This window comes from Oenanthe melanoleuca, unplaced genomic scaffold (assembly GCF_029582105.1).
Source record: "Oenanthe melanoleuca isolate GR-GAL-2019-014 unplaced genomic scaffold, OMel1.0 S082, whole genome shotgun sequence".
NCBI classification, from domain to species: domain Eukaryota; kingdom Metazoa; phylum Chordata; class Aves; order Passeriformes; family Muscicapidae; genus Oenanthe; species Oenanthe melanoleuca.
In genome coordinates, this window is record NW_026612731.1 from 1 (window position 1) to 59,433 (window position 59,433).

The following is a 59,433-nucleotide window of genomic DNA, read 5'->3' on the forward strand; positions in this document are numbered from 1 at the left end:
GTTATCAAAGGGCAGCCATTTTGACTTTATTAGATGAAGTTGTGAAGATGAGTCAGTATTAGCAAAATGCTCTGAAGATGAGCAGTCCTGATTACATAAGGGCTAATTAGAAGCTGTTGATTTCTCCTTCTGGAGAGGCTCAGTAGTGCTAATTGGCAGGGTAAGCCCAGCAAGCCTGGGCACATCACCAACACCTGCACCGTGCTTGCACAGCACCTGGGACATCTGCACCTCATCCAGATACAACAGCACAGCTACTGCAGCCACACAGGGACAATGAAAACCCTTCTCCAGCTTTTTCCTTCTCAAGCATGGACTCACCAACCTGTAAGGCCCCACAGCCTCAGAGACGACTCCTCAAACTCCCTGTTACAGAGTTAAACAGGCACGGACAAACTTTGTTATGCATGGAAACAACAGGGAAAAAAGGCTCATGTATCCATTTAGCACCTGCAGTCCATCCTCCCCTGCTGAGCTCACCTGTCCCACTGCCTTACTCATCCTCAGGCTGAGAGCTGGGCAGCTCCAGCCCTGGGGACTCAGGATTATTCACACAGCAAAGTGAGGAGCTGGACAGGGCACAAGCAAGGCAGGAGTCACTTCCAAACCAGGGCATTGTAAATCCACACAAGTCAATGAGAACTTAACGTGACTTAAGAGTGGGTAATCTTCACATAACCACAGAATGGCTGGGGTCAGCAGGGACCCCTGGAGGACACCTGGCCCAACCCCTGTTCAAGCAGGGTCACCCAGAGCTTAGGACCATGTTCAAGTGGCTTTTGAGTATGTCCAAGGTGGGAAACTGGTGGACTGTGCGCAACCTCAGTGAAAAAATTTTGCTCATTTCCTCAACAGGAAAAGGCTCTTTGCACTTTCACCTTTGCAAATGATCATCCCTTAAGAATAAGGTTATTAAGTCTACGTAATTCTTTTCCTATCAGAGAACCCATACAAGGCTGTATAAATTCATTAACTCCAGGAAAGCAGCGGTTTGCTACAAAGCAGTATTTTGTTTCTGTACATAACGAGACTTCCACAATTGCCCCGCCCCTCCCTTCAGGGCTCTCAGGGGGAAGCGTGTGCCAGCTCAGTACAAGGAAGTACAAGGCTGCCCCAGCCTCTGTTAGACTCCAGCTGCTGAAGGTACCATCCTGAGAAGCCAGATGAAATCTCTGCACAGCCAAGGATGAGGAGGAATTCACTGTCCACACTTGACTACACTTTTCAGGAGAACTGCAAGACTATTGCACATGGCTGCTCTTTACATCTTATTAGCAGAGAAAGGCTTGGACAAGTGGAATAATTTCCATTTTTTACTGGATGAAGCAGAAAGAGGAAGAAGGGAATAACATATATAGAAGAACTCAATTCTTCAGCTATTATGGAAAATGCAAGAGCAGTACACATCTCTCAGTGCTTGGAATTGTTTGGGCTGGAAGGGACCCAAAAGCCCGTCCAGTTCCAACCCCCCTGCCACAGGCAGGTTCACCTTCTGCTAGACCAGGTTGCTCAGAGCCCCATCCAACCTGGCTCTGTGGAGCACCCATAAACTCTGGGCAGCCTGCTCAGTGTATCACTGCCCTTAAAATTTTCTTGCTATTAATTATTCTGAATCTACTCTCTTGCATTTTGAAGCCATTGCCCCTTGTCCTATCAATACATGGCCTTGTGAAATCTCCCTTTCTAGTATCAGAAACTCCCACCACAAATCATCCAGAGAATCTGCACTTGCCTTTAAGCCCTTCTGGAAAGCCTCAGCACTGGAAGGCAGGACCTGTTATCCCAGACTGTTAAACTGCACAGGTCCTCATGCATCTCCTTTAAAACTCCTAGCAGCTGGCACACCTCAGGAAGCAATGCAGCAGCTGTTATGGGGGTTAGACTGATGCCAGTACACCTGCAGCCAGTTTGAAAAAAAAAAAAGGGGCAGATGTGACACTGAGGTTTGTGTTGCTCCAGAATTTCCACCCTGTGACGCAGAACATGACGTGTCTGTGATGCAGTGCCACAGCCTTGGGTCATGCAACAGCTCATCAGCCCCAGGAATGGGGCACTGAAGGATCACCCTGAACTGACACACCCTGTGCTGTGCTGCTCAGGGCATGCTCTGCATCCTCAGCCATTCCACTGCCAGCCAAGTGACCCTTGCTCCAGTGCTGCAGATTCTCAGGCAGAAACAGCCCCAGCTCAGTCTGGTTCCAAAATCAAAGCATGGACTAGTTTCCCTGAACGAGCTCTCTGCTGCACTCCAGCAATCCATCATGCATAACAACCACCCTACAACCGGTGCTTGGCACAAGGTGTGGGAATTAATGGAAAACGGGTTTTCAGAAACATTAGGAAATATTGTAAGTGGAGAAAAAAGGCAATTATTTTTTTCTTTACCAGTTACTGTCATGAAAATACCAATTTTTCCTGTGTACACTGTTGAGAGGTTTATTTTGTGTATGATATGAGGCAACAACTGCACAAAGAAAACAATGGAACAAAATTCTTCATTTGTATCTTTTAGCACAGATTGGAAGGTCAAAGCTAATTCTGGTTGCAAAAACACTCCAACTTTCCCTTCCTCTGTACCATTGTAAGAGATTAAGTTTTCAAATTAATACAAAAATGCAGGCAAAACACTTCATTTAATTAGCTTTTCCCCAAGTCAGCCTTGTTTGTTTTTACTGTTTTGGGTTTTGTTCTGCTTTTCAGTACAAAGTAGGTCAACTGCAAATTTTTAAAATATATAGTTGTAAGTAGTTTGTTTCCAGACTTGAGAGGTTATGACTGGCTAAGCCTCCAGTCCAAAAGCCAAGGAAAAGCTTGGAGTTGGTAAGGGAAAGCTGTGCAGGCACCCTGAAGCGTGCATGGCCAGGCAGCAGGAGGCCACTCACCTCCAGCAGCGCTACCCAGGAGCACAGGAATTCAACAACAAACAGCCCACACCGATTTGTTCAGGACGTGCAATTTATTTTAAATGACATTTTTGTTCTCTTAACAAGTCTATGCTTGTGACCTGGATAAATCCACTCCATCCTGACAGCACTCCCAGTCACAAGTCCGCGTGAACAGTCCGTAGCGCAGGAACTCGGGGCGGCTCCGCGCGCCCTTTACTCAACGGTTACAGAGGAAAAACACAGAGCAGGTTCTGACTGGAACCCAGGACTTCCCTTCCAAATAAAGCTGGCACTTGTCTCTCCTTCCCATAACTGGGCACAAAGCAAAGCAGAGCTGCTTGGGCAGTCTGGAGTTCCAGTAGCAAAAACGTTTGGGATCACTCGCAAACAACTTCCCGAGCAATAGTCAAACAATCCATTGGCTCCAAGGATCTCACGCCTCCTCTTAAGGTCAGCAGGTGAACATTTTTCACAAAAAAAAAGAAAAAAAGTTGATATGGAGTAATCAACGAAAAATTATAAACAGAACATTTAAGGTTTGCAGCTATTTTATTTACAAGTATACATTTAACACAAAGAAACACTGATATCCAAGCCTAGTTAATAGTAGTGTAACAATATGCATCATTTTGATGATTATTCTAACCAACAAACTACACTGAAAAATTAATGCCAGTAAAATTCTTGGTCATAATATTAAGAAATACAATATATAAATTGAAAATATGATTGCTTAAAATTTGAAAATGGAAGTGAAGCCATTTGCACAGGAGTCAGAGTTTAACATAATCTGAAGGGAAAGGCTCCAAACCAACTGTTTATCTTTCAGGTTAACAGAAGAAAAAAAAATTGAAAAAAAGGAAAAAAAAAAAAAAAAGGGAAAAAAAAAAAAAAAAAAAAAAAAGAAGCATAGTTTATCCTTAAAGATAATGGGCAGTTTTGCTTCTTCAGGTAGAATGTATTCCCAGTGTTTTCAGGTTCTGCAGTGGAATTACATTACTGAGCATGAAGACTTCCCTTGTGAAGCTGCCCCATCGATTTTTTCTGCCTCCAAAATTATCCTCTTAAAAACATCAACGGCAGTCTGCAAAGAGAGAGCACACCATTAGGAGGGAAGCCAGGACTGCCCACTTACTGAAAGAATAACTAAAAAAACGTTAGCAGTTTTACCAACTACATCAGCAGATAAACACACATCCAGTGCTTATTCTGAAATTGAGGAGGGCAAACACAGTAATTTTAGTTTCAAAGGGAAATGCAAACCCCTATCAACAGCAATCCTCAGCAGGGAATGCAGGCACAAACTGAGCCAGATTCACAACAGAGCTAATAACTGTGATCACCTTACTTTGCATGGTGAGTCTGCCCTGGGTGACTAACTGAAGGTTTGGATGCTGTGCTGCTCTGGAGAATAAACCAATCTGTTTGCTCTCAGTAATCTTTAAGAAAATGAAGAATTACAGAAGACAGCATATTTTTCAGCCCTCAACACTGACTTTGCATTGCTCAGTATGAGGGCTGACTTTATTACTCTTGATTTCCTCATTGTCCCTATCAGTAAGATGACATGGTGCAAGGACACAAGGGGAAAGCACAAGCTGACCAGTCACTAGTATTAAGGAATATCCTTCAATAAAGGCTTCCTGAGAAAAAAGGGGTTACATTTTAAATAGCCTGAACTGCATGACTAGAGCTTCAGTGTGTGAATCTTCAGCTTGGAAATGGTCTCTCAACCATCTCAGACTGCCATTTGAACCAACCTCTGGCCATCCACTTCAAGAATTACAAGCACAGGAAAGTATATTTATCATATAAAAGCAGCCATGTTAGAAAAAGGATAAAAAGGGGGTTTTGTTGGTTTTAATCAGCAGGCTGAAGAGCACCTTGTGATTTATGGCTACATATTCTGATTTAACAGATGTTTTTCCACCTCCACAAGATGTAATTCTTAACTGGATCACTTCCAAATTAATCTCATTGACTGAAGCCCCACAGCAATCTCAACAAGATTAGACTTAATGTTAAAAGTTTCCCACATTTATACTGTTTGTGCACAGTATGATCTCTGGAACTATTTAAAGTATTTCACCAGCTGGAAAACAGGGTATTCCTCCACATAATGGAGTTTCCTGCAATCCCAGCAGAACCTGACAGAAATGGCTCATTAGTTCAGTAATGATACAACACATTTCCTGGGCAAATTAAGACTTTAGGAGAATCATGGCCAGGACTGCAGTTGCTATCAAACTGCTTCCAATAATGAAGAGTTTCCCTTAATCAAAACCTGGTGATGCACTGATTTACAAATATACTGCACCACCGTTTCCTTAGAGTCAAAATTTTCAATGGTTTCATTTTAATACACAAGCTCTTTTTGCCCACGTTTCACAGCACCCATTAAAAAACCTCCACAACTTACTTTGTCAACCAAAAAGCTGCACATTCCTTGTCAAAGACATGCTATTTGAAGCACTAAGATGTAGGAGTTCACAGAGTTTGTTAATTCATTTCACAGAAAATACGCATTCACTGGGAAGGTTTAATTACTGTCCTACAGTGAATGCCTTAGAATCTGTAATTCAGCTCAAACATGCTGAGGAGTTTTAGACTGAGCCTTTAAACAACACAGGAAGGTGTTTTGTGACAAGGAATAAAGGATGCAGCCAGACTTTATATGCATCTGCCTCCATATGGTCCAACTATGGAATGTGGGTCACACCTAGCCCACAGGAAGCCATCTGGCTTTTCCCTCTACCTTTTCTCCCTGAGCAGACAAAAGAGATGGCAGCCTGGGCAACACCTGCTGCCCAGAGCCCAGCAGTGAGCAGGGGACCCCAGAGGCTCAGCTGCTGCTGCTGCAGATGTGTGAGCAGGACAGGCAGCTCGGGAGGCAGATTCCCTGCATGGGCAGGGAGTTGGGAATGTGCTGCCAGGAGGCAGCAGGAAGGTGCAACCAACCAAATCCAGCCCAGTGCCAGAGTCACCCTTTGGCAATTGTTTTATTATTTCAAAGAGGAAACTCTCAGCTGCTCACACTACTGGTTTATCCTAGCACAGAACTGGGCACAGGAATTTGAACAATAGCCAGGTAAAAGAGGGTTTCTTTTCCCCCCATCCTCTGCCAGTCCAAACATGTCAGATTCCTGGATTCCAAACTACTCTGAAGCATTTACTAAGCAGTGCATCTTCTGAGCTCCAAGATGAAGCTGCCCTTGAAAAAAGAAGCACAAGCAAGCACTTGCTTTTTAAGAGAGCTCCATTTTGGTAAGAAGCAACTTACTTTGCTACTTCCTTGCTCCTTTTGCAATTTATCTAGTGCATTTTGCATAACTGGATGAACACAATTTAGTTGCTTGTTACTTCCTAAATTCTTCCAGTAGAAGCTGGTTTCCAGCTTCACCTGTGTTTAAGACCATTTTGGATTCTGGCTGTATTTCCAAGAGTGACTTTATTGCATTGGGATTAAGATGAACCACTCTATTACTGCCTAGGTGACACTGCGTAGGGAATTCCACAAGAAAGGACTTGAAGTTCCTGAAGGTAGCCAAAGCAGTTCAACATGTCTGGTAATAATTAAGCAGCTTGAGAAGACATGACAGTAGCAGCCCAGCAGTCATCTCAGAGAGGTCTGTTCCATTAAGTGTCAGGATTGCCTTCCCAAAGCCCAGGGATTTCCCTTGATGACTGATGTGCTGGTGATATGCAGGCTCCTCCCAAAGTCCTACCAGGTCACCCATGTCTGGAGGAGCTGGCACACACTCAAGTCTATCTGACCTTGAGAACTCCTGCCAGCCACTCTCATTTATCACCACCACAGCTTTAATCTTTGCCTCTCTCACTTTCCATCTACTCCTAGTCATGTTATCTTTTGATAGCTCTTGGCAGAATAGGCATAGTTTGTTTAAGTTAATCCATAGAACATATTTTATTGCCCAGTATAACTGGGTTATGCTCCTTGGACTCTCACAGTTGCTCAAAGAAGAATTTTTTGGGGTGTGGTGGTGAAGCAAGGAGGTAGAAAAGGGGGGAAAAGAGCCTTTGCTATCAGGGACACCCTCTCTCCTCACCACTGTGAAGAACATCACGTACATAATCTAAGACCAGCACTCCAGAAATTGCCACAATTCTGCTCCGAATCCTCCAAATACAGATGGGCTTAGTTTCAGAGAGAATTAACAGGTATACCCTCAGTCAAGAAGCTTTGAACTCTCTGCTCAGGTTCCAAATCCCTCATCCAGTTTAGCTCATGCCTTAAGAACTATTTTTCTGTTAAGCAAACAGCTGAAGCACTTTTGGAAGGAGTTTGAAATTAATCTCGATAGTCAAGTTACATTTGCAGTACCAAGCCAGTACAGGTGATTATTTGGATGAACTTCAATGCAAAAGTGCCAACAGACTTCTTTTCCCAATAATGTTGGCTTACATAAGGTGGACACTCAGTATCAGGAAAATGACAACACAGCTTATTTCAAAGTTCAAAACAAACCCTTTTTGCACCGCCCCCAGACCAGACACAGTTTCAGAATAAGAGAAGATGCCCTGTCCTGACAGAAGTCTATGTATCAGCTCTTTTGATCCTGTCAGATTAGGATTTGGAGGAGAAAACCCAAATGAGCTCAGAAGTGCTCCTGGTCCAATTCCCAGAGTGGGATGTTACATTGCCTGGTGTCTCCTCTTCCCAAAGCATCCCACAGCTCCAGACTCCACACTTGGCTCTTATTTCTAAATCTTCCACCTCTTCAGAGCTGGAGATGTGTGAGAAGACTGAGGCAGCTGTGCCAGTGCTGGGCTCCTTCACACTTTGTTCCACACATCCCAAGCCTCCTAAGGAAACAAGCCAGAGCCCCTGAAGGATGGTCACATGCTGCAGGCACCCATCTCAGAAGTGACATCTGATCTGCCAGACTTCTGAAATGGACAAATTTACCAAGTGTCTTATACAGCAGGCTGTATAATTGTGTCCCTCTGCATTTAGCAGCAGGAATTGTGTTCAGGCACCTGCCTCTAACAACCTGCTGCTAAAGCCAGAGGGACAGAATTTACAGTGACCTGTGATACTGTTCTGAAGGATCTTGCAGAAAGGAAGACCTTAGACAGCCAGGATGCACAGGACTTCTAAATTTCTTTGGGATTTGTACAGGACTATCCAGGATTTTGAATATCTGACATACAACTGCCATTTTGATTTCCCTGGAGGGTACCACGTTTGACATATAAACTCCAGATGGCAGCTTAACTTAATACAGGAGCACAAATACATGGCAGTATAGGGGACTTTGTCAGTGCAGCAAGTTAACACACAGGAATCCTACACCAAGAATCCTACAAAGCTTGTAGCTTTTTTACATAAATAAACATGACTTTTTTCTTCTTGGTTCAAAAACTCCAGAAAAGTTATCAGTAATATATTCTTCTGCTGGATACGAATTGCTGTGGTGTTTCACATTGTGAACATATGCCAAATAAAAAAGAGCACAGGCAACAGCTTTGCCTAATCCAGACATATTAGGTTATTTAAAATAAAGGGGTGGGAAAAAAGATCAGACATTTTTAACAGGTTTACTCTTTACACTGTCAATTTAATTTCCTTTGGTATGCATTTGAAGCTCTCCAGCATACAGAGAAGATATTGAGAAATTTCATGCTTCCATCATGCCCAGTTTTGACAAGGTTAATGCAAGTCTTAGCCAGAAACAGAAATACTGATAAACTAACTCCAAGTATATGGTGGCAAAAAATAATCCAAGTTTTTCTTTCAGGGAAAAAATCCAACTTGACTCAAGTAACTTGTAGAATTGTTGACCATAAACATCAGACAAAATTATTATTCCCCCATGAGAGAGACTGAGCCTGCCCAGAACCTTAGAACACAAGGTTCACCCTCTTACACCAACTCACTGCTCTGCCAGCAGTGACTCCTGTTTAAGGTAACAGACTCTGCTTCACTCACTCTGTGGATGTGAGTTTTAATTCGTCACTAAGTGTTCTGGTATGTTCAGTGAAGCTGAACTTTCAGTTCTTCACTTCCTCCTCCCACTGACAGTTGCAGAGAAAAACTTGTGTACATAAACCTGAATGCAGACAGCTGTTCTGCTTCCATCTACACATAATATCTGTACAGTGCATGCAAATATTACAGCTTCCTTGATTTAGTGAATCTCTGAGTCATCCATTACACTATTATTTGAATAAAGTGACTTTTAAATCCATTACCTGATTTTCTTTAGCAGAAGATTCCAAGAAAGCTGCATTCCAGGATTCTGCTAAAGCTTTCCCTTCTTCATAGCTGATCACCCTGATCAGAGAAAGAAAAATATGTTTCTTATAACTTGCAGAAGAATTGGAATCTGATATGTCAAGAAATACCTCAGAGTACCGAAGCACTTAAGTGCATTGTAATAGGAATGTCCTGTGAAGTCTGATCCAAAGCATTTGCTTTTGGCTGCTGTCAAATACTCTTCTGGGCCAGGTAAAACTGCTCTGTGACCCAGAAGAGCAGTTGTCCGAAGTATTGCTTTGTTTTCATAATCTGTAATATCATCTGGTATAGCTGCTGTGACAAATACACTTCTGTTACTTACTTTGAAAAAAACCCAGAGTGTTAAATGACTGTCCCTGGAACTTCACAGCAAAAATCAACATTACAACAGAAGTTCATGGTTCGTAGTTCACATTCTGGACACAACTCCTTTGCCAGTAACTCACTTTAACCTACAATTTGATTTTAGCCAAGAACAAACCAAGTGTGTTGCAGCCACAGGAATGTGAGCTGCTGCCTTGCATTTCCCACATTCTGGAGTTCACATACCGTTCCATATGCAGGTCTTTTTTATTTCCAACCAGCATAATGGGTATTCTGTGAAAGAAAGTTCAGAACTTCAGAACAGTTACAGTATACTGAACAAAGCACTAGCAACATGCCTGCAATGAAATGAGATGAAAGTGTCACTACTTACTGGACTTTTCCCACCATATCCAATAACTTGCCATGGATAACTTTTATCACTTCAAAACTGCAAAATAAAGGGATGAAGTCACACATGCACTCTGATGTTTATCCTCAATACCCAATACACAAGCCATTAAATGCATATGTAGGTTGTGTTTAAAACTTACTCTATGTATGCACAACTACACAGATGCTGGAAGCCTTACCCATTTGTGTAACAACAGCAAACTGGTCCCAGCAGCAGCAGAGACCAGCCTGAGCTACCCTCACAGCCTCCCCAGTTATGATATTTGCAGAAATAAATAGCATTACCCAGGACTGATGCGTCTAACACAGAATCACCCCAAGTCCCTCCCACCTCTCATCTGGTTTGTATCTGCAGTGAAAAATTTAAGTGCTGCAGTCCAACAAATCTGGATGAGTATGTCAAATTAAAGCAAATTGGAAGAAAAAGTAATTAGTTAGGCAAGCTCCATCTTAAAAGAACACACTGTTTTTAACAAACATTTAATTCATATATAACTATTAAGTTTCATTTACGTAAAAAGCCAAAAGGAGGAGAAATTCTAACTTTCTATAGAAAACTGATCTGCAAAATGGCACTGAAACAGTGATTATTCCAATACTCTTTGTCTGTCCCCCTACCACGCAGGTGAAGTTTGGATGACAGGAGGTAAGAAGCAGTACTGTAGAATACCAAGTCAAAACCCTTACTAACAAAATCCACTGCATTTGACATTCAGTACTTCTGAGAGCAAGCTATAAAGGGGGTTGAAGAGCAGATGTTGCACTCCTCTGGTTACACTATGGAAAAAATGCTGGTACATGAAGTGCACAACTTGGATTTAAGAGAGGCATAGGCTCAGAGATGAGACATGCAACTAGACAACAGAAAAGGCACCAAAACTTTTCCTGTTTCCAAGGTTGTTAGCTACAGGCAGTGTCATGACTTGCACTGCATTTCAATTAGAACTGAAACTCTTAAAAATAGCACAGCACTCAAACACACTTCCAGTTCAGAGCAATCAAAGACCTGGTGCCTAAAAACACCATTCAAAGCAGTAAAACCTCTCATTTCTAGAACAATAAACTCCACCACATTTAAGACGGATTTTCTGTCAAGTAGGTCAATTTGTCTGACTCCAGCAGTAATATTTGAGACTGTGTGGGACACAATGCTTCTCCATGCTCAGCTAATAGTTTCAGTGTATCCTATCAAGAAAATGAGTTTTTTGTAAACAAAAACGTGACTTAGTCTGGCACAAATTGCTACTGGTAACTCAAGTAGGATACTACAGATTACACTGTGGAAAATGTGGAATCAATGAAAAATGTGGAATCAGAAAAGATTTTAGGGACACAAGGAGCTTATGCTGAAAGAGTATTAGTGAAATTCTAGTTTTGAGAACTTGTCTTGGATGATCATAATCATTAACAAGAGTTGAATGGAGCTTGGCTGTGACAGTCAGAGGCATCGTTACGCAGAGAACTACGTGACCCTGCAAACTGAAAGAATAAAAATGCTACCAACAAAACCCATCTGCTACAGACACAAAACTGTTTATCAGTCTGAAGCAAGGGGAAAGATCTTAGCACCCTATCCACAAGCTAACTGAATCCCTAGGACAGTACAAGCACTGTTTCCTTTCCCCTATTAGGTGTGCTGCTTCCAGCTGAGCCAGAAAAACACAGCACAGCAGGCACAGCACCCTGGCACGTCCTTGCCTGAGGCTCAGTGCTGCCAGGGCCTCTTGAACCTGGGCTCTCCATTGCCCCACTCAGGGTACCTATCTGCTTGTCTAAGATTGTTCACAAGCTTCCTTTCTTAGTGAAAATACTACAAATAAAATGCTGATCCTTGTTAACACACCAAGGTGGAAACTACAGGAGAAGTGCTATTTAAACTCCAACACAATTCTGACACAGAAATAAGTTCCTAAGAACTGCCAGGAATGAAACTGGCTTGACTAATTAATGTTCTAGAAAGCTCTCCAAATTAATAATATTGAAAGGAGCAAGGACAAAAAGAAGCAAGGACTGACCAATCCAAAAATAGTACCATCACATCAAGCTGTGAAACTGTGAGATTTGGAGACTGAAAGAGGTCCCTTCTAGTTCTGCCAAGCAAATGGGTTGCAGCAATCAGCTCAATGTGTGAAACACAAAAAAAACCCATTACTAGCTCTCAGATAAATGTGCTACACAAAATCATGGAACCTAGCAAGATACAAAATTGGAATTTAATTAAGATGAACTAGAGCAAAAACCTTCCAGTAACCTTGCTGCTGAGTGCCTGGGAATATGAAAAACATGGGGCATTAACTTTCATTCAAGTCCTCTTTAAACTTCCCACTGGAGGTCAGCAGGGAAACTGTTAACTTTGAAAAGAGCATTGCTATTAAGTCTGCTGTCAAAGCTCTTGCCCAGCTGGATCAATACCTGAATCAATATACACACTATGACTGACAGAAGTCAGGATGGATGATAACTGTGATCTCATTGTCTGGGCTACCAGAGTACTGTGAAGATCTTTCCTATCACCCAAACACTGTCTTGATACAGAACATAAGGAATTGAAGAAGACAGGATCATGGATACTTTGACATTTTAAGGAACAAACAACAACAACAATAAAAACTTGGAGTAAATTGATCAAGATTAAATAGTGATGAGAAGACTTTTGATCTACAGCCTTAACCTAGTCTGTCCTGCTTGTATTTTTATCATAACTTGGTTTAACTTCTTGAATGCTACAAACAGGAAACATGTTCATTTCTTCAGGTTGCAGAATCTTCTGAGTGATGTACACTGGTTTCAGTCAAAGGCACCTCTGTCCTCACAGCACCCATTAATCACTGAACTTTTTTTTTATTTGCTTTAGGAGAGGAGCATTGTCTACTTAAGGCAGAGAATACTGACTCCTATTTCATTCAAGTTACCCAGGACAAACACTGAACCTCTCACTAAAAAAACCCAGACCCACAGAGTTTGGTAGTTTAGTATCTCTAGACACACATAAAAGCCTAACACATGCTTGCCCTTCTCTACTTCAGAACTGAAGATGAAAGCCAAGAATGAAGAGCTGTGATATCTGTTCAACATTAAAGACCTTGCAAGTAGCAGAAGTTTATAATGAGACTGTATCGTCCCTTTGAGAAGGAAAAAGAGCCGACAGGAAAATTGATTTACCTGTATTTTATGCTAGTCTATCAAAGAGCTTGAAATGACCAGTTTTATTTGATTCAGAGGAAAACATATGAAACATTTCAGCACTTGTAAAAAGCCTATCAGCTGTTTTGAAAGTAGAAGGGAAGTATCAACTTCTCTTGTACTTGATGAGACTGAAAGCTCAAAAGTCTTAACCACTTTCTTCAAACATAAACTTCAGAAAACATTCAGCTGACCTAATAAAGATGTTGTACAATATTAAAAAATCAACACCTGTTCAAGGATAAGCAGAATTTAAACAAAGCAAGATGACCAGAGGAAGGGAGGAAATAACAGATGACAAAGCCACACAAAGGCTGATGCATTTTGCATGACTCCAGGTACGATGGACTCTGCACAGGAACAGCAAGGACAGGAGGTATACTCTGGGACAACCTTCAGGGAGGATTATTTGCAGCAGCATGCTAAGAGAGGGTCTACAGTCCAAAGGTCATCTATTGCTGTTTATATTTCTATGGTTAACCAGGACAATTCAATATGAGAAGTCAAAGGAATGTCAGTACTGTAATAAGGCTGAAGGAATGATCTAACTACTACTTGGGTACTTCAGCTTCATATTTATGTCTGCCTTTGTATCTGATGCAAGAGCAATGAACTTAATTATTTCTGAAATTATCCTTTGTACTTTTTCTTACACATCAAAACAATGCAGTTCAACACTGTCTCACTTCTTACACGGTACCTTGCACATTAGTCTGCAAAAGTGTCTGTGACATTTGGGCTTGAGGGGACATTTCTGAAAAAAACATGAACATTCACTCCTACTATACTTCTAAGGGAGAGAGATTAACTGAAATAATCACACATAAAATATAGCAGAGGCAGGAGCTAAACCCAGAAAATATTTAAAGAGAAGAACACAAATGGCTTTTATTACCTTTTTATTGACGTGACTGAATAAACAAGAATGTAGCCATTGATGTCTATGGAGTACGTCTGAGGAAATATGGAGTATTCATCCTGTGGAAGGAATATTGTATTTAAAATTAAGGGTGCCACAGTTCAGACCTTGATGCCACCAGATCACCATCAGATAAGTTGGTCCCATCTCTAAAGACATTTTGTATAGGTAGTACTTTCAGAATTTTTTATCACAATGTCACATGCAGCATCTTTACCAAACCAAGAGAAAGCTAGAAGTCCATCTGTATACTCTACAATTTAATCTACAGCTTTTATGGTACATTCCCTCTAAGATCGCAGATGAGCTGAAGCTCTTCCCAATCCTTTTATCCTGCTTAATTATCTGTTTGTATTAGTATAAAACATCCACTCTGTCCCACCACTAATTAGCAATTATGCCTCTTATCTTGCTGGTGATACATTTCAAAATCTTGATTTCAACAGCTGATGATAGGATCTAGCAGTTTGTAATTTCAAGTGACACTGATCACTTCTAAATTACCTAAGGAATCTGGTAGGAAGTGAATAATTGTGGCTTACTAACTAATGCTTATCAAATGCAAAAAATACAGTTATTAGTTTCTTTATGACAATTATAAGTTTACATTATAGGACAAGTGTTTACATAAATAAAAAACCAGACAAAACCACTATAAACATACTCAGTGAATTTATTACCCCTCTAGAAAAGGCAGTGACCAAATAGCCAAACAAAACACACTGACATATTGCAGGTAATGCAACACAAATACCATGAGCCCAACACTAAAAACCTGTTCCAACACATATTCCCAGGAAATGCTTCCATTTTGACAAGAGCCATACTTCCTAATGTATGAGTTCTCAAATTGTTAAACCTATGCTTTTGAAGATGTTAATTTTAGCTGAAGATCAAATAACCTCACTCTTATTGTCAGGGCTGAACAGATGGAGCAGTGCAATCATACAGCTTAAATCTAGACACCCAAAAGGAATCAAACTTCCCTCACTGGCAGAAGAGGAAAAACTCTTTATAAATCAACTTCACAGATCTGGCCAAAAAAAGTTTGAAAGAATAACAATTGGCAAAAGCTGCCCTCATCTGCCTTTATTGCTACACACTGAGGGCAGCCTTCCCCCATCTTCTCTGAAATGCCAAAGTGCCACTCCAGTTGGATGTAAAATTCCAAAGTCAATACAGAAGGGATCTGAGCTAAGTCTGTGTAAAAAAGGTGAAAGTGCAACTCTGTAGTGGCTTGACTTTACCCAGAATTTCCCTGGCCTGCTCCAGCTGGAATTTGGTGTTAGGTAAGATTTCCTTTTACCCCCCTCTCTGTGACCCTGTATCAAGACCCCTTCTGAACTGAACTGCACAAAGCTCAGTAAATAACTAGGAAAGTAAAGATGCATAGGACAGAGGAGGAATACCAAGAAAAATAAATGCCATAATTCAACTGTTCCTAATTCACTACTTTATTTTTAGCTTGTTAAGAGATGGGAGGAAAGCTGCTATGCTCACTGCAACTTATGGGTCAAATAAAGAAATCTGTCAAGTGATAAAACAATGTTGCTGCAACTTTTCAAGCCATAGCCAGGTTTTCAAAAGAACATAACAAATCAGCAATACAATTCTTGCTGTGCTGTATACACATGAGGACTCCCTATGGACCATTAAGCAAGACAGACTTGAGAAGGAAATCTGTCCAAACCACACCTTCCATAATCCAACATCATCTCTCCCCTCCAACCCTGTGCACCAGAAATTAAAGTTCAAATCGTTCCATGAAGAATTAAATCTGAAAATAACCACAGGCTGGGAAAGAAGCTATTTAGGTTCCACAATAGTGTATAACATTAAATCAATCCTCAGCAATAGAGGTGTGTTACTGGTGAGTCACACTGCCTTCCCAGAAGGCAATTTCCTCCTCAAAGAGGAATTTTTCTTTAATCACCACACTACACAATCGGAGCTGTAACACAAGTGCACTTACAATGGCACTGAGTGACACCTATGGAGCTCATTCTGCTGCTCACACTCCTCAGCCTGCCCCTCTCTCACTGTCTTCTCTGCAGAGCATTCCCCATTCAGCAATCCTGCCCCAGGACATGTGGTCAGTGCTGTGCTCGGACACCTCTGAGTGATTACACATGTTGCTGATGACACCATATAAATACAGCATGGCTATTCCCCAGTCACACAGCTCTCTTCCAAGAAAGCAATCAAACATACCTAGAAAGTAACAACCCCTCTGAACAGTCTCCCAGCTATGAGCAGTCATCCTGCAGCTTTAAAGCTATAAGTACTGGCAGAGTATTTACAACACTAACATTGTTTAACACTACTCATAGTTTGGAAAAACCCAAAGGCATAGTATGAGATCACAGAAAGCTAGAGAATATAAGAAAAAAAAAATAAAAAAAAAAAATTAAGGATAAAAATACAGGGGTTTAGTAGTCCCTGATGAGGTTTTTTTCTTAATACAGAGTCTCTCAAAAGACACAGCTTTCTCATGCATGGGTTCAGCCAAGCAGCACCATGTAATGAACACCTGTACCTGTAAATAATGAACACCTGCACTTCCCAAAGCTCCCCAGCATGCTGCAGGACACGTGCTTCTCTCTCCTCACTCCCTGTCATTATGTGGAGGTGAACCATCACGTTAAAATGCAGACAAACTGCAGCAGTTTATTGGTACCACCTATATGAATCTGTCTGCTCCCCATGACTGCTCCATGGATACAAGTCATGGTGGTGTAGCTGGAGCAGACAAATACGAAAAAGCCATGACAAATTTCTCTATGGTTTACTGAAGTGCCATTTTTAATCTAAAGCAAGACTGCTCATTTACTCTGTAAGTATCACACAAGCTACTGACAAACTTTTGGGACATCAGAGTTAAGGCAGTTTCCTCTTCCCTTTTTTAGGCACTCATTCAATAGACGGGGGGGAAAGAAAACAACCCAGTAACAAAACACAAACCAAAAATCTTTAAATAAACACTACAGAAAAAGTTATTTCGTGACTAAACAAAAAGTCAGGATCATTTTTAAGTAAACTTTCACCTCTGAATATACAGTCACTATCAACTTAGTTTAACAGGAGTATAAATATCTGTTGTCATAACTTGGAAGAAAGATTCAAAGAAAGATAACTTACCTGGCCAGCAGTGTCAACCAGCTGAAGATGATATTCTTGGCCATTTACTGTGATCAGTTTTGTAAAAGCTAGAACAAGAAATACATAAACAAGTGAGAATTACATACAAGGAAGAGATCACAAGTCATTGATCTGTGCTATCATCAGCCAAGGCATGAAGAAGAAAAAAACCTTCCAGTTACAGGTTTTTAAGTAGCAATAAAAGGCTAATCAGGTACAGTACATTTAACTTGTCTATTGCAGGTAGCAAAACTCAAATTTAATTCATCAAATTTCAGATGATTCTCACATTGGATGAGTCAGCTTCTTCTTTGCTTTCTTAAAAGGAAAGAGGGAATAAGAGGAATAAAAAGGGGGATTTATATGCATTTCTACAAGGTCCAGACAACCATAATTTGTGGTAACACAAGATACTTAAATTCAACTGGCATCAAAGCTAAGTTTAAACTTATTATAGGATCTTTCCCTTTGTTTCCAAGCAGTTCAGCAAGATCAATTTCCTAAATGTAAATACCATGAAGTAAGTGATCTGGATTGAAAAAAAGGAAAAATCTTTAGATTTTTTTAATCATAACACAGAACTTATGATTATATTAAACCTGAATGATGACAATTAGCTAAGTTCACCATGTTGCTTTCACATTTGCTGTAGCTACCAGCCCATGCAGTCCTCAGTCACGAAGTACATTCAGTCCCTAGAAGTGATGAGAATTGCTGCTCTTCCTTGGATTCATGAAATGCCAACACGCTGTGAGCCGAGGAATCTGTGTTTGAGTTATGCAACTGCAAAAGCAAACAGTGTCACAGCTCTTGCAGGAACAATATCCCAATCAGAGCACTCAAACCTGGCTCTGGAGGTCTCATGTGGCCTTTGAAACACACTCCAGACACCATTGCTGGACAGGACTGATACACTGAGTAAAGTCTGTGTTATCCTCTAATTGGGGTGGTTTTCCCAACTAGTAACAGTCCTCAGAAACCTCATCTGCCACTGCAGTGATGAGCATGGAAACAGAGTCAGGGCTGACAGCTGAGTTGGCCAACAGCTTCCCAAAGCTGCACAGCTGAACGTTCCTGACCCCCTGTGCAGTCCCTGCCCACGCCTGAAGTAGGTGGAGTTGGCCAACTTTCCTCCTCCCAGCCAAAGCTCGTCCCTCTGTCAAGTCCCCACAATGTGAGCATTATCTCGAATAAGTGGGCTGAAATAGCTGAAACTGGAGGTTTCAACCCACCTCATAAATCAAATCCTTGAAAAAAAAAGGAGCAATTCAAACAGTAAAGCCAAGCTAACAGTGTCTAAATCAACAGTATAAAAAAATGTACCTACAGTTTCCATTACAAAATTAGCAAATACATTTGAAATGGAGTCCAAAGAGAGCTCCTGCATCACCCTGGTTATCTCCTAGGAAAGCTGCTTTAGCACATGTGCTGTCTGGATGATGTTGTTATTGCTGAACAAAAGTTTTAGGTTATGAAACACAGATCCATAACAGCTCTTTGCCTTGGATAAATGCTGTGGGACAAACTGTTTGAACAGATGTTAGCAGGCAGCGTTGCTATACACAACATCACTGCTTGGAGTCAGGGAAAACAGACTCCTCTGCAGAAACACTGCATTTACAGGTGTGTGCAAGTAACAGCCTCTCCAGTCTCTTGACACTTCACATACACATCAAAGCACTCTGCAGTCACAGTAGCTTCAAGGGCATCATGAAGTTAATATTTAAAAAGGGACAGACAGTAGTTTCTTCAGACTATTCTAGAAGCCTAGAAGAGACACAGCAATGATGTCATCATCATCATTACTGAAAGTAGAGTATGATAGAGACAGGAGAAGGGAAGCAGTGAAGGAGTCATCACAGCCTGGTGAGGAGAGCTGTTAGTGCAGTGCAGAGCCTTGCAGCACTAAGCACAGTCCACTGTGTGAAGACAAATGTGCTTCAATAAAGGCACAACTAATGACTTCCATTTCTTTGCTGAAGCTTTTTTAAAACATTCCTGGTTAAGAATTTAAGCTTGTGAAAAGCCTGGTCCCCTTGATCCAGCTGAAGTGTTCACTTCCAATTCCATCACCCATCACCCTGGGACTTCTGCTGTGCTTGTACACAAGACTAACAACAGTACTATCCCTGCACAATTTGGCTCTTCCTGGTAGGCCAAGGACACTTTTCAGCAGACTTGACCCGACATTAAATCATAATTTGAGCATCTACAAAACACTACTCATCAACTGGAACATGGATTTTGGAACAGGACATTGTTACACCTTGCAACACATAACTCCAGTGATCATAACTACCTGAAGATCAAGTACATTGCAATTAGACCAGCATGAATGAAATTATTTGCATATGCAAGTCAATGACAGCTGCTGTGGAAACAAGCCATTATGATTTAAAAAACCCCTCAAACAGTAACAGGCAAAGAAATGCAAGCCTTTAGATCAATAGTGACACTGAAGAAAGGTACAAGAGTGCTGTAACATCACTGCCATAATATGGCTGGTAGCTAAATACAACCAAGGGTTCCTTGGTTACCACCTTCTGCATCCCTTTCCACCCACCTGCATTCCAAAGTCAATGCCTACCACTAATCTAGCAGGACATCTTTCACAACACTGAGATGTGTAATGCAACAGAGCTATTTTTAGTTTTCCTCAGAAGCCTCACTTGCACCCCTTAGAAGGCTGCTCACCAGCAGCTCCTGAGGAGAAGCACAGTTCACCCTTCCAGTGCAATTGCCAAGGCATGTGTAAAAGTTTAGTCTTCAAGATTCTCAAGATTTTCATCTAAACCTACAGGTGCCCCCTCCTTGACTAATAGAGGTGCTCCAGACCCCTGCCCTTTTCTAATATGCTTCTACTCACATTTCTATTAAAAACATGGGATGGAGGTAGGAAGTATGGGGGAAGATGCTCCATTCCTTAGGGAGCTAGTGAGGCCATACAGGGGAGAAAGGAAGACCAGAGAGCTGTGAAACAGTGCTAGAAGGCCCTCTAAACCTGCAACAAAAATCAAAAAGCAGTGAGGCAGGCTTTGGAGGACACATTTGAGACCTGGGCAGTCTTACTTGTAACACAAGACATCCCTGCAAAGATGATGTGGGTGGACTTAAGTGCACATCTTCATTACCTGTTCTTTCTGATCTATTTGAGTTTCAAATACAGGTTCTAATTTTCATTGCTGTAAAATTGTTGCATTTTAATTGGCACTGATTTGCTGATCTGCCTGCAGAGCCCTATCCAGCCCAGTGTCCACACAGACTCCCTGCACACACTCCTGATCTCCAAGGATCTTTCTTCTCTTCCCAACGTTCCTGCAAGTAGTAGTCCCACTGGTTTCTCAACCTGGCTCTCTCAAGAATAGCCACCCATTGTGATGTCACTCCTGTTCGGACATTTACACAGGGAAAGTGACTTTCCTGAAGCAATTCTCTCTCACCTCCACTGCTGACACAAAAGGATACAAGTTACTCTTCCTGATTCCCAAGTTTAGCAAAAGCAACTGAATTCAACATGCTCCTTAACTGAAATAAATTAACTTTTCTGGTGCTAATGTAATATAAGCAAAAGACAATGTAGCAGTGAAGCTGTCCTAACCTTTACAAACAGTAAGCAAAATTGGATGCACCTTATTTTGCTTTTATCACTTCCAAAGACAGAGATTTTCACACTTAAAACCTGAAATTTCTACAATATTAGGTCTTTACTCCTATTGCTCAAGGCTTATAAACTACACAAATTGCTGCTGTAAGAGCTTGACTACAGCTTGCCTTACACACAATTTAGCTTTGCAGTCAACATTTTGTGTGTTTTGAAGACAAAAAATTATAAAGATTGCATGACCAGCAGTACTGCAGCTTTCTACCCCTTCTTAACTGAAAGAAGAATACCTCTGAAAGCTGGGAGAATACTGTAACAGATTATCAACAATTTTCTGGAGAGAAAAAATGGAAATCATACGCCAGATTATCCTTTCCCATGTATTCATTTTATTTCCAAGTTTTGTTACATGTGTAGACCCAACTACCAGATGAAACTGAAAAGGTTTTACAACTTATTATAATGCCCTGGAAAAATGCAACATTCTCCCAACACTATCCCTAGTATAAGAACCCGGACTTTCAAACCTTTTAGCCAATATTGTCCACCAAATCTGAAATCAGGAGCTAGGAAACCTCCAAGAGTTGATCACATATTTTGTATCTTATGACCATATACAGAATCAGAAACACAGCTGGGAGTGACCAAAGACTTCACTGAACAAAGATTTATATTTAGGAAAAAAATATAATATTCTTAAGTCAAAATAATTATTTTATACTTAATCCATCAAAACTAGTTTCACATCTGTCTTAAAACAATTTTCAATAAGTTTTAAATTTGAGTGTTAAATTAGAATGTATTCTCTTGTCTGCTGTTCACAGAAGCATTTTTAAAACATTATCTCTATCAGGCCTTCTGGGGCTTAAAGATGGGACAGATTCCCCACTGTTTTGAGCCCCAGGGCATAATTTTTATCTTTTCAACCTTTATTTCCCAGCAACATTTTCTGATGTCAAAAGGATCCTTCAACTCTCTACCTTTCAGAAAGGAAATTCTTCCAGCCACGCCACAGTTCACAAGACTCACACCAAATGAATAATGTTGTTTGTTTGGCAAACAAGAAAGAAACCAAGTGAATAGTTAAGATGCCCTCTCCCAACAAGTTTTCAAGGCCAGGACATGCTCACTGCTTAGAACTCAGATCAAGCAAACAATGCAGACTAGGAGAGTCAAATAAGAACAAAATTCACCTACAGTGTATTTTTGTATAGTTCAGAAATGCTGAAGTTGTGAGACACACAACTACAGAGTTACAAACAGCAGCTACAGACAACAGGTAAAGGATGAAACAAGACAAATCTTGTACCAACATGTCAAAATCCTAAAACAAGGCATAGACTCAATATTTTATAGAGACTTTGACTCAGCATCTCTCAATTTTTATTCATTCACATATAGCTGCATAAAACTAAAAGATTAAATAATTTGCATTTATATGGCACAGACAGTGAAAAATAACATGCCCCAAGTGACATCAGTATTTAAAACACAGAAACTTAAACCCCAGTATTTTGCTAGCAGCTTTAATTCAAACAAAGTAAAAAAGGATGATGGAAAGTGTTAGTATTAATGACATCTGTGTAAGACCTAACATTCAGACCAAGGGTCATATTATCTGCTCTGACTTGCTAAAGCAAATTCAGAGCATTCCCAAAAAGTAGCATTTGAATTTTAGTTATAAGCAATAAAATAATCCCAAGTAAAATATCCTGATAGTTACTGATTTGTAATTATATACTACACATATATATATATTCAAAAAACCCCTTGTTCTGCTGATGGCTTCATTCAAGCTTCCAGGTTATCATATAGGCTTAACACCCTAGTGCAGAAGTTCAAAACACTAAAAATGTGTGCTACAGCACTGCATTTCAGAAGTCATTAAAATACAAGAACCCCAAGGCTACGATCATGAAACCACTTTTATTTGCCACATGACTAAAGTAAGCCAACATGATCAAGTTACTCAGCCCAGCACTGCAGCTGTTCGAGTACTTTATGGCCACTGCTAGCTCAGAAAGAGGTGGCTGGATTGTAATGAATGCCAGGTAACCTCTGAAATGACTTTTTGCTCTTGGCAGCATTTGTAGCATCAGTGTCTTTACTCACCTGCTCTGCAAGCTACTCACAAAGTTACTAAAACTATTTTTAAAAAAAACTGCTGAGAAAAAAAAAAGGACTTGAAAAGCCAAATACCCAGAATTTGCAGCAAGTTGGTTGTGTTCCAGCCTTGTTATCCAGCTGCTGGAAAGGAGTAATTGAAAAGATTATCATGTTATCACAGCCACATAGTCTATCTTCTAAAGTAGTGGTTTAATCCTGATGGGTACTGCTGGTTTTCTGTTCATCTGGATCCTATGTGAGACTCTGGAATACTTGTATTTGATGGCACATTTTCATAATGTGCCACAAGTACATTAGGGGAAGCAGATGCTCAACAGCACACATAAAATACAAGGAGGTGTATTTTAGCCAGATTCATTAGGTGTCCCTTCATTTAGTGTTAAATGTTCAGCTGTTTGGATAAATATGCACACCGTGTTTTCCATGCTGCAACACTGTTGCACTGGTTTAAAAGATAATAAAACTTCTGTGGTAATTAATGGACTTTAATGTTAATATGTAAATATCCACATAAGTATATGTATAACCCCAATGGCTTCTGATACAAGTTAGTTTGGCAGAGGAGGTTGGCAGTTTTTTACTTACTGTTCTCTATGGTTGGATCATATGAATCAACAAACTGTCCTTCCACAAACTGAATTGTCAGTGAAGATTTTCCTGTAAAGCAAAGGAAACAAAAACCTGGAATGAAACAAAGTCTTTAGGATGTCATCACTTCACTGCTTGCTAGTAGATACACCAATTTTCTATCTATCCAATATGAGCTCTGTATGACTCATTTAAACTATCTATACCTGACAACTGACCTATTTTTAATTTAAGTGCCTATTTCTAGTAACTGGGTCTCCTGAACATATAAAAAGCAGTGCAAAAGCTACTCGGCATGTGTTCTGCTTTTGTTTTAACAGGGCATAACTTACATTACTCCTCCAGTTTAAAATAAATCTAAAAGTAGCAGTGCACAATCCTCATAGAACTAAATTTAACAAACTGATGTACTTGGAACATTTTTCTGTCAAGAAGCAAGTAAAATTCAAAATGATTTTCAGTAACCACAGAGAAAACTTGAATAGAATTAGCCAAAATTGGTTTTACTAGGAGACTGGACAGGTTTCCCATAACAAAAGGATGACTTCAAAATTCCTGGGACCAATACATTCTCCTATTAATCCTCCTACTGCCACACCACAACAGACCAGTGGATGCTGTATTTTAAGCAGTGACTGAGGTGGCATAATTGGCTTTTTCTTTAAAGCAATTTAACTGCTACCTTAGCAGAAAACATTCCCCATTTCACTTAAAGAGTAACACAAAGCACTAAACTTAGTAGCAGATTGAAAAAATGAGAACTTGTTTAGTCCTGAAAGATTTTACAAAATGGCGAATCACATACATCGACCAAAAAAAAAAAAAAAAAACACCTTTAAAGCTCTGCAACTGAAGACTTCTCAATGCATTACTGAAGCCTTAACACAATTTCCATTACAGCACACCATCTACATTTGGGAATCTCCTAGATCCTATTACATTATGTTTACTGGACAAATACTCTCTTACAAAGATTGCCAAGTGCATTAGCTGCTTTTGGACATGAGCATATTCTTCATGCTCCTTTATATTCTTCTCATTGTCAAGAAGCACAAACAAAATACAACCTCAAGTTAAAATGTAGACTCAAAACCACCCAACTCAGTGGAAACCTCTCAATGACCTCTTAAGTAACCAACATTGTGGTGGAAATATACAGTACCATTGTTTTCAAGAATAAATTGCTTTGGGTAAAAACTGCCCACTTCCAGTACTCAGAAAATGTTCTTTCCTAAGCATTCCTTCAGGAGATATTAAAAAAACAGTTCTCCATTTCATTTCCTGTCATGCTTACCCGTTTGCTGCCTCCTATCAATCATGACAGTTTATTCAAGAAACAATGCTAAAAAAAATTTCCAGACAAACCCCACAAAGACAAACCATCACCAAGATTTTATCGAGCTGCTTTTTCTAAAATCAAGTTCTTAAGATACCATTTTCTGGTTTTATCTGACACCACAACTGAAGGTGTCATGCTCACAGTGCGAAAGTTGACAGAGGACGTTCCACTTTAAACTGTTGCCCCAAGCAAGGTACACACACCCCACTCCCAAATCACCCTAATAAAGTCAGATTAAGGATTGAAACGGTGCTTCCCAGGAACTTTCTGAAACTGTATTTTGGACACCATTTAGAAAATGAGCAAACTTACAAGCTATTTCTCCTTTAGCTATAAACTTAAGAAGTTGCTACCCAGAGTTCATGCTCACAGATTCTTTACCAGCACACCATTACAAAAAAAAAAAAAAAAAAAAAAAAAAAGTTAACTACCCCTATATTAGGCTGTTAGAGCTTCAAGAATAAGACAAGTTCAGTAAAGATCATCATTAACTTGTTTCCTCCTGAGAAGGATTCTGAACTAACTGAAATACTTGACTGCTGCCGTCTGTCTGTGCTAAGCCTGGAAACTGAATAGCAGAAAGAAGTCGGAGCCAACAGAAAATGCTGCATTTCACACCCAGCTGTATTAATTACTGCTTTCCTCCTAACAGTGAAAGAAGAGGAAACAGACAAAACCAGTGTTCCAACACTCCCCTCCTAAATTGCTCCAAGCTTTGTAACAAGCCTTCCAGTGCGTATGTGATCACAAGAGGAAACCTGCTGTCTTCCATGAAGCACAGGAAAACTCTCCAGTCCGGGATTCAGCACTCACCCCCTCGGGGTAAGGTGCAGGCAACTGTATCCCAGTAAACCAAGGCTTGGATGGACATGAGAAATCTAAACCCTGAGTCATTAACACCCTGCCCTGTGTCTCAGCCCATGAGCAAGCAGCAGGCAGAGCCCTGTGACCAACAGCTTGGCTTGAACTTTGTCCCACAGGTTTTATTCCAGGTCTTTGACCTATGCTCGCGGACAGAGTGGAAAATCAAGTTGACAATTTAGCTCCTATCTGCTCTTGCCCCAGAAAGATTGCCCCAGGAAAGGCTTTCAGGGAGGATTGCAACACGAACACAGCGTCCGTGAGGCCGAAGGACAGCACACAACCGCTCCTGCCGATGTGAGAGCTCCAAACCGGAGCAGGGAACACACGGCCGATGTGCGAGCTCCAAACCGGAGCAGGGAACACACGGCCGATGTGCGAGCTCCAAACCGGAGCACTGAGGGAACACACGGCCGATGTGCGAGCTCCAAACCGGAGCACTGAGGGAACACACGGCCGATGTGCGAGCTCCAAACCGGAGCACTGAGGGAACACACGGCCGATGTGCGAGCTCCAAACCGGAGCACTGAGGGAACACACGGCCGATCTGCGAGCTCCAAACCGGAGCACTGAGGGAACACACGGCCGATGTGCGAGCTCCAAACCGGAGCACTGAGGGAACACACGGCCGATGTGCGAGCTCCAAACCGGAGCACTGAGGGAACACACGGCCGATCTGCGAGCTCCAAACCGGAGCACTGAGGGAACACACGGCCGATGTGCGAGCTCCAAACCGGAGCACTGAGGGAACACACGGCCGATGTGCGAGCTCCAAACCGGAGCACTGAAGGAACACACGGCTGGCTGGTGTGCAGGCACCACGGGCACGTTTCCGCCAGTCTGACACCAGCAGCAAAGGCTTGATTAGCTGATTACTCAAGGGTGTACACCTCAAAGAGGCTCAGCTCTAACGTGCCCTCATTTGGAACGCAGATAAACATTTTTGCAGTTTGCTAAGCTTCTCCTTGTAGCATCCTCCATGCTGGTAAATTCAACATATCCACTGTATTTGAGTTTTAGGAAAATAAACACCCACTGAGACCAAAAGGAGAAGTGATACTATCCGAAGCAAGGCTGGAAGCTGGGTGCAGAGCCTTGCTATGGTAACTCAAAGCACCAGATATTCCATAGCAGAGCTGTAAGCAAAATCCTCCAAGTTCACTGAATTTCCCTCTCCCTGAAGGATGGGGCAGAAGGAGAAGGGCTGCAAGAAATGGGTTTCATGAGTGTTTAGAATACAAGTCCCAGGTGGCTGAAAACTCAGCTCAAGTTGTCCAGAAGTACCCAATATGTATTTGCATACACAATTCATTATTTATGGTATTATGTGAGAGTGGTAAAGAAAAGAGTTTTCCACTGTCAAAACAGAAAAAGAACAGATTTTCAGACAGAAAGCCAATTCAAAAACTAAAGCTGTCTTGTTTCTGTTCATACACTAGACCACTTGCACCATAAAGCAGAACATCCCATAAATACTCCGAGTAGTGCAATCATAGCACATCAGTTTCAAATGCCATTGCAATTGTCAAGGCAAAACAATTGCCAAATTGTGTTTTACTCATCCTTTTACTACTTGGACAAGAGCTGTGGTATTTATAATCTAGCCTTAAAATTCAAGCTTTACAACACTAGGCAGTTTACCAAGCAGATGAGTAACAGAGTCTGGGTGGGCTTGGGGACAGCTGGCCTCCCCAAAGAGGTCATGCCCCTCCTCTGTGCACCACCACCTGCCTGCTGTCCCCATCTCACACCCTGTTCTCCTTGCAACAGGCACGGGGAAAGCCCAGATTAAACTCTCATCAGCAGGCAACTTCTCCCCAAAACCCAGGAGACAAAAATGATGCAACCAGGCAGCGAGCAAGTCAAACAACAGCTCCACAAGCACGGCATTGTGCAAGCGGGGCTGCACAGCTGCCCTCGGACGTGGCACGACCACGCCGACAGCCACGGGCAGCACAGCACAGCTTATCTCAACAGGAAGGGTTTCTCAATCCTTCCAACTGCCCACACAAGCCATCAGTAAACAGTTTGTCCTGCTCAAGAACAACAGCTACTGAAGAGCTGCAGTTCTGTTGGCAGTGTAGTAGATGAAGAGTTTCTTTAACCCATCTTTTGCTATTAAAATGCACATATAACAACTGGCAGCATCTTATCTACTCCTACCACAAGCCTAGCACCTTACCTAAGGTAGTCTCTAGACTAAATTAGTAACTAGACATACCTAGTTAGTCTCCTTAGGTCTACCCAGTTTTGCCTACAGACAAACTACTTTAGGCTTTGTCACAAAAAAAGGTTTCATAATGAAATGTTGTCAGTCATCTCAAATTAGGCAAGTCTGGCTGCACACTCAAGTCACTACACTGCACAGAGCTGAAGTTTTTATACCAAAAAGATATACTTGTTTTAACTTGAATGTTGGGATCTTTATCTTCTTTAATTCATGACACCAAGATGCACAAAATGGAGACACTGGCATTTCCATAGTGCAGATTATCTATTCATCCTCAGAGCACAGAGCGGGACTGAACGACTTCCTGGAGCCGATGGAGGCTGACTGGGTAGCAAAGAGGATTACAGCATCCCTCCTCGACAAAGATCTTCTCACAAGATCGAAGACTATCTCAGAACACATCACCAGCTCATCATTCATCTCATGCCACATCGTTAGCAACTTTCTATGGTTAATTAAGATACCCCCCCAGGTACTAATTATGGCTGTGTAGTTGCTGTTTTGCTGATCATTGCTTTGTATTTGGTGAATTAGTCTAATGACTATAAAAATTATACATCTGGGTCAATAAAAAATTCTGTTTCTAAATCTCTGGAGACAGCAATACAATGAGTAGTTTGTGTTTTACTCAGATACAACTTAATTCTACCATTAGACTTCTAATTGTGAGGAATTAAATAAACATCTACATTCAGCTGTAGTTTTATATGTTTTTGTAATAATTTCCTCGTTACGTCAGCATTACATTAACAGGATTAAGAAATTATTTTCTGATGCTTAGAGATAAGACTCTTCCTCAATTGCTGCAAAGAGCTCAATTCCTGCAGTTGCTCCTGATATTCATGCTTAATATGCAAAACAGAGTGGTGGCACTCCTCTCAACATGCTCTCTGAGCTTTCTGGAGAACAGACTAAAGGTTGTAATTCCCTAAGAGTGAAAGCTGGAGGACCTCAATGACACATCTTTTGGTAACGTGACGAATAGCCTCCAACATCACAGAATCCTTTATGACAAACCAAAGAGTAAATCAGCTTTTCAGGACAACAAAAGTTCTTTAACTTCTCTGGCACTCTGTCTCATTGCTACAACTCTTCTCTGCCTTCTCCTGTTCTGTTCTTTTTGTACTTTTTTTTTTGTTTGTTTGGGTTTTTTTAATTAGCACATAAGGAAATACATTTGAAGTCTAAGGCAAGGTTTTGTAGAACTATTTCTAGTGTAAAAGTTTCACACAATGGTCTGTAATATCAAGAGCACGAGCCTGCTGGGAGATGGTTGTTTCCCTTCCTTCTGCATTGCACAATCTTCTTGAGGTTTATCAAAGGTATTCCTCTGCAAGTCAGAGGAAATCTGAGAGCAGTTGTTTAGAAACAAAGCCACATGGCTTCCTTTATTTTCTTCAGATTTCAAAGCAATCAGTCACACTCACAGGAGTACTTGCAGGCCCTTGCTAGGTCGGCAGCAATGAGCCTTCTGAACACAAGCCAAGAGTCCAAATGCTATCTAGATCATATTTCCTGTAAAGAAAGCAAGAACAGAGCACGTGCTTTATTCCCTGATATTTAGCAGCAGGCTTGTTCCATCCTACAGCAGCGCTCATCCCTCAATACTCACTAAAACTGTGTTGCAATGTATTACATGTCCAAGCAAGTATGTAGAGAAAAATTCCATTGCATTCCTGCAACAGCTTATACTTCCAGGCAGTCCATTTTGTCTCCAATAAAGTCAGTAACAACAGCAAAGGATTGTCAAAAGAAATCTTTTCGTTGTTTTAGCACAGAGTCCAGTTACCTCTGTTTGTTACCCTCACTGGCAGAAAAGCAGAGGGCTGCAGCTTTCCTCCTGTTTCCCTTTTAATAAGTTAAATGAATTCTAATTCCATGTGTTTACTGTCAGTTGTCAAAGATGGGAAAAGCTGTGACAAAGCTTAAAGAAACAAAACGAAACAAAACCAAAAACAACCTCTGTGGCATATACTTTGCCTGGCCATGGAATGGATGCATACCTGGCTGCATCCAAGATGCTTTAAATAGGTGAGGGGAACTGCATCCTGGTGTTCCTTAACTGCAAAGGGAATTCAGACATTCATACCCCAGACAGTCAACCTGTATTCTCTCAGATAAATACCATCCTCTGTACTCCCTTCAGACTTCCTGCAGAAACTGTGCATCCCTGCAGCACCTTCCCACAGCACAAGGCCTAAAATATTTCAGGTGGCAGCAGAAATTCAATGGCATCAGTAGGTGGGTGGTGAGCAACTGAGTAGTGCATCACTTGTATATTCTTTCACCATTACTATAATTTACCTTTTCTTTTCTGTCCTATTGAACTGCCTTTATCCCAATTCCTTTTTGTCTTTTTCCCCAACTGTGTCCCCCATTCCACTCTGAGGAGTGATTGAATGGCTGTGTGGTGTTCAGCTGCCCAATGGGTTAAACCACAACAACTCCTAAAGGGAAAAGTTTATTAAGCTTAAAGATCAGACCCTAACATTCCAGTTTATGACACACCTAAAGGTAAAGAGTCTGAAATTTGTATTGACTTCCTCTCCAAGGGGGCAAAATGCAACTTCTGCTGCTGGGTAGAATCCAAGTCCATTCTCCCTATACACACACTTCAAGCAGCTCATGAGGTGTTTGAATAAACTTGACCTTTCCTTGCATCATTGGGTATGTACAACATGAAATGAAATGTCTTTGAAAGATCCTTTTAGGAACTGCCATTGTTTCATCATTAAATCAGTTTTAAATGCTATGTTGTTAGAAATAACACATCTCTCTTGCTTTAATGCATTCCAAGCAATCCCCTTTTCTATGTTCAAGGTTTTAGTTTCCACACAAGGGATCAAACTCTCAAATTCCGGTCACTTCTTTCTTGCAGCTAAAGATTTCTGGGATGTACAACCTAAATTGCTTTTCTTTCTTCAAGCTGATCCATCTGCAGTCCCAGCACCAGCTCTTCACCCTCTGCACAGACACTGCCTATTAAATTTTCAAGTTCCATTAGGAAGGGGGATAAACTCTCCCTTCCACAAATCTCACTTGCATTTTCAGACTAGTAAGAAAGAAAGACAAGCCTTTCCAAGACAAAAGACTTCAGTGCCACTGACATGCAGGTCTTCCCAAAAAAGGACCTTGAGGACTGGAGCCATAGGACTCACAGTTGCCAACACTGTGGTCATCATACATCAATCCCTGCTTACAAGTCTCTGAAAATGTCACTAAACCTTTCCTGCTATCATTTAAAACCACAAGTCTAGGAACATGACCCTGCATACTGTAACATCAAGTAATGCCAAAAGCAGCTGAAATGGGTGAGGAATATAGACACCTTGGCAGTACTACTGAAATGCATATGACTAGAGGGTCTCAGGATCTTCTTGGAATTGCAAGAACAATAGGAAGAATGTATTTCCCTTTTCCTTGTTGCAGGATGGCAGAAGAGTACCTGACAAAATCCTCACAGGACAGCAACGGTAATATTCCTTCTATTGGTAACATCATCCAATCAAACCACGTGGTACAGAACATTCTCTAACTACTGCTAAGAAGTTTCAGCCTTACTCTGAAGGGAAGTCCACTGAGCTCTCCACTAACAGTAGCAAAAGCTGGAAGATAGAACTGACTCCTGCCAACAAGGGCAGGTACAACATATTATAAAAATGCATAAATCAAACTGCATAATAACCACTAGAAGATTTTGACAACAACAGACAGCTCCACTCTGCAGTAGTGTGTATCTGCAAGGTGGTCAGCCAATGTTTCAGGCTCTTCATGTCACCCCTGATAGTCCAAGGTCTGACAAACAACCCAGTGCTAGAAATGCATGTGGCCAATAAACCCAGACACTCACAGACAACTGTTACCAGCACCCAACACCAGCACACAGCACCATTCACCTGCTATTCCTACACTGGGGGAAGTCCCCAAGGCTGCAAGAAGCATCAGGAACTGCACTACCAATCCTGATAACACCAAAATCTCTTAGCACAGAACAGGGAAGGTGATCTTTGGGGATACTGACAAAGAGTTGTGTTGACTCCTTCCTCCAGCACAGCAAGACATGGCCAACTCCAGCACATCTCTGTCCACAACTGGTAGACACTGAGAGTTTTGATTAATGTTCACATTGTTGAGCCATGACCATCTCCCCTGTGCTAACCCAGTGGATCTATACACAACCACACCAACATAAAAACCAGTGTGTGCCTGAACTGTTCCTTTTTCTGCACAACTCCCTCCCCACCACCACGTTCTGAGTGCCTCTTGTTGTTACTATTGTCTCTTCTCCATTTTGGCTCTAGATCTCTGAATTAACTGCATGGGCACCTTCCATGTTATTTCTCCTGATCACAGGAAGCTCCTCCCCTCTATTTATCAGGGTTGAAGAAAGCCACAATCTGTTAATCGCAATCTTCAGGGCCTTGCACTTTACCAGCTGGAGTTAGTCATCAACCCCTCCCCACCAACGCTGGCTGCAAGCCTCCTGCATTTACACACTTATCCATCTACCCAGGAGTAGCTGCTGAATACAGAGGACAACCTGTCAACAATAAGGAAGGTTTAAAGTAATAATATACCAAAATCTCTGCCTGACACACATGGGTAAAACAGCAGGGCAAAAACAAGACTCTGGGGTAAGAATAACATAATGCAGAATATCAGAAGAATCATCAGAGCCCCCAACCTTGAAAATGTTAAGGGAATTTAAGCCAAAGATCTGTCAGATACAACATGACATAGTTGATTTTGCCACAGGGCAGAGAATATAGAATAGGTAACCCTTGTTTGCTACATTTTACTATCAAGTTCTTGCCTGCCATGACAGCCAGCTGGCTTTCTTACCTTCCTAACCAGCATATATCCATCTGTTGGCTCAAAAGGTACTTCACATTAAGAGGTTTTGGATAAGAATCATACTTTCCTGTTCTCAGTTTTCTTATTATGTAGTGCTAAAATGTCAAAATACAAAACTCTGACCTTTGCGGAAAAGAAGAAAAACACAGAACAAAAAAAAAAAAAAACCACCCTCCCTCAACCACCTGAAAGTTCCCCAAGGGGGTAAATGAGGATGACACCTGCAACCTGGAAATAATTTATCTTTCCATTTTTTCACAAGTCAAGCATCTTTCAGCCAGTCCAGCTCCAGCACCTGAGGAAGCCCTTGGTAATACAAGCTGAATACTTCAATTCCCAGTGCTCTACTAGCACAACCACACAGCTTAGAACAAGCAGCTGAGCACTGAACTACAGCTTAAGACAATCTAAAGTCAGGTCAGGCTTCAGGAGACACAGCAGAACATTCCATTTGTCTGCTACACAGGTTTCTGATTGCACATCAACCCATCAGTTCTGCAAGTTTCATGTCAGCTCCTCCTCTGTCCTACCATCACACTTGGGGATAAAAGTGTGATAAAAATGTGCAGTTGTAGAAGGACAAGCAGAAAAAAGGTTTAGGTGCCCTAAGACTCCTCTAGACTCTGTATAAGGAACAAGATTTTGAAACACTCAGGCAACTTATTCTTCCTACATCCACTGCTCAGAAAAACTTCCATTACCTTTCAACTGAACCATTTTTATACTTAAGTTTAACAACCTCAAAGTTTATGAAGAGTTCTGATGATTTTTCTCAAAATAAGAAGGTTGAAACTGCACAACCAACACTTTCCCTTAGAATTTATTCACCAGGTGAAACCATACCAAAGAAGCAAACACCATTTCCAAGAAAGCAATGAAGAACAAGGTACTTCAGCCCACTAAGAAACATGGTGCTCGTTTATATGCACATTTCAAAGCAGAAACTTCCAGTTCTAATTAAAAAATGCTAATTTTGAAACAGATTTCAGAAGACCAAAAATTTGTTATTGATGGAATAACAAGCCTTGAAGCAAAATACACTTTACTGCATTAATGTCAAGTGCTTGATTGTTTTGACAGTTTGTAGGACAGATTTAATGGAGTTTTCCTACATATTATGCATCCCAACTCTTTTGCATACAGCAAGAGTACCTTTAAAGGAGGTCATACATATTGAATGAAGTTTTGGCAATACAATCTGACAAGTTGTTGAAGCTAGACAGATGTATCCCACTAACTCTGGAGACAATGTTGTCAAGAGACACTTTCACATCCTAATTTTGTATTACACTTGCACATATTTACATCCACACACTGAGGACCACTTATATATTCCATCTTTCTCCAAATTAAAATTAATTTAACTCCATACCCTACAGAACACAAATAACAAGGTTTGGCACACATGATGTTCTGGTTCTGTAATCTAAAATACCCAAGAATACTGACAACCATCCTAGAAATACTGACTCCTCAATCTTTGAGATTTTAGTGTCACATTAAAAAAAGAGTGTTGAAAGAAAAATTGACTGTTTAAAGCATAATCTATCAGGGAATTATGATTTCTGCAGCTGATACATATTTAACATGGAAAGACCATAACTTTTCTGAACTAATCCTCCAAGTGTCACACAGGGTCTTTCATTCCTTAAAAGCCCTTCAGAAGTCATGCACTTAGTCTTATGCTTCATAACCTTTGGCCATTACCCACAAACTCCTGATGATTCCACCCAAATCAAACAGCTGTACATTTCCTCCTTGTGTTCTAACCTCAAGTTCTCTAATTCACATAAGAAGTCCCATAAGAAATTCTAGTAGACTTCCCTTTTGCAGAAGCCCATAAGGTTCAAGCTGGTCTTTTGCTTGTCCTAACTTTATCTTGGGGAATATTTTGCTTGATAATCCAAAATTTGCATTTTCAGAACCTGTATCATCTGTTTGCACCAATGCCACATTCACCACTGTCTCTCATCCAGCATCCTTCATTAGGCTCTTCTTAAAATGTACAAGCCCAGCAATCAACCTGAGTATGGTTAAACTGAGGAAGAACCAAAACATTTCAACAATTAGGGAGCTGCGATTCATCCATATGATCCAAGTGGTCAACCTGTATTTGTAAGAAACAGATACTTTGTAGGGTATCCTACCAAAGACAGAAGACCACTGTTGCTGAAAAGCAACACAGTTCAGATTTGTTTCCACTGGCTTTCCAAGCAGGAAGGAAATCAGTGTCCCTGAATCCTTTCACTTCCTTGGAGAGGTTGTAGTGAAGTGGGAGTCAGCCTCATCTCCCAGATAGAAATCAGTAGGATAAAAGAAAACAGTTGTGCCAGGAGAGGTTTAGATTAGATAGCAGAAAAAATTTCTTCACAGAAAGTGTTGTCAACCATGGGAACAGGCTGTCCAGGGATCCAGTTGAGTCACCAGCCCTGGAGGTATTTAAAGGACGTGTGGATATAGTTTAGTGGCGGACCTGGCAGCTCTGGGTTAAGGGTTAGATTCCATGTTCTTAGAGATCTTTTCTTGAAGCTTTAGTTTTGATCCATTGCAACATCTTTACCAGCAGTGTTTCCAGAAAATTCCAATTGTATCACTTGAGGTATCATCTGAATTTATAGACTTTTGGAACAAGGTTCAGGTTTACCTCAGGTCAAGCACCTTTTTCCTCAATGCCACATTAATTGATTAGATTTGATACAGAAGGTTATTTAAACAAGAACCTTGAAAACTTGATTTCTCCATAACACACAATCACCACCTGCACAAGGCCATCTTTTCCCATCAAGAGAATGATCCCAGCTCAGAAGTTCCACTGCTGAAATTTGTCCAAAAGGCATCCATGCCTATCTCAGGTGGTGGAGGAAAAACCTTACAGATGTTGCTGCATAACAAGTCTGACTGAAGAAGAGTCTGCACAGTTACAAAGAGCCTACACCACCCTCCCCCAAAAGCCTGTGCTTCTGACCCTATTCCCCCTGCCAGGGCTGCACTCACTGAGCCCACCTGCTGAAGGACACAAAATCTTTCCCTTCTGGTTGCTTTACTTTTCAAATAAATCAATTCCCTGAGCTGGTGGATAGCCTTCCATCACAGCAGTGCCAGCACCTGGGTGGGGGTAGCAAGGTCCAACTTCCAGCCACAGTGCTGAGTTAGCTCAACTTGGGCCAAGATGTGCCCCACCCTACAATTCAATTGCATCTGCCTTCATTACGTAGCAATTAAAAAAGAAAGTGGCTTGGATGTTTCTTGAGAAAAGCTGCACCTGAAAGCCCGTTTCAGCACTTTGTTCAAAAACTGCCTCAGTTTACTTCTTTGTGACAAGTTAAATACAAGCAACTTTACCCCACAAAAGACCCAATTCTATACTATACTATACTTTGTATTTCTCAAAAAGAAAATGCAACCTGTAATGGTCCATATTAATATGCTTTTAGTAAACTTAATATATCTGAAATCTTCTTAAAAGGTCTGTTGGCCACAAAAAACATGGATTTTGTCCATACTTCCCTTTTCCCCCGTCCCATATACCCTCATTCATAGGAGAGCTGCCTTCAATGGACAGGAATCACACTGGAACGCCAATGTCCTGACCAGGATTGGAAGAGAAATTGTAAGGAACAACCATCCCCCAAACTCAGGAAGGAGATTTTCCTTTCTCATTATCAAATTCACAACAAATCTGCCATTCACTTCAAATGCAGACCTTGGAAAACAAAAGGGAACCTCTCAAACCCTTAAGGAGACCAATTCATGACTGACAAGGACTGCTTCGTGTTTTTACGCACCACGCTTCATGTCTGCAGGTTCTGATTTAGGAAAATTTGAGATGACACCAACCAATTGACTCATGCAGGATCCGCAGAGCCTGAGTGCATTATGAACATCCCACAGAGAAGCTGTTTCGATTTTGGATGGAATACACAATTAAGCTGAGCAGTTTTTAAAGCACGCCCTTGGATGTCACCTTCAGGAGAGCCACAGGAAGTTAATCATAATGGCATTTATCACTTTTTAGCCTGCTCTTCTAATCCCGGCTGCGTGGTCACGCCGAGTTTCCGCAGCAGCCTGTACTGCAGAGGTGGCTGCCTGAGCCAGAGCCTACACTTCAGGCAGTGTAGTATATATAAATGAAGAACTCCAACTTTATATAGCTTATAAATTACAGGATCTACATTTCACTTGGCTTTTCCTGTTGATGCTAACTTCAAGTTGTGTAATCAAACACAAAACACCCCCATATATACAAGCAAAACGTGCAAGTGTTACCATTGACAGATCAGAGTAGGCAATTTAAGAGTTAATCCTGAAGCAGCGTCCTCAAATAACCCTACAGTGGCTTGATATTACAGCTGAACATGCTGCCTCTAGTGCTTCCAGCTACTGCTATCAAACGCTCTGTAGCAACTTTCCCTGCTGTAGCCACTATCGCAGCCGCTAACACCGAAATGCAATTAAAGCTGGCATTTCCAGCCTTATCCCAGTCCTCTGGGAGCTGCAACTTTTCCTCCTCGCAGCACTGCCGCACCCTGGCAGAGCCAACTGCAGCCCTGGCAAGGGCAGGGCTGTGGAAGTCATCCTGGCACCTTCCAGGGGACTCAGGAAAATGTTACCCTTACAAATCAGCTGGCTCCCAAACCGCTCAATTTTCCTGTTAAATCTCAGGCTTCCCCATGTTGCGGACACAGCCGATTGTGTAAACCAAATTACAGCACACGACAGCGGTAATTTCTCCATTCCTCCTCTGTTGACATTTACACGGGCAATTTATCGCCTGCTAAAATTACCACTTCCCCCATCCAATCCCTGGGGATCCCTGCTCGGGGCGGAACGCTGCTGTGCGAGCAGATGCCATCTTTCAGACACGAACAGCAAAGCCTCAGATCCATTTTACACTGCAAACCTCCTCATACTCAAACAACTTGCCTTTTCAAACTGCGTTTTGCCATGATTATTTTTACTATTTACAGGTCCATATTGAAGCCCTTGAAGAGCTTTTTCTGCTCTTCTTGCTTTTCAAGCAAGATGGAGAGGGGAGGGGCATTTTTTTCAGCTTAATACAATCATCTGGAAGCCCTTCCATACAAATCTAACCCTGACAGATCATTTTGTTCCATCACAAAATGCATGCCACAGTCAGATACCTGCATGCCACAGTCAGACCATGACTACTTCTGCCTGCAGCACAGTCTGCTCTACACCTACACACACAAAACAAGTTGATTTCTTTATCTGGGAAAGAAAATAGGTAAGTCCCCTATTATTAACTGGATTTTCCCCTCAGAGCCATAAACTGCCCAGAAGAGCATTTTCAGATGACCAGTCCAAACATGTGAAATTCAGAAAGAGAATTCGTGTTTCTGCAAGTACATCTGTAAAACCAGAAGCACAACTTATACAAAGAGCAGAATAGAAACCAGGCTGAAATAAAGACCTATGACTGAAACAGCTGATCCAAACACCACCTTCGTGCTTATCTTAAATCCATCCATTCAATATAATACAGAGAATCCCAGCAATAAGGTACTTCACAAGATGATCTAAGAAAACTCTTTCATACAGGCATTTGTGGTCTGAATTTGCATATCTGTTCTATAAATAGAGAATGAAACTGAGCACAAAGCGTTTTTGACGACACTACTGCTTTTCAGAGTGGCTGTTACTCTGAAAAGATTCAGAAAATCTTAGTCCTGTTTGCTTTATTTCCAAGCAAATCCATTACTTCCAATTATATTTTGGATATTAAATTATGACTGAAACACAAGTACAAAGATTCTTTTTAGTGAAGGCAGTAACTCTATAACATTTTATGCCTCATCATGCACAAGACAGATTTATTCCAGAATCAAACCTCAAGTAGCTGGTCCACTCTGGTCACTTCCCAACTAACAGTAATGGAAGTCAAGTTCCTCTGCTGTGAAACTCAGATCTTGGGATGAAATCCATCTGATTTCTACTCAGATCCTTGCTGAGACAAGCACACTTACATAATGGAATTTAACTTTCTTAGACCAATGTAAGCCTGAACAAAACCTAACAAAGACATTCTTGCACGATTTTGTCTCATGTCATGCCACAACCTGCATGCTATATCCACAGATAATCAGTCTTTCTCACCAAAAAACAACTGCTGAAGCTCCTGGCAAATATTCTTCCTGCATCTCAGAAAGTATGACTGCCTGGGAATTCACGAGGCTTCCACTGTGATCTCTCCCATCAGAAAAGAATGAGAGTTTCACATATGAAAGGCTTGATGGTGGTGTTGAAAGATAGAGGGAGTGTATTCAAACAAGCAGACTCCTGAATTTTCTATTCTGAGAACTATTATACCAGAATACCACTTCCAACCTCTAGTTTACCTGACAACAGCACTGGGATAAGATTAAAATTTAATGTAAGTAAAATAAACAAGGCCTTAGCACGAATCCAGCACATTTTTCAGGCCATTTCATAAATCCTCATGGACAGCGTGCCCACCCTTCACTGTACACACTTGTAACCTGAGAGACCCATGGCATTGTTGAATCATCAGCTGTAGGGAAAAGCTCGCTGCTTGAAATACATCATCAAAACCTGGTTATTTCAGCACTAACTGCGTCATGGGAAAAACAGCTCTCCATTTTACGACAGCTTCATCTCAAACACTGTAGTTACAGGGAGAGCACCCAACTTCTCAGAGCAGGTCACCTAAGCATTTAGGCCAACCTATAAAACTACAAGCATTTTACAACTCACCAGAGTGAGCCTCCTTAATTCCAGGGTCAAGATTAATGTTAATGACAAAACAATGCCATTTCCTCATTACAAAAGGAAATGTAGAAAGCATTTCCTTTCAGTCCTTCAGATTCTGGAATTATTCCCCACTTTAATGAGCATTACCTCTATACAATGTAGCATTTCCTTCAAAAGAAACATACTTCCTTTTCTACCACCCAAATACCAGTCCTAAAACAAGATTATATCCTTTCTTACCCAGGGCTCAAGTGATATTCTTGCCATCATAATACAAAGCAAGGCTTAACCAAGAGTTTCCCTGAAGCCAAACTCAGTCCCCATCCTCCTACACTTTAAGAGGCATATTTGGGGAAGTAGAGGACAGTCTAAATCTCACAGGTTAATGTTTCTGCTTTTCTAAAATGGAAGTAAGACCTCAGCGGCCCATTTCTACTGCTTGAACTTTTACCTAAGTATTTGCCTAGAAATTTAATGACAATGAAAGGAAAATTCCAGTAAACCAGATTTCCCCCTCCCCTCAATTCTATGTTCATACAACTTGTGGCTCTCCTAATAAAAGGTCTTGTTCTATCAAGCCCAATTCCACACTTGTCTCAGAAAACTTTAATTGAAGAAGTTCAGCAGTAAGTCTTAACAGTTAGGTAACTTTCTGGCCATGCTTTGCACAAGTACTGTTGTCCACATCACCAATCAAACAGCATTATACTACTTCTCTATTTCTCCTCAATTGGTCCTACACCTTACTAATATCTAATTTTTTTGACTGCTGCTTGTCAGTGTCAATAGACAAAGGACCAAAGCTCAACAGTACACCCAGTCCCCACCACAGACTTCCAAAGGACAGAATTCCAAGCATTCCTCCTTCCCACTTACACTGCTCATTGCTTTGCTCCCACCAGTGCTCAAAGAAGAAAGAAAACATAACACACAAGACAATGAACAGACTGCAACAAGTGATGTCATACAGACTGTGCAAACTGATCCATCTACTACTCACTCTTCTGTTTAAGGACTGGATAAATTTATCAACCTTTTAACACCAACCTGGCTGCAGCTATGCACAAAATGCAAGAAAAAGCTCTCCTTATTTCGCCTCTTTTTTTTTTTTTTTAATTTAAAAAAGCTTTTTTAATGGGTTCTTTATGCTGTGTGCCATGTAAGACAAATTACTGATAGAGTCACTATTTCTAATGTAAAAACCCCTTTTATATCAGAGTAGTATCTCTCCGTAGCATCTTTTTTTTTCCAACCACACATTATCTTCCACATTGATCTGTGCTTTTAAGTTTGATCGATTAGCACCGGCTGTACTACATCTTGTTCCCCTCTGCTTCAAGAACCTGAATGCTGAAACATCTGAAACCCTTCTCCGTCAAAGACAGTGAATGCAGGAGAAAGGATCACACCTTTTGTATGGAACAAAACCCTTTATCAGCTGCTACAGACTCGTGCTGGACGCTTCCAGCAGGTTCGTGCCGGTGATGAGCCCGTGCTGGATTGTCCCAGCAGCGCCGTGCTGGGCACAGCCCGGAGCCCTTCGGGATCAGCGGCTGCGCTGCTGCTGCCGCACCAACGGGGCAAAACCAGGCCAGGCACGGCAACAGACCCAACATTTCAGACGGGCTCTAAATCGCACCATCACCGAGGCTGGAGAAGTGCTCTGAGCTCGACCAGAGACCCAACATGACCGTGTCAACCACGGCACCGAGTGCCACGTCCAGTCTTTGCTTAAACAGCTCCAGGGACGGTGACTCCGCCACCTCCCTGGGCTGCCCATTCCAGTGTCTAATCACTCTTTCGGAGAACAAATTCTTCCTGGTGTCCATCCTAAACCTCCCCTAGCGCAGCTTACAACCACGTCCTCATGTCCTATCGCTGGTTGCCGAGAGTAGAGCTCGACCCACACCCGGCTGCACCCTCCTGTCAGGGACTTGTGGAGAGCGCTGAGGCCTCTCCCGAGCCTCCTCTCCTCGGGGCTGAGCTGCCCCAGCCGCTGCTCACAGGAGCCGCGCTGCGGACCCTTCCCCAGCCCCGCTGCCCTTCTCCACACGGAGCGTCGGACCCCAGCATCCCTAAGCCCTAAGGCGGGGCAGGACCCCTCTCCCCAACTCCCCCGATCCCGCCTTTCCAGCTGCGTTCGGGGCGTGTGGAGGGGGGGGTGAAACTTCCTATTAAGGGCACGGCGGCCGCGGGCCCGCAGCTCTGCGGCGCCGCCATGGCGGGGCCCTCCCTCGCTCCCTCCCTCGGGCCGCGGCTGCGCGCTCGGGGCGGCGGGAAGCGCCGCTGCCTCCGCTGCACCTGCCGCCGCCGCGGGGGAGGGAGATGCGGCCGTACCGGGGCACCCCGCCCGCACCCCCGCCGCGACACCCGCGCCGCGCTCACCCACGCTCCGGTAGCCCAGGATCGCGATCTTGCGGGACTTGGACGGCGGCATCTTCTCCCCCGCCCGGCCCCGAACCACATCAAGGGCGGTGACGACGGCGGCGGCTGCGGCGGAGGGCGGCGGCGGGCGGCTGTGGGGGCGCGGGGCGCGGCGCCAGCGACATGCGGGGGGCGCGGGGGGAGCGGCGGCGGCCGGAGCGCGCTCGGGACGCGCGGCGCTGGCAGCGGCGGGGCCGCACCACGTGACCGCCGCCGCCGCGCGCCGGCCCGCGTACGCACCTGCGCGTCACAGGAAAAAACTCCCTGCGTCACCCCCGCCCGGCGCGCGCGCCCCCCCCGTGCCGCCCGCCGATTGGCCGGAGGGACGGCGGCGGCGGGCGGAGATTGGCCGGGCAGCGGCAACGGCCGCGTTCGAAGGGGAGGGGGCGGGGCCGGGCGGGCAAGGGCGAGCGGGGACGCGGGGAGGGAAGGGGAGGGGCGGGGGAGAGGCGCGCGCCAAGGCCCCGCGCGCGTGCGCGCGCAGCGTGAGGCGGTTGGTGCGTCCCGCGCGCGCCGCCCGCGCCCGGCCCCGGCCCCGGCCCCAGCCCCTGCCCCTTGCACAGGCTCCGTCACCTTGGTCCTTATCCCCGTCCTTATCCCTGTCCCAGCCCTTGTCCCTGTCCCTGTCCTGGTCCCTTCCCCAGGCTCCGTCACCTTGGCCATTCCCGTCCCTATCCCTGTCCCGGTCCCTATCCCAGTCCCGGCCCCAGCCCAATCTCGTCCCTGTCCCCGTCCCCGTCTCCATCCTTTTCCCCGTTCCCTTCCTCATCTCCTTCCCTGTCCCCACCTCAGTCCCTATCCCCGTGGACATCCCTGTCCCTATCCGCGTCCCAGTCCCGTCCCCGGCCCAGTCCCGTTCCCGTCCCCATCCCTGTCCCCATCCCCGTCCCCGTCCCCACCCATCGGGATCAGGCGCTGCCCCTCCCGTGTCCCCTTGGCCCGGGGGCTCCAGGCTCCGGCCCGGGAAGGGCCGCTCGGCCGGGCTTGTTTGAATTTGTTTGAATTTTATCTCGGTGCCTCTTCAGAGCGTTCCCCATGCGCGCTGATGATTTATGGAGAAATGTCGGGTCCCAGCGCCGATAAAGCGCTGGGAATTGCATGGGAGGGAAGGCGGCGAGGCGTTTGGGAGCTTGGGAATGGTTACCTGTGAGATCCGAGCGGTGGAGAGCTTTCCGCTGTGAAAAGAGGGCTGCAACACTTAATGGATGCAGAATTTAAGGGAGAAAGACATGAAGACAGGAAAGTGATATTTCCTCCCCTCTACTACTCTACTGATTTTGAACACTTTGGGTTAATATCTATATTTACAGATTTTCTTGAAAAATGAATGCTTGTTAGAATTATTTTTTTTTAATGTGCACCTTGTCTTTTTGGGAAATACTAATACCTAACATGCAATTATACCAGGGTGTAACAAACCAACCTGATAGCTGGATGATGTTTTGGGTCATGGGTTGGCTTTTCCCTGATCTCACCCATTCCCTCCCACATATTCATCTAACCTGGGAGGGTGGTGAAATAAAACAAAAGAAAGCCATTTGTACACAAAAGTGATTTGCCTCTGGAGGAAAAGACAGGCTTTTAGAAGATACCTGCATTTTTGGGATAGTCTAATTATACCCTTCATCTTCTGGATTATGGGGTTTTACAGGACAAGTGCTGGTAACCTGTTAAACAGCAGGAGTAACAGCTTTGAGTAAATAGGTACATGATGGAAGGATAGTTATTTTGTGAGGAAACATGGGGGTTTGCACTTTCTCAGTGATGGCTGTGGTGATATAACTCTGCATGCTCATTCTCTGTGTCCAGCCTGTCTTTTCCACTCATACAGCACAGATTCCCACCTCATCACAGCCCTCGAGCATCACCCCATAGAGATTGGTGAGATTTGGGGAGCCTGCATAAAGGGAGCAGCCTGTGGAAATTCAGTGTTTGTGAACAGGGATCCTGCTCAAGGCTCCCCAAGAGGTGCAGAGGGACAGCCCTGCCTGATGTACAGCACCATGTTCCTCTTTGTCTTGCATCTTATAAAAGACACAATTGTTTATGAAGGACATGAGGATTGCAGGACCATGATCCTGCAGGACCAGCCTTGGAGCTGTGCCTACATCTTTACATTCATTCCTTCTGGAACCATGCCACAGTCCAAAATTTGAGCTTTTTACTGAGCCAGAAGACTGAGAGGACTGAGATAAGAATTACCTTCCAATGACATACATAGATTTTGAAAAACAGCTGAAGTTTGTGGTAGTTATGCTTTCAATTTCCATTTCCTTACAGTTCTTATTACTTGCCTGTCATATTTTGGCACTGAGCTTTTTACTCTGGTGGAACTTAATTTGTATTTTCTGTATATATATCCATACTCCTTCACATGCTCAGAGTGGTGAGCATCAGCATTTTTTTCATTTGTGGGAGTTTCTGGTTTTATTCCTTCTACTATTTTTGATTAGGTCTTTTCCCTTACTCTCTTTTCCTTATCCCACTCTCATTTTGGAGCTGTGCCTATTTATTTATCCGTTTTTTGTTAACTTGCCCCTGGCTCACTCTGTGCTTGTTTAGGGGAGTTCACTACTGCAGAGTTTTTGTTCCTCCCCCTTTATTTGCTTTATTGCCTCAAATTGCAATGGAGTTGTCTCACCCTGGGATTCCTGTCAGCAGCAACACAGAACTTATCTTCCTGGGGATGGATTTATTTTGAAGAAAAACCTTTAACTTTCTTTTATTCCACTGTTCCTTTGAAGGCAATTGGCTAATAATCCTTCCTCCAGCAGGATCCTTTAAGTGCTTCATTTTGTCTTGGTTGGGACACTGGAAATACAAGGAAATACAGAGCTTTCAGGAAAGTTTGTTGTTTTTTTCATGCCCTAGGGCTGGGTGACATTGCTGATGGCCTCTGGCAGCACTCTGGGACGTTGCTACTCAAGTGGCAGCAGTTTAAGCAGAGGTGAGAGGATCTGGACTGTGGTAAGGCTGTTACTGTATTTCTTAGATGTGCTTTGAGCAGAGGGACAGCACACCTGTGGCTGTGAATGTTGAATCCAGGCATTGTGCATTATCTGAAGTCTTGTTTAGATATTTATATTTATATTTATATTTATATTTATATTTATATTTATATTTATATTTATATTTATATTTATATTTATATTTATATTTATATTTATATTTATATTTATATTTATATTTATATTTATCTGAACTCTTGTTTATATATTTAGGGCTGGATAGCCTCACACACCAAGCACTCCTTTGCTGAAATCCTTTCCCCCCATAAGAATCCAGGTGTGATGCTCAGGTTGTGTTTTCCCAGGGCAGCATTCCATAGCATTGTTGCAATAGGAATTAGGGCCCTGCCTGTACATTCCCTGCTCCTGCTGCAGCCTCTCACATCTACAACAAACTGAGAGCTCAGTTCAGAGAACTGTGGGACAAATGACGTACCCCATGTGCCCCTGCACTGGCTGTGCTCCAAGCCTGTTCCTTGTCTCCCTCTGCCAGGTACGCCCTCAAATCAAACACAGCCTTGGGACCAGTTTGGATGATAAATGACATTAATGTTATTGTAAATGAGATAACATGCTCCAAGAATGCAACACATCAGATGTGGTTCTGAGAGACAAGACATCAAAGGGGAGAACAGCAAACAGGGGTGGTGTGAGTGTCTATAGGGATATCAGGATGTTGAGGGAGGCTGGACAAACGTGCATGACTTTCTTTTGTTGCCTGTATCTACTTTTTCCTGATGGAGAAAGAACCACAATAGATTTCAAGCAATAAAGGTAACTTAACAGCCAATTATTTTTATGCTAATCCAGTACGTGCAAACCCACCTGGATACTCAGCTCCCAAACGCAGAACAGCTCTGACTTGTACCTTCAATTCCTGCAGCACAATTACCAGCACAATTACCTGCTCTGTCCTTCAGCAAAGCAAGACCTTCCCAAAGGAGTGTTTTGAAGTGTGTCCAGTGTTTGCACTGGGCGTGCTTCCACAGGCACAGCACAGCCCTTGCTGCCCGCAGAGGTTACAGAGTACGTTCAGTTCAGCCTTGCACTTGTTTCTGCTCCCTCCTGCCTTTTCACACAGTGATTGCATTTTGCAATATTCAGATAGAAATGCTGGCAACATGTTAGTAGAAGTAAATGAAGGGGCTAATTCAGTTCAGAGGGGCTGCTGACACCCAGGTTGATGTCCTACAGGTCCTGGTGTGCAGCTGGCAGGGACACACGTTCCATAGGTTTTTTTCTAAAGGAATGAAAGGAACAGGTCACCTCCTGCCCATTCACTTCAGCAGGAACAGGTCTGACTGCAACCACCAGAAAACAAATGAGTACCAAGAAAGTGACTTTCAAAACCACATTTAAATTAAGTTCTGAAGTGAAGAGTAAAGAGCAGTGTCTGCAGAACATTCTTTTTGCATAAATGCATTATGCGGGTACAAGGGTAGCATTAAATTATCCGGAATGGCATTTTCCTCTGGAAATTGCCCTTAATAAGTGTTCAATATGGGTGAAAGTTCACAGAAACTTTAGAAGTAAACTGGTTACTTCTAAAGCTGCCTGGAGAGCTCAGTGGGAGCAGTTACAGGGCCTGCTGTGAGACAGGATTAAGCACGTGTGGTTTCACTTCTAGTTGGACCAAAACTGGAAAACTCCAACTTACCCTATGCTCCCTCTAAAAATGGCAAGAAGTGTTCTCCATGTGGAGTCTTGGAACTGCTTCAGTCAGATCCTCCTGTCTGCCATGAGGACAAGAGCTCAGGCCTTGGAAATCAAGGCTCGTTTTTTCTGTTTTACTCTCAACATTCCCAGCACAACACTATCCCTTAATAAAATATGAATATGCCTCAGATACACAACAATTGGAATTCACTTCCTAGCAAACAGCAAATACTGTCTGATCTCAGACCTTTTACCTAAAAGATTCCAGAAGTAAAACAGGAAAATATTTTTCATCAATGTCAGCAAAGGGTGATTTTTCCTCAGTTCAGAGTATCTCTAGGTACTGAAAAATACTGAGGGCTGAAGTCTACTAAGAAACAATTTCTTACAGCTGAGCAGTTAAAAATATCCAGAGTAGCTAAAAGCCCTTCCAAGACAAGCCCTTCAGAATAATTATCTTTCACAGACATCTCTTGCTGGGCAAGGAAATGCACAGAAAAGCAAAGGCACCAATCACGTGTTATTACCGTCCTGCTGGTTAAAATAGAACCCATTTCTTCACCTGCACCACTGATCAGGCTTTCAGGAGTCACTGGGGACATTTACTGACACCTCCAGCTGCAGCATGGTCCTTTCTGTGACAGGAAAATAACTTCTGGAGCTGTTGCTGTGGTTCAGATCTATAGGTACTGCTTGCTGTCTGTCCAGAGGGGAGAATGCACAAGAACTGGAGTCTAATAACAATTAATTCTTTTTCACGGCTGAGACCCCTAATGAGCTACATGAAGAGCCCTAGAGTGAAGCTTTAGTTACACTGTCCCTTTAATCTGGAACATGCAGCAGCGCTGCTGAGTCACCCCTCCTCTCTCTACCCTCATTTACTTACTCACTCCTGTCCCTGCCTTATGCTGGAACATGCATTTTTCTAGCTCTGTAGAAGACTGATCTGTATTCAAAGTGACATGATTTCTTTAGCTTTGTTTACTGCATCAGCACTGGCACTTGTGCCAGCACAAGCAGAGTGCATTTTGATGGCACTGCTGTTTATTCCTGCTGGTGGGTCACATCGAGGTTCTGCCACTCACAAATGCAGACTTCAGAGCTGAATTCCAGAAAGAAAGGGTGGAAATTCTCTAAACATGGTTTTGTACCACTGAGGATGTTCTCCATGATTTTGCTAGTTCTGTGTCCACGACATGTCAACAGCAGTTGTAATAATGTGAAAACGGCAAGCTTGTACATGGTTATCTGAAAACTGCAAATTCATTCTTGGCTTTCTGCATAGTGCAGCATGCAGGCAGGGCCACAGCATCTGCATGAACGGGGACAGAATTTGTGCTATAAAACATACATTAAAAAATTACCAGTGGTTCAACCCTTATCTTTAAAAATACCTTAACCAGAGGGCTGAAGAATATACTCATGCAGACAAGCGATAGAGAGATCTCACGATGCTTTTGGGCACCTCCCTGCCACCCCATCTCCCAGAGGAGGCTGCAGTGCCTGTGCTGGAGCAGAACCCTGGCTTTCACAAAGCTGCTTTACATGGTTTGTGTGGCACTACTGCCCAGTTACCCTTCATCAGTTACCTAACACAAATTCTCCCCTCCCCACACCTTATGAAGAATGAGAGCCAATATTTTCAGTTTGAATCACTCAGTCTCCCACGAGGATAATCAGAGCTGGGCTGGTGTCAGCTCTGATGGCAGCAACCAGCACCAGGTTGTTGCTCTTAGGACACAGCAGCTGCTCTAGTTCAATGCCACCAGGAATTGCAGGGAAGAGAGTCAATATTTACCCTGTCAGAAAAGGTGCTGGAGAAGACTTGACAATGTTTTTCACAAGGTAAGAAAGTGGAAGAAAGCCCAAGTGAACAGTTTCCACCGTGTAGTACAGGAATATTTTTAAATATTTTAATATTTTAAATATTTAATGAAAGATACCTGTAAGAAGGAAATTTTCACACATTTAGTTCCAAATTTAAATTCTTGTAGAAAGGGGAAAAGTTCTAAAGGAAGTTTTTCATTACTCTTATATTTACATTTTATAAGCAAACTGAAAACTGTTCACCTTTTACCTCCACGTTTATAAATGAAAAAATGTATCCCTTTCCTGCATATTCCAGTGCAGTATTCAGGCTGGAAATACAGTAAGAAGTCCTACAGCATAAGCCACCTTTACATTCAAAGGAAAATAAGAATGCTCCTGGTTTGCATTAATCCCAATGCATGTACATTCATACATGCAAAAGAACTTGGCACGAACTGCTAAAACCAAACTGATGTTGTAGGGTTTAATTTCTTGCATCTACAAGAATCTACAATTATAAAAGTCTCATCTTCAAACTTTACAGTACATTTACATTAGCAAATACCCCACGGCTTTCCTCACTCCTCCACTTCTGTACAAATCATATACAATAAAAAGTTTCAGGTTTTTGTTGTACAAACATCATTTTACACTTTAATACAGGTGAAAATGTCCTCTGGCACCTCATTTCCTCCGTGGTGCCTGTGTATGACAGGACAGAGCACTTTCAATCCATGCTTCTGAAATCTTCAGCTCAAGTAACACAGACTGGTGAACAGGGCACAGCTTCTTTCTGCAACTCCAAAGTTTTAAATAATGAGAAAAATCTCCCACTTGTTTGTATAACAATCAACAGTTTATTAATGGATATGGTGAAATTTTAGCTATCCACCAAAGATGTGTAAAAAATTGTCATGAAAGTAAAAATAAATAAAGCTGTTTTTAAATCAGTCTTGTTTTACATTTCAGTTCAGAATGCAACATTGAACACAAAACTGTCATTGAAGTTTTAAAGAAGTCTACTGATACCCAAATTACAGCTTTTATGACAAATCTAATGAGAACTGAAACTGATTTGGTTTTAGGTTTAAAGACTTTCACATTCAAATACAGTGTCTCGTTTAGCACAACACTTCCTTTGACAGTGATGGGCAACAGTGATGACATATTGCTGTATTTTGACATAAGGCACTATGATATGAATATGCCATACACTTGCCTTATGTCACATATATCCATTGCTGACCAGTGACTTCTGTCAAATACAAAATGAAAAAGTTTCAGAATACAGTGCATTTTAATGAAGGACATCATGTGAAGTCTTCCAGCAAATGTTTTGAAGACATTTTGAAATACGAGCCTACATTTTAACATAAGCTTTTGTCATGCTGCTTTTTTTGCGACATCACTGGGGGGAAGAGACTCATCATCCATCACTAAGTCCCAAAACACATTCTCAACCATCCTGCTCTGTTCCACTGCAGTCACTGCTCTTGAGACAAAGGACCCAGAAACTCTGTTCAAGTTCTCCTACAAACGTGTACATTCACAGCAGTCATTCGCTCTCGTTCTCCTTTTGTTTGGCACCTGGGAACAGAAGAGGAAAGCAGCTGTCATTTCCCTGGGCACATAGAACTGGAGAAGCTCATTTCAGCTGCTGCAACTTTTTTCCCTGATCACATTACCAGAATCAGAGTACTGAATGCAACATTTATAAAGAATAAACTGCAAGATTGCTAAATGCCAAGGTGAGACAGAACAAGGGAGGCTCGAGACCATCACTGCTTTAATTTCATTGCCAAGTCTAAGTAACCCTTCTGGGAAGTTACTTCAAGTGCCTTTGAAGATTCTCCCTAGCACAAAAAAAAAAGCTTAAAAACTCCCAACTAAAAACCCACAGCCCAAACCTGTCCCTCAGCTTAAAGCCAAGCTTAATCATCATAACAGCCCCCAAAAAATGAATCCTGCTTGAGCACAGACTATGTAAGAATTTAGTTTAACTACATTGTGTTGATGGACCATTTTTCCTGGCTAAGAGGCAGATTTTGCTTACAACAGGGATCTAAGAGACCTGTCCAGTAGGACTGTGCAGCATCACCTCTCTCTCCTCCAGGTATTCAGACATGCTGGGCAATGACTGAACCCTATGGTGAGCTTGGATTCAGCATCCAACTCTACAGAATAAGAATCTCTTGCCAGAAACCTGGAGTTGCTACTTGTAATGTATAATCAAACACTGAAAGATTCATTAAATACATCCAGTTTTCACATCACAACTTTTATTTTTTTCCCAAACACAGGCTGGTCTTAATTCCTGCCAGTCAATAAATTTTCCTTCCCAGTCTGTGAAGAGAACTGGACTTATGATTTATCTGGTGTTCCTAGAAGCTAAGTCACACTTCACACTCTACAAATCAGATTTACATCACAGACATCCTCCCTGCATGAGAAAAATTCTAGTCTAAAATTGGGCAGTTGCCTGTGGAAATGCAATCTGATGCTTAACTGCCCCCCAAAAACACCTTCCCTCACCTCCTCTCTTCCAGTGGCACAATCCTGCCCTCTCTGTTGCTCTAACCCCTGTTCTCAGTACCAGACTGTTCTGTGGGTAGGTTCAGTGTGCCAGGCTGACTAAACTGCAGCTTTTTTGCTGGCTCAGTTTCCTGTTAGCTCAGTGAGTTACAGCAGCTCAGGGATCTCATGGTGCTTGCCCCAGAGTGGGAGCAGGAACTGCTCTCTGCAATAATTCCTGAGCACTTTTAGCTCAGCTCAGGGTTTCAAAGTAACTCCAGTACAACAAAGTTCTTGGTTTGTCAGCATCCAAATGCTTTTCTGTCTGAACTTTGCACCATTAGCACTACAATCTGCTCTCCTGGAATCCTTCTACCCTCCAGTCATGGATGAAACTGCCTCCTGTGCTTGGAGAGGCACTGGCTGCTTGTCTTTACACCTCCTTCTTCTTTCTACAGGCAAGGATTCCATTTGACCCAGACCTCTGGGCTGATTTCTCTCCCATGCCTTCACAGAGCTGGGTTCCTTGCTCTGCTCTTGCTCTTCCAGGTCATTAAAAGGAACCAGATGAACTGATACAACACCTCCAGCAGTATTGCTGATTACTCCTCTTCAGAACAGAAATATTTCTATTTAAACAGGGTACATTACCTTTTTTAATTCTACAGAGGAAAAAACAGTTTTACATGGTTACATTATCTATCAGGACAGGTAAGAGATTTCAGTTAAGCTCACATACAGAATATTTTTTTCTTTGAAGGATGTATCTGGCTCTATTTGTCTGATTTTTTTTTTTTGTCTAATTTTTTTTGAGGCAAAGTGGTAATAATCCTCAAGACATTTTGCCCTCCTCACAGAGCCAAAACAGGGCTTTACTTTAGGTTTTGTGACATTGAAGTAATAGATGAGGTTGAAGTGAAGTTACAATTAAGAACATAAAGCAGGTTAAGAACTCGGCAAAAATTAAAACCAAAACAAAACAATAAAGGTAGCAGAAATAAACCTATTGCTGGATACTCTTGTTAAAAGGAACCTGATCATGTTTAGATTGATCATTAGAGATTTAACCTGATCAGAAGAGTTTTATACTGGAAGAGTTCTGAGGTGCTTCTCTGACTTAAGTTGTGAAAGCCAAGCATAGCTGGAGCAACAGCAAGGCTCCAAGAAGTGATTTCTTTAGTGGACAACACAGCTGTGACCACACTTGGCCAGAGCAAAGAAACTCAGAAGATGGGGAATGTGCTCTGTTGTAGATGTTGTCTATACATTCAGCTTCATCCACTTAAAACATTAATCATGACCTTTTTATTCCCCAGCAAAGATATATGAACAGCAGGGACATTCATGGAGCTTCTGCATGCCCTCCTCAGTGAACAGGAGACTGACAGTTCAGCTTTTTCCTGAAATGACTTGTATATTTAAGAACTATAATCAGTTACAAAATCTGAAAATTTATCACTGTGAAATAACTGAAAGCCAGCAGGGTGTGCACCCCACTAGTGCCCCAGGTCCATACCTGCAGGTGTGAGTACCAGAGCTTGTAGGATGTCAGAAAGGGAGATGATACCCACAATGCTATCAGCTTCATTCACTACCACCAAACGATGAACCTGCCAGCAGGGAGAAGAGTCTGAGATATATTTACCTGATTTAAAGTAGACAAAGCAAAGAAACACAAACAAAGAAACAAACAAACCCCCTAAAGTAAGGCAGTTTGAAGATAAGAAGGAAAAAACCAACCCAAAATGGTTCAAAATGTCAGGAATAGCAATTCTCTCACAGCAACACAAACATACTTGCCCTACATAAATGAAAATAGTGCATATTTAAAAAGCACACTGCTTTCTGACATGGCAACAGAATCTGATATGGAGTGACAGGTAAGTCAAGATCTAGGTCTTGAATATTTCTGCTCTCAAAATGGGGCACTCACATCAAACACTTCTCCCCAAGTTACAGTCTCTGCCCAGCTCAGCCTGTGGTCTTCAAAAAATTAGATACAGTAAAAAAGTGAGGATTCCTTCTGAAAAATACTTCCTAACTTCCTCAGCAGAGAGGCACAACACTAAAACTTGCTGTATTTTGACATCTCTGAGTTGGTTTTAACTTAATTTTTCTCACAGGTGGAAAGTAAGTGCCAGATTGGTTTTGAAACAATTTGTTTCAAACAGGCTGTTTAAGACAGAAAAAGGATTCAATTTATCTATGCAAATAAACACAAAGACACAACTTGGAAGAAAAAAAATCTATCAACAGTAAGACCATATGTTCAAATAATTATCCTTACAAACCTCTTCGATGGAACACTTCAACATCAGAAAACTTTTGTCCTAACTGTAGGGAAATTAGCTGGATACTCCAGTATCCTGAGGCTTATTGGACACAGCAAACTGTGAAAAGCCACTGTAGAACCAGGGAAGTGTCTGTCCAAAGTTCAGAGCCTATTACATATTTACTTTTACCCAAGTGAATTATCTTTCTTCACTATTAAGTTGAGAGAAAATGCTTTATTTTTGATAAAACTATGCTGGTGATATTTTAAACAGGTTTATTAGTTTCTTCATATGCATACATTTAGTAATTTTATTCCTCTCTCAGTGTAAGGAATTCAAGAAAAATGGACAATGTTTCATTTGTTTAATTGCTTGTAAGATCAAGCAGTTGTCTGGCAGCTAAAAATAGCTTTGTAGTAGTTTTGACTGACTCATTTTTACATGTAATCTCACTGTGTTTAGACTGAACGAGAGGGTAGGAGTTGTTCTTAAAACCCAAATGTCTAAAGCTTCTTAAGATAGCAATAAAATAATCCAAGTTTGAAATGTGTGTATCAGGAAAGCCAAAATTATTCAGTTCAGGAGGAAGCTCAAGCAAATGCAGGAAGTTATAAGTAGAAATTGCCTAATGAGGTTCTAAGGGCTTGTTAACAAAGTAGTTTTCCTCACATCAAGTATATGCATGCTTACAACTCTAAAAAATAAATAAATCTTGTAATTGATGAAGTTAAAGCATCTAAATGGAGCTGATCACACCTCAGAGACAATTGAAACTGAGAATATTGATTCTCTTCTGCAGAGAAGCCTTACAGGGGATGACAACCTACAAACTCATTCACCTCTGCATGTAAGGAAGTTCCCAGTACTAACAAACAAGATAAACAGCACCAAAATAATAGACAGGACATAGATAAAAAAATTTTAAGTGCAGTTAGTGAAGGCTTCATGGCTCTGTTTCACTGCATTTCTATGAGAGCAGTGCAGGATTCCCTCCTGCATCAAAACGAGTTGCACCTGAGCCCAGCTATAAACTGGAATTTAACAAATTATTTGTTTGCAAAATTATGACAGGCTTGGAAGAAACTTGGGAAAGCTTTGCATTCAGTTTAGTTAATGTCATAAATCAGAAATGCAAATAATTGAATATTATTCTGTATTCTGTAAAATATTTTGCATGTCCAAAACCTGAGTCCATAGAGCAGACTGAGATCTAACACACATAATTATTAAAAAATATTTTCACCAAGTAATCAAAACAAAGAGGATAAATTTGTACTGTTTATCAGTTTCATAACACAAATTACAACTTATTATGCAGGGACTCACCTCAGCCTTCACTATTCTATCCACAATGGTCTCCAGTGTTTCCAGCATACTACACTTTACAACACCTTCAAAATACTGAGAGCGGTGCTGTAGGGCTTGTGTCACCGTGATATCTAAGTTATTATATGTTTTTTCAGCAGCAAGATTCTGCAAAAAAACAAACCCAGGCCACATCAGACAGCTCAGTACTTAGTAACAAAGTACTCAATAAAGTAAATATTTTGGCATCAAGCAGATAGGCATTTCTGGTCTGAGTCCATTCCAAGTAACATATTAAACAAAGCAGATGCTCTTCAGCTTCAGATCCTGGGAACTGTCAAGCACAGTGATGCTAAACACCATCTGACACCCTGGGTTAATTTGTAATACTGGTCATATGCATTAGGCCAGTGAAAATCTTACTTTGCATCTCATCTTTGGCTTGGTGTCACTCTGCTTTTGCCACCAGCAGCAAATGTAAAGATGAAGCTCTTCAGATTGCACATCACACATATTATACAATTTTTTAATTGTTTGTTTATCATAGGGCTGGGGAAGACACCAACTGTTCTGAACACCTCCCACAGAGTAGATGTTAGTGGCTGAGAGCTAAGTGGACAGCAAATTCATTCTTCACCTTTCTAATTTGTGGGCTCAAACTCCCTCTCCTGGACTCAGCTGGTGCTGTCATTCCACGACAACTTGTGTGTCTGGGTGTATTTTAACAAGTACTATAATAATAACAATGCAATCCCATCCCCAACACTAAAAGGAAGAGATTAAAAGAATTTGAAAGCTGACATTTTAAACTTTCATTCTAAGAACACGATCATGCCTGCAGGGAGAGGACTCTGTCCAGACCTGCAAAAGCTTTCTGTAGGTGAGACCACAGTGGTATTTTAGTAGTGTTGGCACACCCTGGCCTACTGACTTTGCTGCTGAGGCACTGAAGGAAGAACAAAGACAGAGCTTTTAAATGAAAGCACTGGACCAAGCAATAAAATTAAATTAATTTTTGGCTAGAAGATCGTCAGGTCAAGTTTTTTGATTGAATTACACCAAACGTGACAAAACAGGTTTGAGATGATCATAAAGATAAAAACAATTTTAGTTAATTAATTTAACCAGGTCCTAATGAAGCACGTTGAAAGGAGATGAAAAGCCTCTGCAAACTGAAGTTACCCTACACACAGTAACTGGTGCAATATAAAGCTATTACTATACATCCCTCCATTCCCAGGTTTCCCCAATCAAGAACCTGAAAATTAATTCAGAACTCTTAAAATGAAAGAAATCCATCAACTTAGCCAGCTGCATACACAGGCATAGCTTCAACCACCAAGCAAGCATTTTAGCCACATGGTTAAAAGTTAAAAATCACCATCTTGGAAATTCCATGTTTATTAGAAGATTAGATCATACACCTCAGATTACAATTTTTCCTTCTTTTAAAGCTGAAGATCAGGTTGAAGCAGCCTGATGAAATCTGGAAGCTCAGAGGTGATTATCTTTTAAGAATAGAATCTTTTTCCCCCAAATGTAAAAATCAAACTAGGACATGTGAGAAAAATCCCAAGTAATCAATAGATGCCCTAACTCCATCCCATGTTACTAGCTTGGTGCAAACAATTACATGGCTAAAAATTATATCTTTGTGATGTGGGGTTTTTATCCTATTCCCAATACATATTTTTTTCCCAGATAAATGATCCAACATATCTAAAAATCCTATTTGTTGCCTCATCACTTAAAATGAGAAAGGAAGTGGAAAACATAAGGAGCCCTCTTCCTTTTGGTGTCTTTCCAAAGAAGAAGAATGGGAAAAGAAGGAAACATGTCCTGCCTCAAAATCCAACACAGTTACAAAATAAACTGAAACACTGAATCCACCAACAGTGAAATTTCATTGTCTTTGATACATCAGATCATTCTCTCTACAATACCGCCTATTCCCTGACAAGCTTTTAAGGCAGAAGGATCTTACACAGTAGAGAATCCCAAATACCAAAGACAAATGCCTAGAAATGACAGGAAAGAGCAGTGACATCACAGAACCTTCAGTATTAAGAACAGTGTTTGCAGCCAGAGGTATTTATAAGCCTAAAATACTTCCACTTGGGACTATTCTCCATTTTAATGAATGTCTTCCAGGCAGTGTTTCAGATCTGGATTCTTCATTAGTGCAGCTGGTTGGTGGCAACCTGGGCAGTGAAATCTCTAGAAAATAATGTAGCTGTCAGATGCTGCAATTAGAAAGCAGGTGCACACAGCTGGGAGGGGACAGGCATTTAAAAAAAATACATATAGATATATAGATATATAGATATATTTCAAGTTTCTGAAAGCCATGCAAATGGAAGAGCCCTTGCTTTCAGAGGCTGGTAAATCATGGCATTAATCTGAGTATGCAGCTGGAATCTTGAGGGAAATCCAGAAACAGTGTCCTGGATTAGATCTAAAGCAGAAGGAATAGAGATACAAGACTCTGGAGTCAGAGACACAAAAGAATGGGCCAATTAAAGTACTTTCAACATCACTGGGAAGGTTAAGCTGTACAAAGTACTCAGACTGCACAGAGAAATCTGCATTGTCTTTGAGACTGGAGTGGCAGCAGCTGGAAAAAGGAAGTCCTGGCTCTAAAACAAAAACCAGCAAGAACAGAACAGCTCAGCTGTGAGGGACCTACCATGGTCACCTGGTCCAAGTGCCTGGCACTCCAGGGAGGAGCAAAAGCTGAGGCAGTTCACTAAGGGCACTGCCCAAGCACCCCTTGAGCACTGACAGGCTTGGGGCATGGAGCACCTCTCTGGGAAGCCTGTCCAGTGTCCAGCCACCTCTTGGCAAGGAAATGCTTCCTAAAGCCATCTCTGAACCCCTGCAGTGTGGCTTTGGACCATTCCCACATCCTGGCAATGGATCCCAGAGTGTTCAGCACTTTATTCTCCACCTCCCCTCCTCAGGAAGCCTCCAGAGCAATGAGCCCACCCCCTCAGCCTCCTTTTCTCCACACCAGACAAACCCAGAGTCCTTAGACATTACTCACAGCATATTCCTTCCAGCATTTTCACCAGCTTTGATCCCCTCCTCTGGATTATGCCCAGTCAGATCTTATTTTGGGCAACATCCAGAGCAGTAAAAGCCTGTGTGCAAACAGTACTACTAAGGATAACTTAAATAAAAGCAGTAATAATAAAAAAAAATCTGCAGGGTGAATTGGATCATTTTCATTCAGTTTGTTAACAAAATAAAATTGTCATATTAACAAATTAATTTGAAAATGCTTACTACATATAAAGTATTTATTGGAATTTAAGAGATATACTTACTATTACATCAAATTTGGAATAAATATCTACAACTTTTCCTAAAAAGAAAAGAAAAACAAAAGTTAACAAAGTGCTTAAAATACAGCATCAGTTTTTTTGCTTCCTGTTTTCATCTGTTATAATTACACAGAAAGAAATGACAGGTCAAGAAGGAAAGACTGGAAAAAAGGTCCCAAACAACTTATCAAATAATGAAATTCTTCCAAGCCTATCAACTTATTTTTCATAAGTGTTGTTTTATATTCCCTTTCTTCCCCCATGCCTTTTTAATGAATTTTTTTTTACTCTTTCTTGTGTTTTCCCCTCTGTCCCAGCATCATTCCAGGGCTCACAGCCTCTCTCCACACTTTTGTGCCCACCTGACTCATCCACAACAGGTAATGCCGATATCCTTCGCTCTACAAATATATTCAAGGCTTTAATGATAGGAGTGTCTGGATGTATGAAGGCAATGTTGTGATAAGTTCCTATTCCAAGTTCATCCAGATTCTTCTTCATAAAGGCAGGCTTTGGCATCTCTGACATCTAGGGGAGTCAGAAGGAAAAGGATTTTACACTGACATTCACTCATCCATCTGCAGACTCAAGTGATGGTTACAGGTCACTGCGGCTTCCTGACACCAGATTAATACAAAACCCAAACAACCTAAGGGGCTTCTGTTCAAAGCAGCTCTGAATTAAGACAATGTAATTAGGAATTTTGCTCCCCTTTTTTGTAGTAACACATCACTAAAAGCTGTATATCCTAAGCTATGTCATTCCCACTAAAACCGGAGGGAAAAGATAGAAAATATTAATCTGAATATTTATTCTGAACTCTTGTTGCTTTGTTTGGCCTTCTGTTCATTTCTATGACTAACACTACTACAGAGAGTAATGCCAATCTCATCTCTAGGAGACAATTCATTTTTCTTTTTTTGTAAACAAACTCCTGAAGCTGAGGAGATGTTCCAGAAACACCAGCAAATTACTCCAATAGACAAGTCCCTGATGTTTAGGTTTCTTTAAAGCAGTAAAACAAAGTAAAGGTAAAATATAGGCCTTATATTAAGCTTTAATTTCTCTGGTACAAATAAAAGATACACAAAGACACAATGAATATGAAAGTACATTATGAAATTTCTGCACTAAGATTTAATTATTTAATTATATCAGATGTCTACTGTGGGGAAAAATCAGTTAAGCACAGCATAGCTTTAAATACTTACAAAAAGCTGGAGGAACTTGAGGATTCTTTTATGGGTAAGTATATAAAGTGCATTTCCACTGACTGGATCTATAACTGGCAATCTGTGGATTTTGTTTTTGATCAACGAATATACAGCATCAAAAAGGCTGAGGAGAAAAACATTTTATTTTTTAATGAATTCTAGCTAACAACAAGCAATGCCAAGCAATATATATGCACACTTTTATAAACCCACATGAAGTATATGTGGTAAATACTTGCATTATCTTTAATGTTGTAAAGAACAGAAGTTGAGGATTTCAAATTAACTTTTGCAGCTTTTTGCTTTGCAGCACATCAACAACTATATGCTCATAGAAATCTAAATCTATTAAGAAAATGTGATGGAAAGTTCGTTTTGTGATATAAAGTATACAAAGAATATCTCTTCACAAGTGTAAATTCTTTTTCCAGGAAATGCTGTGCTTGCAGTATCCCTGCACTCAGAATGGGTCTTTTAATC

At 41.8% G+C, this 59,433-nt stretch overlaps 2 protein-coding genes across 2 annotated transcripts; both read right to left on the reverse strand.

Moving 5' to 3' along the window:
* Positions 1-3,415: 3,415 nt before the first annotated feature.
* RHEB (Ras homolog, mTORC1 binding) lies at positions 3,416-42,076 on the reverse strand. Its single transcript, XM_056515799.1, has 8 exons — positions 41,816-42,076; positions 23,415-23,486; positions 17,102-17,169; positions 13,940-14,022; positions 9,842-9,898; positions 9,694-9,741; positions 9,099-9,180; positions 3,416-3,969 (listed from the first exon to the last, which is right to left on the reverse strand). The coding sequence occupies exons 1-8, from the start codon at positions 41,865-41,867 to the stop codon at positions 3,877-3,879; spliced, it is 555 nt and encodes a 184-aa protein (XP_056371774.1). The 5' UTR covers positions 41,868-42,076; the 3' UTR covers positions 3,416-3,876.
* A 6,721-nt stretch (positions 42,077-48,797) lies between these two features.
* Positions 48,798-59,411, reverse strand: LOC130266550 (5'-AMP-activated protein kinase subunit gamma-2). Its single transcript, XM_056515800.1, has 6 exons — positions 58,951-59,411; positions 58,102-58,267; positions 57,743-57,780; positions 54,438-54,584; positions 52,355-52,448; positions 48,798-49,914 (listed from the first exon to the last, which is right to left on the reverse strand). Exons 2-6 carry the CDS (start codon positions 58,265-58,267, stop codon positions 49,883-49,885), a joined length of 477 nt encoding a protein of 158 aa, XP_056371775.1. The 5' UTR covers positions 58,951-59,411; the 3' UTR covers positions 48,798-49,882.
* Positions 59,412-59,433: the final 22 nt, after the last annotated feature.

Coding starts and splice junctions, on each gene's coding strand:
- RHEB (XM_056515799.1), bottom strand. CDS start 41,867: ATGCCGCCGTCCAAGTCCCGCAAGATCGCGATCCTGGGCTACCGGAGC. Junction 9,899..13,939: donor TCAGTCACGTCAATAAAAAG/GTAATAAAAGCC, acceptor TTTATTTTGCAG/TTTTGAAGTGATAAAAGTTA. Junction 3,970..9,098: donor CTTCTGCTAAAGAAAATCAG/GTAATGGATTTA, acceptor CTCTCTTTGCAG/ACTGCCGTTGATGTTTTTAA.
- LOC130266550 (XM_056515800.1), bottom strand. CDS start 58,267: ATGTCAGAGATGCCAAAGCCTGCCTTTATGAAGAAGAATCTGGATGAA. Junction 54,585..57,742: donor ATTCCAAATTTGATGTAATA/GTAAGTATATCT, acceptor GTTTTTTTGCAG/AATCTTGCTGCTGAAAAAAC. Junction 52,449..54,437: donor ATAGAATAGTGAAGGCTGAG/GTGAGTCCCTGC, acceptor CCCTGCTGGCAG/GTTCATCGTTTGGTGGTAGT.